Source organism: Gavia stellata, chromosome 14 (assembly GCF_030936135.1).
Source record: "Gavia stellata isolate bGavSte3 chromosome 14, bGavSte3.hap2, whole genome shotgun sequence".
Taxonomy (NCBI): domain Eukaryota; kingdom Metazoa; phylum Chordata; class Aves; order Gaviiformes; family Gaviidae; genus Gavia; species Gavia stellata.
Window position 1 is genome coordinate 10,105,147 of NC_082607.1, and position 72,089 is coordinate 10,177,235.

Genomic DNA, 72,089 nt, shown 5'->3' on the forward strand with positions numbered 1-72,089 from the left:
TTTATGTTGCCACTGGGCTCTGTTACATCTTTCTGCCTGTGACTTTTCGCCTCATGGCTGTTCAAAAAAAGTCTGATGGGAAATACAGACATGGTTTAGAAGTTTTGTTGGAAGTATACGTGCCCCAGAAATGTAAGCGTACTGGGCTGCAAGAGGAGAACTTATATTTTATAATGCAGGTAAAAGGCAGCAAAGGCGTACATATTGACGGTTGGTATGTATGAAATAAGGTGTCAGCAGCTTGGTGTTCAGGTTGTGCAAAGGAAAGAAGAGGATATCACAAGAAAAGGAAGAGAATCACAAGGGAAACGGTTTTAGCTGTGTTCCTACCCTGAAGATGAGGGAAAGCTTGCCGAGGAGAAGACGCTGTGATCAGCATGCTTGCACGGGGTGGTTCTGCGTGTGGTCGGTTCATGTGTGTGCAGGGTATGGTGCTGTGTGCCTGCTCCCCGTGTTTGGTGCAAAAGCTTGTTTGTTGGTCAACAGGGAAGAAGGATTTGGGGTGGGCGGTGGATGAAGAGGGATAAGAAATGCCTTGCTCCATTAAGCACTCTCCTGTGTACCTTCTTTTGTGAGATCAGAGCTGCACTGCTGTACAGCCTCAGTCAATAGCTTCTGGCCTTGCTAACAGCTCAGGTCTGTAAAGTGGCAGCTTGGGATCTTGCCTTCGGTCTCTTTATTTTCTTTTTTCTTCTTATGCCACCTCTTCAGTTTACTTTATGGAGGAGTTTTCTGCAGCAGTAGTGCTTGATACCCTGTCAGTTATTTTGCTGTCAGCCTGCTCAGTGCAGCTTTGGAAATACTAGCGTGGAAACGATTGCTTAAAACCCAAAGACTTCCTCTTTCTCATCTTTTGTGTACAGAATAAAAGATATGCAAGAGACTCGGATAATAAGTAGAATATAACTTCAAGCAAGTCTAAATCGTAGATGCTTTTAATCTTGAATTTGAACTTGCTGGTGAGAAAAATACAGAAAACAAGCCCCTTGAATGGTCCCAAGAAGCTGTTTAGTCTGTGTGGTTATCGTGGATCTTCAGCATTTAAAAGAGTTTTAAACTTAAAGAAAGGCAGATTTCTGGTTTGGTGCTCCAGTTTGGTGTGTTTTCGTAGTGCTTGTCTAGGAACAACTGTTTCCTCAGAAACTCGGATTCTCACAGACTTGTGATGCTGCTTTTAGCCTTCAGTACCAGTTAATTTGTGGACAAGTGGCAAAGCAATGTAATGCAAGAACAGAAAATATAGTATATTGAGTGGGCACAATGCACTCTAGGAGATCAGGTCATTTTTCCCATATTTTTAAAAGTGTAACTAAACTGTTATTTTGATGTCTTAAGTAAAGTAACAGAATAATATGCTATGATTTTCTGTTGACTTAGGAATAGTTTATGTAAAGCATGGAATACATCTAGGTAATCTTTTCCCTGGGAATATGCAACTCATTTGTGACTGTCGGGCAGAAAATGGTATTTGATTTATTTTTTTTCTCCTTATCTGCAGATAGGTGATTAATTTCTCATGTGGTTCTTCTTTTGCAAGTGAAAGGCATTTGCCTATGTTTAGAGTACCTGGCACTGCTGCTTCCTTCAATTCTGTATTTTGTACGTTGGCTGTTTGATCGAGGAGTGTGTATTAGATATTAGGAGGAGATGAAGTTGGGCAGTGCTTGGGATTCATACACTTAAAAAGAAAAAAGTTACGTTTACTGCTACTGAGTTTTCTGTAAAAATTGCTTGTAAATTAAATGAAAAACAAATGGGAAAAGAAGCACCCAAAGGAGAGTAGGTATTTGAGCACTAATGCTGCCCTCTGTGCTGAATGATCTTGTTGGGCTCAGAAGTGGGAAGTAACTCTGCTTTCTGGATGTGCATTGATTGACTTAAATACCAGTCGATGCTTGGGAATGACTGTGTGGCTTGAGTTGGCTTTTATTTTACTGGTCAAAAGGGTATTTCTAGAGCTATTTTTGAAAAAGTGGCCCATTGATTGTCCTTAGCCTCATTCTTTTATATTAGTAATGCTGCTGTTAATAAATAAAATGTGGTATCAGCTCCTTGGGCTTGGCAGAGCAGGAAGATACAGACTTTAAAAGCAGTTACCAGTTGATTGCCCTGGCTGTGCACGCAACATGAGGAAGGAGTAACAGCATTTGCTTATTGAGTTTACTACAGTTGCTGTATGGTGGCAAATGCAAAAGCAAAATTGGGTGTATGAATTAAAAAAAATTTTTCCTTGTGGTTATAATAGCTGCTATCTAAGGTATCTTTCAACTTTTAGGCCTTCAGTGCAGGGAAGGCATGATCCAGTAGTCTGGTGTTATGTATATGTATGAGACTGTTGCACGCAATTTTTATAATGCGTGCAGACAAGCATGGCTGTTGGCATGTAAATGCATGAATTCTTTTATTAAAAGTAAGACTTCTTTATGCTAAAACTGCATACTTGCTCTCTGCCGGCTAGTGTTTCTTAATATTTATAGCATATAAACACTGTTGTCCTACGCAACAAATGTCTGTTCAGCATTCACATAGCGGTTTCTGTGCAATTTGTTGCCTGTGTTAATGCTGCTCGTACGTAATTTAGAACTTCTTCAGAGAAGTGGGCGAGAGCTCCTCAGTTGTTTGTCAAATAGGTGCATCTGGTTTTGAATTGGTCCTTAGCTCTGATCATCCTGGGTTATTTTAGTTCCTTGCCTGTGGTTATGGTAACAGCTTCAAATGCCCAAAACTATTTTGGGCAAATATTTTCAATAATAATGATCAGAAGCAGCAATTATTCCCTGGTGATTTCATCCCAAAAATAAACTTAACAATGTAGACTTCAGCATTACGAAAAACCTATCAGAGTGTTATGAAAATGTTTAAATTTATAGAAATTCTGCTCCTGGTTCTATTCTTTATTGCTGAGTAGCGTGACAGGGTGTTGGCTCTCTGTGATAGGATTAAGCTGTCCTGATGAACAGAAAAATTGTCATGCTGTACAAAGACTATTCTGAAATCTGTAGAATAAACACCTTAAAGAACAAACGTGTTGTTCTGGTCTACTGTGGTAATACATTAAAAGTTCTTTTTTTTTTAAATTTTTTTTTTGTTTCTTGTAAGGGAGGCAATTTAGTTGAAGCTGTACCGTCTCTTCCCTAGAAACCTGCTCTGCTTATGCACACTGTGCTATTAAATTCTCCATTCCCTTTTTAATAGCTTGCTTTCTAAACTCCCCGCTGTCATCAGCCCCGGGGGGTCACCGAGCAGAGCGCAGAGTTGCAGAGTGGTCCCTGATGGACACCTGCGTGACCCTCTGCTTTGTCAGTTCTTCAGGCAATTTGTGAGCTGCTGGGGGGGGCGTTCAGAATTAGATTGTTGATAGCGTCCCTACAAGGACTGCTATTAACAGCGTGCTACTCTCTGCATCTCTACTGCAGAAGACAGTGATATTTGTGTTCCTGTAGCATGTTGTAAAATGCATGAGATTTTGCTCATCCTCCTTGGAAATGAGAATAGGAAAATGAGAGCATCCTGAACCAGAAGCTATTAGAAGAGCATGCAGAAACCTGCAGCGATTTGTGCTTTATTTTGTCTTCCTAGCTATGGATTAGAAGGACTGATTTTTGCAATGGGCTTTTCCATAATGGCATTCTTGTATTGTTTGGTCAGAGCTTGCACAGGAGGAAAACAGGCTGCTGAATTTAGTCACTGATCTCTATTAGCCGTGGCCTAAGGCTATGCTGAGATTTATATCCCATTTGTATTGTTGCAGCTCAAAAGAAGAATGTTCAGAGGATGACAAGTGTATTCTGAGTAGGTATGTTGTTTCATTTTCATATGAAACCCATTTTTTTTTCTGCTTCCATTGGTCAGAAATGAGGTTAATAGAAGAGGATACAGTAGAGTGCTGCAGTGTCCCTGTTAAGGTAGAACAATAGCATCAGAAACAGTTCTTTAAAAATTTTCTGCTTTTATTAAATAAAGCTGCATTGTGCTGGTGTGCACAGTGCAGTCTTTTTTTTTTTTTGAACATATACTGCAGTCAGCGCTTCCCTAACGAGGTGGCACTATTGTTGAGTTAGAAGGATAGAATCATCATATTGCTTTAGGGGACAGCAGGATTTAAAAGGAGATGCCTTACAGCCCTGTTTTACAGATTGGAAGCATCGGTTTAAGGGCATTGGCAGAATCATTTCCTTGTTCTTAGCAGCAGCCACTGCTGTGTCAGTAGTGTGTGGAATGGAAGTCCTAGTTGGTAGTCTGTTATGGAAACGCTGTTTACTGTTATTGTAGTACCGTGGTGACAACATGCCATTGAAATGGAAAACGAGCTCTCCTGCTATCTGGAAATTCCCAGTTCCTGTGCTTAAAACATCCAGGTCATCGCCACTTTCTCCAGCATACATGTAAGTGAGAGAAATGAGGATAATAAGGTGGGATTGCTTTCGTGAGACTACCCTGTGGCAAAATACCCTGTTATATATGAAATGACATTGGCGCTCAGAATTTTACCTTGTTTTCTCCGTAGACCCCCAGACTTTATCCTGGATGTTTCATGATGGATGTTGTGTTGAGTCTTTCCCTCTTTGTTGAAACGTAGAGAAATTGTGCAGATTAAGCCATATTCATAGTAATATTGTATATGTTCATTTGAAAAGTTTCTGTTGCTGTTAATTTGTAGCGCTGATCTTGAGTTGACAAGTTAAGCTTTGAGGCAGGCTTTCTTTGTAGTGTATATGCTAACATTTCCTCCTCCTGACTATTGCACTTGGAATTTAAACATGGAATCACCTGCTGTATTGTACTGCACTGTTGTTCGTGTAAATTCTTGTATAAAAGAAATCATCCTGCTTTGGTCTTGTTTTATTCTTGAAAGTCTTAGCCTTAATACAAATGGAATGTCTTTTTACAAAGTTACAATAAAAGCTTAAGACATGAATATAAATCATTCATATCTGAATACTTAGTTATGCAGTTTGTCCATGTAAAGTAGCTTCACATAAAAGAGTATTTTAATACACATGGAAACAATATGCCTTTGTCTTGCCAAATCTCGATGGAGCTTTTGTTCACCTTTTGTTGCTGTGAGTTCTGTGTTAGCATATACAGGTGGCTTTTTTCCTTCTGTGAAATAAAACTAAGCATAGCGTACTGAATTGCTTCTGCCTTTATTTAAGGAAGAAGCTCTTTTGAAAATGAGGAAAAGTTGCTTTAAAATGCACAAGTAGCAGTGTAGATAACTTCCCTATCTGGTAATTACTATAAAGACAATTACTTTGCAATAGTATTCCAGCCTAACAGCTACAATATTAGTACTTTTAAGCTTTTACTGTCTTTTTGCAGATAGGTTTTTGCTCCAGCTGCAGTAGGGACATGCTGTAAGAAATAGGCATTTACAGGTCCTCTAAATGTCGTCTTTTTTGGTTGTTGCTGAGAATTGCATTGATAAGCAGTGGAGCTGAAACAATACAATGCTGTATGCGTGGTCACTATTGTTCTCGGTCGGAAAGGCTGGGGTTTAAGGAGCTAACCTGGCTGTATCGAACCTGTGCTGTGTGTGCTCCAATTTTAAGATTAATTTTCATGGACATGCTTCAGCCTTTTCACTCACTGAATGCATCAAGTAGTTTAAGGCTACCAGATACAAGCTGTTTCCGATAAATTGCTACTTACTATGACTGTTTAAAAAATACGACTAAAGACAAAGAAAGTATAACGACAAAAAAAGAGTTGTGAGGCTTTGGAACCTATTTTAGGGAAGCACTGTCTTTAGTGTTGTATGTTATGTTTTTGGTTTTTAAACTATAGTACTTATTTCTGATTTTTCTTGCATTTAATACCCTAGTCCAATCTATCTGGTGCTGAAACTGAGCATTTCTTTTGTGTGTCACCTTTAAATTGCTAATCTAGCTCTGTGTATGTGCTGACTTTTATGATGGGGAACATGCAGCTCATTATCTCAGTGTGTTGAAAGTATGTGAACAGGTTTAGTGATCATGCTTAACTATACGATGCTGAGTTTATCTGGAGCATGAGAAATATGTGATCAGCAGCCTTAATCATCTTTCTATAATGAGTCAATGTATCCCAATGTTTATGGAGGCATTTCTTCACTGGCACACAGTCCTTGACATTAACATTAGATTTAAGAGTCCTGCTAAAATTATTCATGTACTGTTGTAGTATTTCTCATTCTTTATTATAAAATGGCACCTATTTGATTAGGCAGTATATATCAGCTGATAAAAAAACCCCTTGTAATTTAGGTTGACCAGTAAAGTAGGTGATGGAATTAATTATCTTCATTGCAGAGATTACAGTAAATTTACTACTGGTTTATGTGATGTTTTTCACATTCATATTTATAAGTTTTCTTTCATAAGTGGTACTCTGCACACTGGCAAAAGGCTTACATTTCCAGTAAAAGATTCAGGAATAAGTGGCGTCTGAAACAGAACATGTATTGATGTAAAATAAATGACCATAAAACTCTTGAATTCACAGATGAACGCTTCTATACTTGATATTTTGGATCTAGAGTATACAAAGGTATAATTGAGCTTTTAATCCCTTTAATACTTGACATCTTAATCTTAGAAAATAGGTTTGTACTGTAATTTGGAATGTAAAGTAAGGAGGTCTTAAAGGTGATTTTTTTTTTGTTTGTTTTGATAATTAAAATGAAATTCCAATTTTTCAGGTGTTTCTAGTAAAGTTGACCTGAACTTTAAAAGCTTCATCCTGCTTATGATTTACAAGTAGCTTATCTAGAGGTTAAAAAGATTGTCAGGACACATAGATTTTATTAGTGGTTTGTTTGCTCTGTGTACCCGAGACCTGAACTCTGCCTTAGTTTCCCTGTATCGAAATGCCGAGACGGGCGGTTACGAGCACAGTTGGCTTTTTGGATGAAGCAGGCATCAACGTACAAAGTACCACCGTGAAACAGTTCACAGTTTGGCAAGCTGTGCAGCTGGGGCGGTTTAGCTGCAGTCTCTGCTTGAAAAGTTTGCGGTAGTTCCCGAGGTGGGGAATGAGTACAAAGAGCTCATCCCAGAGAGTCCTCTGCTGCGGGAAACTTGTGGCCAGGTAGTACAGGAAATAAAGGACTCGCTGAAGTTGAGCCGATGACTTTGTAGGCGAGGCCGTGGTTCTGTTACTGGGAAGTCTGCTGGTTTTGCTGGGTCTGGGACTGCTTTCCTGGCAATGGGAAAGGTGCAGCAGTGAATCGCTGCCTCTTGGCTGGTGGTTTTGTTTCCCACCAGTTATTTATTAGGGATATTTTCAGGATATCCTGGCTGCAAGAGGTAACTTTTGATGTTATATGGAAGACGAAGGGTCCCTCTGAAGGGAAAAGCAGACATCCCCTGGCTGCTGGTGGAACTGGTAGCTTGAGCTTTCCCCCAAGTTGGAGAGATCCAGTGACATTGCGCAGGGAAAATTAGATAGTATTAGAATTGGAGCCCTGGCATGTGACCAATGTATGTAGGTGTAACGCAGCCTGGCTTAGCGCACAAGTTAGGAATGTGCAGATACGTGTGCGTGTGTGTGCCTTTGTCAAGCTGCTTTCCATTTTCTTTCATGACATTTATGGCATCGGGCATTAGAATATAGATTCCTCATGTCAAAATAAGTGTGAAAGCTGTTGCAGCATGTTTATGCTTTGCTAGTGAAATCACCTATTTATGATAGTGTTGACTATGTGGGGGCAGACCCAGGTGAAAACATATTATGTGGGCAGGTGAGGAGCTTCAGCAAGTGAATCACAGGAAAGGACAAAGTGAGTAATACCAAGTTGGAAAAGTGGTATTCCTTGGCATTGTAACTGTATTGATGGCCATATGTTAAAAACAAACAAAAAACCAGTGACTGACATAAGGAGAGGTTAAGAGTTGAAGCACTGCTTCAGAGAGAGTGAGGAACAGTTCAGAATTTGGTTATATATAACAGCTTTGAGGTGTAAAGGAATATGTGTCCCAATCATTGTTCACGGGCCATGTCATCTCATACCTAAAGAACTAATTCTTTCTTCTTCATGCTAGCTAGCAATGTCATTTATGTTGTTTTTCCAAAGTTGTGCACATCTTCCATTAACACAAATGGAAGAAATGTTTGTGGAAACTCTGGATATTAAAGTGCTATGATGGACATCCACAAAGAATTCAATAATGAAAAAATACTATTTTCAAAAATAATATGACACAGGATTATTCTATAATCTCTTATTCTATATTCTATTATTCTATAATCCTGTGTCATGTGAGAATGATTGTGAGCTGTTTTCTAAAAAGTTAAATGTTCATTAAGTGTTTTTAGTCTCCAACATGCCATGTTTAGAAATAAGTAAAATAAATCTTAATGCTGAATAATCCGTTTGTAAACTTAGTGCCTTCTATCCTTTTACATGGAATAGTGTGTTGATATTTTAAATGGAAAATATCCTTTGCATATGTTCATAAATAACTGACTAATGTTAGGAGAAATAAACAAATGCGATATTCCAAATATATTGCTATCGAAGGGTTTGCAGCAGTCTGTCTATCCTGGGTCATGTAGAATAAATTCTTAATACTCTGCAGTAATCAGTGTTAGTTTTAGCTGTTTATGTAGTTATATAGATTAATGCTTTTGTGTCTTCTTTCAAATCTCTGATTTGCTCTACGAGCTCTTTGAATTTATTCTATAGAATGATATATAATTAAATGGGAAAAGGTGTATGCATAATTCATCAGACCATCTGTATTAGGCAGTTCTCTTTGTGAGACCACCCTATGTGTGTCTATGATCTTCACTGTTTTTTTTAGTAAATAAATGCTTTTGTTGGGTTCTTGAGCATTTGACAGACTACATGGTATTCACACCGAACCAGACTCACCTGTCTTTGGCAATGTTTCCATTTTAAGCAATTACTTCCTAGATATTTCAAATTTCAACATGTTAAAAGTCAACATGCAGGTCACCCCAAATATTTTTTGAACTAATCTGACAATGCATGCAAACAGATGAATTGGGTGGGTGGGGAATAGAAGGGGCTTACAGCTTATAAATAGAAGACTGCTTTTAATCCCAGCAATTTTGTATATAGAGTTCTCATTTGTGTCTGTTGATCTTACTTTTTCTTTTTACATAATAGGTATTTCAGTAGATTATTGTTAGTTCGAAATGTGAAATTTCATAGCAGTAATAAACTGGCAAAAAACAAGGAAAAAACCAGACCTGGTTGTCAGGAAGTTTCCCGGTGCTAGTGATTTTTCGGGCAAACCTTTATGGGTGATGCTGTGGCTTACAGGTCCTGAAAATCACGTTCTCCTTACACAGTGTCATGTTGCAATATTGACATTACGTTGTGACATTCTAAAGCGTCTTTATTGAATTATCTTGACTATGTTACTCAGCCTGTTCTGCCAGAATGTCAGTTCTGCCAGTTTGTCATTTTGCCATTATTTACTTGTTGTGGAAAAATCTTGTTGCACAGTCACTTTCTACTCACTGGCATTTGTAGTGTTACACAGTATTGTTAAAGTTTGGATGGGGATACCTATGGATTTTCATAAAGTACATGGTGAATATTGGGGTTTTAAAATAATAGTCACTTGTTCTAAATGGTAATAGTGGGAATTGTAGTGTAATAATGTGTAGCTATAACACTAAAGTGGAAGTGCACATCCGTATTATTGCTGTAATATTTTGTCCAGCAGTGACTGAGATTGTTGCAATATCCAAGTTGCAAAAATGTGGCGGTTTTTTCCGTGGAATCGACAAGTCGCCTGCACCTGTTATCTGATGTTCTTAGATTTAAACTCTTTATAATGTAAGGGAAAAATATTTTCCTATTTGAAGTAAGTAAAAAACCCCTACATTCTCCCCAGGAGGTTGTAATAAAGAATGCTAAAACAACTGTAAGAAGTGACAAAGCAAGAGGAATGGTAGAACAGACCTAGGCAGCAGAAGGAGCAGGGGTTAATTACCAAACCCTAATGTCAGAATCTTCTTTACTTTTTTGCTGGCTTTTAAGCTATCAAAACTATTCTGTGTATTATAGAGGAGAGAAAAGCCAACGCTCTGGAAAGGGGTTGGTCCAAAATCTGTTACAGGAGTACAGTGGGATGTATATTCTATGACCAAATCTTGAATGTGCAGGTGTCACCTTAGACATATATAGGTTTTTGTCTCCAAGGAACCATTCTGCAAACCTAATTTCTGTGTGTATGAAACCTAAATTTAAAGACACATCAGGCAGAACTGGAATCCTCTGGTGCATGCAAAATGTTTTTAAGTGTTTTGTAATGCTGCCTAGCTAAAATTATGACTTATCTTTTGAATACTTATGACCAAATATAAAGGGCAGAGAATAGGATGTGCAATGCCAGTCCAGCCTAAACTGTGAAACCTCTGAGTGACTGTTGTATTTTACATTTTTGAATGTCAAGGAAGTAAAGTAGTTCTGCTTCTGTAGAAAAGCTACAAAGCATGCGTATTTGCTTTGCTTTTTCTGTTTTTAATAGTAGGAATCAATAGACTAACACCAACTTTGGCAAAAAGTCATTAAAGGACAGTTTCTAATTTAGCATCATTAAACAATCTGAGTCTGCAAATTTAAGCTACACGTGGCTCAATGAATGTAAACCCTTTGTCAAATAGATAAATGTGGATGTGATACTGAGGCTCCCCGAGAGACTAAATACTGTTAGGAACAAAAGCTTTGTAGCAATGACTGAGCCAAATATTGCTTTCTTTCTGTGGAAAACAAATTTGAATTAACCAGCGGGCTGTAATTATACTGCAAACAGCTTGAGACCTCTGATGGTTTAGTTGTTTAAGAAGGAATTTTGAGGAGAATATTTTCTGTGTGCGTATCCTTGGGAAATCGTACCAAAACGGTTGATGTTGCTCAGTCCTCTTCTGCTGGCTTTATGGGACCTAATTTTGTGCTGGCTTTGGTCACAGTGTGGCCTTATTTTGAAGTGATAGAAAAAGGTTCAAGTGATGTTGGGAATATCCTCGTCTCTGCATTGTCCTCCTTTCCACCCAGATCCGTTAGTGTTTGGAACAGTGATTGTGTTGTCAATCATCTGAGTGTTCCTAGTAGCTTTCTTCATTTCTGTTTACATCATGAACTTGTGTGCTGGGGCAGAAACTTTTTGTCAAGATGATGATTGTGTGTTGATGTCCAAAGACTTGACTGTATTTTAAAAAAAAAATGTTAAAGGCTTGACTTTTATGCACTAGTCTCCAAAACTTTGCTTCTAGAATAGCTTCAGTAGGTTACCTTGAGCCTGACTCTGAACAAGGTTTGGTGTCCCTGGCCTTCAAGTCAGTTCCCCGTGTGACGTTGCTACCTTTGGCTTGCAGAGCTGCTCCGGCTACACTGCTTCAGTACTTAATTTCCCCTTTACGCACCTCCTTAAGGTGGTCATTCCAATGAGCATCTCGTGCTGTAACTGTGTCCAAACAGCATTCAGAGCTGGAGACCTACCTACCTCTGCTTGCTGCCCATCAGCATGTGTCCAGAAACAATCTTTGTCCTTCTCTGCTGATTTTGGGGGTTTGGAAGCCCTATATCCTCCTCTCCTGCTGCCCTTGGCCAGAGCCTTGTGAAAGTAAAATGCCACTTCTCACTGGTTTGCTCTGCTATATAGAACCTGGTTTTCTGTTCTCCTTTTACAGAACACCCTTAGTGAAGGGGAAAGGTGGAAAATGGATATAGGAACATCTATTTGATTTTTAATTTAAGAAACAGTAAGCTTTATTTTATGCCTTTCTCCTGGAGTGGAGATTTAGATAAGCTCAGTATCAAGTCACTAAATAAACTTTAAAATGTTTTGCTGTTACTGCTCTCCTTCTAATCTATAAATAAGGTCAGGTGTAAGAAGTGAGATATGCAAATATAAACATCAGAGCATTGCCCAAGGTGAGCATTATTCTGCACTAGCTGCTGTAGCTACTTTTGAAAATCTCACCCACAGTAGTTAAAATGCAGTGTTAATTCACTTGAGGTAAAAGTTTGCGGACGTCTGGTTGTGGTGACCCCTTTCAAGTAAACAGCATTAAACCGGCATTTTTAAGAAGTGCAGTAACCTGATAAATGCAAAGTGTTTCTAGTTACATTATCAGCCTCTAGTTCAGCTATTAAAATACACTCTTTAAACTGCTGGGTTAAAACAGTGACAGCTGAAGCTGATGCTAGTGGTCATAATAAGAAAGGAAAAAAAAGCCATGATTCGTACTCCTAATGCTTTGTGTGTATCACAGGTCATTTTGGTCCTGCCTTCCAGTGCTGTTCTTGTCTTCATCCTCCTTTCCAATCTTTAGCAGCAGCCTGTGTCAGTACCTGTCTGCCCCCGAAGCAAGAACTGGTTTGCTGAACATGTTGGTTAGTGTCTGAAGAGAGGAGTTAACTTGCTCTGTCAACCTATCGGAACAGAAATGACCTTCTGTCTTCATTTTCTCTTCTAGCTGGAGACGTGTATCTATTTTAAAATGTAAACTTGCATTTCCTCTAGAAACTTTTGCTTTGTTTTTGTCATAAGAAACCATTAGCAAATTATAAAACTGGCTAGTTTTACTGGGTTACTGATACCACAAAGGAATTAAGTTAAAAAGTCCTGTTAAAAAATAGTAGTAAAAAGGTGAGATGATATTTTAGGGGAGGATAAGTGTAAAAGTACCTTCTTTGCCACAATAAAGGACTTCTGGAATTGTATGGGTAGAAGATACAGAAAGGAAGAAATGTGAAATACCATGATTGTGTAATTTGTTCATCTACATTATATTAATATTTGCATTTCTTAATAGCAGCAGTATGAGATTTTTCTTTTATACAATGCTGCCATATCAGTTATGCTTACTGAGCTCTTAGGTGGCCATTAATTTGGGGAATTCCTAAATTCATTATTCAGGAAGTTGGAACATCTGTTCATAATGGGAAGACAGTAAGATAGTCAATACTTAAATTATTTTTTGGCAGACTAAGTATACTAAAATAATTTCTGGCAGATTATGCATACAAAGTAAGTAATTATATCTAATAGTAAATGAAAGTGTCATTGTATTTCACTGGCCTTTTCATTAGTAGGTTCATTAGCAAAATACATGCCTAGCTGCATGTATAGGATAGCCCTGTAATATACCAGATTTTTTTGATAGATCATAAAATACTAAGGATTTGGCTTGTAATAAGTGTATCTTAATGTGAAATTGAAATCTGGTTCTTTGTTTGCTGATAAATACCAGAGTACTGGCACATGCTAGGAGTGATTGCTGACGATGCTATTTACCAGTGACCAGAACACTTGCAGTCGTGGTTCTCTGGACAGTAATTTGACAGAGAAAATAAGGTTGTTTTCCTTTCAAGAACAAGCTATTGAGCTTCACCAAATTAAGAATTCACTGTCTGGCCAATATGGCTTTGGCAAGCTTTTGCTGAGTTATGTAAAGACTGTGGGTTTTAAATAAATCAGAGAACATGCACTCTAAAATATCTGTAGCTGTAGGCTGATCTCCTTACTTTGTTTTCAAAGACTGTGCACTATTCTCTGACAATTTCAAACAGTTCAATGGTTTACTGATGTAACTGAATGAATCCCCAATAATATTCATAGCTGCCTTGTTTCTGTTGCATCAGAATGAGTTCAATTTCTGAAGAAAACATCGTAACAGAATATTGTTTTAGTTCATTCCTGCCACTGAGCGCTATACAAAATGGCAATGCCATATTTGAATATTTTAGTCAACAGTAAAACTTGTCTTAGTTTCCACACATCTGTGCTTTCATGGGTCACCTGGATGCCTCTGAACTGTTTTAACTGGTTAATGTTTGCTAAGCGCTTTAGAAAGCAATTTGCCTTTGTGAATCATGTTGTAACTCCAGCCACTTCAAAACTACTCGTCAGTATTTGCTGGAAAGTTCCAGTACCTAAAGCATATATGGAAGGAATCGCAAATGATCGCAATTATGCTAGAGGTGTGGACAGCTATCCCTGTCAGCAAGCCTTTTGGCTAAGGATTGAGTGATTAAGGTTCAAGTTCTGGGTCTGACTACAGGGTCTCGTATCCCTTCCCTGGTCACAGGCTTAGTGGCTCTTCTGCTGTATAAGTATTTCTGTTTCTCCTTTAAAGTCAGTTCACAGTTTCATAATTCACTGCATTTAATCTAGAGAGGCTGCATACAGAATTGGGAGCAGTAACGGACAGAAGTCCTCTAAATACTTTAGTCAGTTTGGGCATTTTCAAACTGCATATTTAGTATTCTTCTGAAATACTAAGCTCCCTAATGTTTGTGCCAGTCTAGATACTTACTCATGCCACTTCTCCATGTGCAGGTCCTAGCAATTAAACCTAGAAACTCGTGAAGACTCATTGAGATGATTTTGACCTTCCAGTCATCTTTTCAGTAACAGAAGTCAAGTGTTCTTGTTGTTACCCCACTATATTTTGTCCTGCATTGTGACAAGATTTACGGAACTATATACCTGACTAGTGCTTAAAAGCCACTGAACTTACGTCTTTCAAGTCAATAAAATATTAAAGAATACTACTGAATTGTTCCATTTGAACTTCTTCTCCACTAGGGTGGTGCTTAGCTATGGTTTTCCTTTGCATGTGCTATGGGGGAAAAAAACCTCTCAACCACAAACACAAGGCCAAAAAGTCAGTGCAGCTTCTTCACGCTAGCTTGGCAAGACTCTTGGACTATTGTAGTATTTCTCTTTTTTCATAGCTCAACGTTTGGTTTATGGTCATCTTTCTAGTTCTGAAGTAATTGCTAATTGCACACATTGTCAAAGAGGATGTTCGGGTACCTTTTTAGTAGATGAACAAGATTAAAAATAGTATCTTTAGAGAGAAAATAAATGAAAGCGAATCTATTGGGCAGTGATCTACAGAGAGAAAACTTACATCTTTTTTTAATGGTAAAAAGTAAAGTTATCTTCAGAATTGACAGGAAATTAAGATATATAATTAATATCCATATAATGCACACTCCATATTTCAGCGCTACAAAAATACCAGTTGTAAGTACTTGGAGGATTAAGTTGGGAGTCATGAGAAAAGCATGTTTGGTTACAGTAGCTGGGGAAAAAAAGCTATGCTGTACTTGAAAGAATCAACATAAGGTTAGAAAGAAAATTCTCATTGACAGCTTATTCTATGATGGCAACTAATTAACCTCCGGTGCCTTTCTCTGAACTCTGAGCCACTGCTTCCCAGAGGCTGCAGGAAGAATCAGGCAGCTCCTTTGCCTTGCTATTGCAATGCTAATATTCCTTTCACATCAAACTCCGCCATCCCTTGTTCTTAACACTATAGTGTTCAACCCTCTCCAAACAAAGTGTATGCACTGAAAGTGGCAATACCCACATTGACAGCAACTTGTGAATTATCACTACATGTTATTGTAGTTTCAGCTGCCTCCTCCACCTTTTTTTAACCCTGGTTAAAAATGCCACTGCTGCAATTCTTCCTTAATGATTTCTATTGATCAGAACAATAAAACTAATTAGAAAATAAATTACCTTTGTTCTTTGGTAGTATGCTTAATTGTGATATACTGTACTTACAATAAAGTAAAAAAAAAAAAATCTATGTTTACATTCATTATTACCTAATTAATTGTAGTGCTCAGCAGACCTATGTTAATGAATGTAAACAATGCTTTTGGTAAGTGTCCAAAGAAGACAGATGCACTTACTGTGTTTTTGTTGGGAATTTGGTCAGATATAAAGCGTGTTACCTGTCTGTTCTGGATGTGAATGGCAGTTCTTTCTGAATATTCACTTTACAGCCCCTGAACAGAAGTTATATTCTGAATAGTTTAAAATTTCTTTGCAGGGCAGTTTTAAATTACTCTTGTTGTATATGATACAGTGCTTGGGTTTTGCTGTTTCTTGGTATCAATACAGTGTGTAAGAGCTGTTGCATTTTCACTTTGTCTTACGAAGACAGGTTTCTTGTGTTGCATGAAGATAAATGCTGAAACTGGTACAAAGCCAATGACAAACTCATAATTTCTGGTCGCTCCGGGAGTGTTCTTTCTCTCTTGGTGTATGTCACAAGGCTGGGATTCAAGGGATCAGTGCACTTTTGTCAGGTCTTATTGCTGACTTGCATTGTAACTTCTGCCAAAACCAGCTCCTGAATGTCACTTTCTGCATGATGGCAGAGGTACTCTGCCTTCCTATAATGTTAAGCTGTAGGTAAAAAAGGTGGTGTATTTAAAAAAAAAAAAAAAAATAATTGTCATAGTTGTTTAGATATAAAGCAAAAACCAATATAGGAATAATATAATTTGGTTATCTTTAAGTTTGTTCTCATGGAGTCATGCACAGCCAAGTTAATGTTTCAGACTAGTACTGTAACATTTATAATCTGGTGGATTTTTATAGTGTTGAAGTTTGCAATTTTTAATGTCTAATTTGCATACACAAGTTCCTGTACATACGTAACAGCAAATGTGGAAGAGAAATAGTGAAAATCTCTACTGCAGAAGAGCATCAAGTTGTGAGCTGCTGAGCTTAAATGTATGATAAGGTATTAGACCACTGCCCATTATGTACTGAAAATCAGGTAGGGGAAGCAACTGCTTAGAGCCACACCTGGCATGTTGAATATGTACTTTTAAGTATTGCAAGTATTTTGAAATGTATTGTATTCTCTTTGTTGGCTGTGCAGTATTAACAAAGCATCTTGCGCTATAGAGGACCTCTTAGGACAAAGCTGGGGAAGTTGTAGGTAACGTGGCCTGTTCAGGAAAACGCTTCCATTATCACTGCCATTCGTGGAATAAATGAATCGTGATCAAGGTCTTTTTCTTCATTTGTAAAACGTAGGAAGTATGCTGGCTGTCGGGAAATAAAGTAGGATGGTGTAAGTGGCAAAGGTGGTAAAAAGCCCACTCCAAACAGCCAAGAAAGTCGGTTTACTTGTACGTTTCTTATCCTAATGATTTTAACTGATGTGTACATCTTCTGTTTTCTTCTGAGTTTAGAAAAAGCATTTTAAAAGCCCCTTCATATATAGCTATCTGATCTGACATTTCAGGAAGATCTTTCAAGAGTAAATGGTCAGATTCATGCTAGTTGAATCTGCCGTTCCTTCCCACCCACGCTTACAAGTCTCCCCACATTACTTTTCGTTTCTTCTTAGACATGTACAAATTTAGAGACTGGCTGTCCTTTGAAATTATGTTAGACTCTTTCCTTGATGTGATTATATTAAAACTAAAACAAACAAACAAAACCAAATGCAACCCCCCCCCCCCCCCCCCCCCCCCCCCCCCCCGCCAAACCTGAAACACCCTAGAACAAAGTGAACAAAAATATTTGGGGTCATGAGGTAGCAACTGCTTTGCTGCTGTGTTACATCGTTGTGTGCATTTGTTGGATGCCAGAGATAGTTTGGAGAGCGCTTTTTGAAGGTACACCCCGTAAAACTTTATTTAAATTACACTCTGGATTTGTTTTATAAAATAGAGATAATTCTGTTTCAAAAATGACACAATTCTTGCATGCTGCAGTACATCCATATTAATTTTTTCAGATGTCCGAGTATTGGGTTGCTACGTTAGAAGTCAAAGCTATTTAGATGTACCCTTGTTCCTATAATCTGTTATGTCTGTGTGCATAAAATCTCACTGTTTCAAACCCATGTACACTGTTGAACGGTGAATTTGTTTTGAATATGTTTTCATAGCTGACCTTACATATCCATGGGTTTGAACAAAGCACCTCAGTACTGTCAGGGTAATGTGTGAGTTTCAGAAACTGCTTTACATAGTCCCTGTACCCAAAGAAGGTGAAGGTAAATATTTTTTTAAAAAAGAAACAAAACTCTTTTGGGGGAAAAAATGTGAAAGTTATTTTTATTTGCATATTCCAGATTTGTCCTTAAATAGTGATTGCAGTCAAAACTTGGGGAGAGGGGGAATTTAAGCACATTCTTGTCACTTGTTTAAAGTAATTTCTGAAACTATCTTGGAGGCCAATGTTTTTTATCTGCGTGTTTAAAATTTGGAAAAGTTTTTGTATCTGAGATTTGCAGCAATTATGTCAAATTGCTGTGAATCTTTTCTGAAACACAGAGCCTTTATTAATAACAAAGATGCCCTCATCTGTGAATTAACAGCTTATGTTTGCTAATTAATATTGTGTATATATGCATTATACTGCTATGCGTGCTAATAGGTAGTACATTAGATCATGGAAATTACATGAACTAGTTATTGTTAATATTTCTGGAGATGAAATTTATTTACATTTTATAGTAATTACAGGTTAAGATAGTTAGAATCTCATATGCATATCCCTTTATGTAAACCTAATTTACATATCAAGATTAAAATGGAAGGCTAATAATAGTGCAGTAATTCTTTAACAATTCTACCTAGAATTAGCCCTTCCTATCTAGATTGGACAGTAATTGCTTGGAATCAAAAAAAATAAGTATTGACTTCACACTAACAGATCTTAAATTAAATTCATGAAGTGGTTGCCTGCAGTAGCAAAATATCACATCCTAAAGGAGTTCTTCTAGTTGTGTGTTTCTAAAGGTAGCTTAAAAGTTAGAGCTTGAAACTCCACTATGTATATTTTCTATTATTATGTTCATACTTGAGCAAGATAATGCAAGCCATAAGAATGAAATTACTGAATTTTAATATTACATGTAGAGTTTCAATCTTTTAGCTTTCCTTGGCAGTCTGGTAAGATACTTGATTTTGAAAACTGGATAAAGCCCCTGCAAGCATCCTACAATACTGGAAGCACACATGGAAATAAAATAGTGTGCAAGTGTCTTAATCAGGGAGATGGAAGTGGAAGGAAAAGGAAAATTTATTAGCCCCAAATTAAGTTTTTGAAGTTACGCTGTTTTAGAGACTGTTAACGCTTCACGTCCTTAGATGTTGTCCTCAGAAGGGGACTACTAAGGACTGATTCTGTCATCTGCTGATTTTTGACCTGTAGCCTCTATGCTGTTACGTTTCATCCCAGAAGACTGTGGGGTTAATACACAAGAGCACTGGATGAAAATGAGTTTGGTCTTAAGGTTTCTTTGTTCTAATCTTCTTAGATCTCTGGTGGAAGAGGAGGATCCTCATATGAAAGTATCTCTTGGTAGCAGCGATATGGGCATCTCTGCCCATCTACAGTCTTCTAAGACAGGGACCACGAGATTTTTCACCAGCAATACTCACAGTTCTGTGGTATTACAGGTAATTCAATATTCTTGTGTCAGCATTGCTCTGTGCTGAGGATTTTGGCTGCTCTAAACAACACCTCCACTCAATAGATTTTATCAGACTGGTAATTCCAAAAAAGTCTCAGAAAAAAAGCATGTTAGTGTGCTGTGCTGACAATGCCTACAAGCAAGCATGGCTTATAACTTCTTTGCCTGCGAGTTACAGGTTTGACTTTTAGCAACAGCTTGGAAAAGTAACCTGGCCTTTTTCCTTGGGTTGTATCCCTGGCCACTCTCAATTTCTAAGAGGTAATATTGTTTAAACTATGAAGTGACAGCTGTATCAAAGAAAGTCACTTGAATATAATCATGTAATTATGTTAGGCAAACACTTGTACCATCTCCTGTGTGAAAGCCGCCTTAGGCATGTGATGAGGAGAACTCAATGCTCCTTCACATCCCCAAGACGGCAGAGCTGTGCCAGGTTTGGTGTAACACCCTGTGCTGGGTATGACTATATGGCACTACCATACGGTAGAACATTCCTCTAATGGGTAAAAATGTTACCCTCTCTGAAGATTTAAGAATTTAAAAGTAAAGTCATTTCATCTTCTCGTTTCTGTTGGAGCTTTTACATGCCATACAGAGTCAAGCTTACAGCTTGCATAGCTTTTGCTGCTTTCCTATGCAGTCTTTCTCCGGAGTGCAGACGACTTCTGTATGGTGTGACTCCTTGGAGAACTGCCACATATTTTTTCGACTTGCTGCCTGAATAGATTGCATAAGTTTTGGGACAAAAACTTGACTTTTTTTTAATTCAGAGAAGCTAGTGATTCTTTTGTTTTAGTTTCTAAGGCTTGGGTGTTTGCGCATAGCTCTCCCTTGTTTGAACACTGGGCAAAAGGTTCAGAGCTTATTTCTCCTCAAATTTTGAAGAAAAAAATTGAATGAGCAAATGGAGAACTGGCAGTTGTAAAGCCTTGTTCGTAGGAACTACAGGCAAGTTGTTTGAGTCATTGAAATACATTAGTTTTATATAATCCTGTGTTTGGCTTCTGAGGTATTTGAGCTAATAACTAATCTTTTCATTTGCAGTCTGTTCTTTTCTGTGCAACAAATTTGAGTGTTAATTTCTACTTACCTTTGCAGTTTTAAAAAGACAGCCTTGGTTTAAGATATCTTAAAATTTAAACCATGTGGGCTGATGCCAAGATTTCTCTAAGTGTTAAATCTATAAAGACAATATTTACATTCTCATTAGTACTAGAAAAATATCAGACATGCCCTGTTGAAGGGAATTGTTTTATGTTTGATCTTCTGTTCTGCAGTGTGTGAAAGAGGTGAGTGTTCCACCCATCTTCTGGTATTCCCAACCGGGCATATCTTCAGAGGAAGACCTTACTCTAGGATGCTGTTGTAGTAGACTTTCTTTTTTTATTACATTTAGCCATTATAAGTAATTCAGAAAAGATCAGATATATAATGTGAGCTTATTTTGGAGTTTTTGCCATGTAAACTTCCGTAATAAATTTGATAATCGTGGAACCAGGTGACAGCTTTCCTTTCAGGCCCCAGTATTTTGCAGCCTTTTAGGTTGCAAAGCACTTAAACTGGTGTGGAACAGAAACGTATCTAGAATGCGTATTTGTCCAGAAAGGGTAGGTCCAAAAAAGATATCAGTCCCTACCTGAAACAATTGGTGGAGTGCAAGCTTACAAAACAAAGTCCTTCTTGAAAATAACTTATTAGCGGAATAAAGCCGCTTTCTAAGGCGCAGTGTACTTCACGTTATTCAATCGTTTCTGGACAATAATAATTATTCTGCTTGGTTTCCAATGAATAATCATCATTGAATATATTAGAAATAATGGTTGTAAGATCAGAAATTATTTCTTAGTGACTTTTTGGAACTACAGTACATATTCACATAAAAGTAAGTAAGTATTTACATAAGGGAAACGAAAGATTCCTATTTTCCTTCCAAATCAAATGGATGCTTTGCATTATGTTCTTCTTGCAGGGTTTTGACCAACTGCGAGTGGAAGGTTTGCTTTGTGATGTGACGCTTGTTCCAGGAGATGGTGACGAAGTGTTTCCTGTTCACAGAGCAATGATGGCTTCTGCAAGTGATTACTTCAAGGCTATGTTCACAGGTGGTGTTTTTGTTAAAATAATGCATAATGCTATCTCCAAATTGCCATCGTTTGGACACAGCCACGTGTTCAGTGTTGTGCGTGAATCAGCCCAGGACTGCAAACAACTCTCTGTAGTTCTACTCTCTCTACTGTTGCATATGGGGTTTTAAATTAAACTTTATATTTTAATTGTGTATAAGTTTATGAAATTATTTCAACCCAATCAAAATGATCATATAAACTTACCTACATGCGTGGGTTTTTTTTCAGGAGGAATGAAGGAGCAGGATTTAATGTGCATTAAGCTTCACGGTGTGAATAAAATAGGCCTAAAGAAGATCATTGATTTCATTTATACTGCAAAACTTTCTCTTAACATGGACAACCTTCAGGACACTCTGGAAGCTGCCAGTTTTTTGCAGATTTTACCTGTTTTGGACTTCTGTAAAGTGTTTCTTATTTCTGGGGTAAGACAGACTACTTGTTTCACATTTACAATGATTAAGGACTGGGTATGTTTTTTTAATAAGAACAATATCTATGTAGAGGTCAAAGTTAAGTCTAAAACTTGCCATTGTTCATAATTTGGATTCTCAGAGAACAAGTCTGCTTTGTAGTTTTCATGAAAGTCTTTTTTTTCTTCTGAGTATTATGTACAGTGTGAGTTTGATATAAATGTTATGCCACATGAAAATTCTTCTAATTCTGAAGAGTATTGCATAGTTCCCGGATTCCTTACTGGATTTCTTAGTTCATGCCCTCACACTCTATATCCTTCCACAAGAAAGCTACTCGGTGAGTTGAACTGGAAAAATAATAGAACAGCGAGCTGCTATTGCTGTCTGTGAACATTCTTTCTTGAAACCTTTTTGTTTTGAGGAATGAAGCCCACAATTGTAGTGATCATCACGGAGACCATTACATCTTCTTTGTAAACCAGTGAACTTGGTCACAGTCCTTTAGAATAATATATCTTCTAAACGGATTACTAATAGGGATGTTACAGAAATGTTGGTTATATGAGAAAAGTAGCTACAAGGATTTTATATTGATTGCCGTATTTTGCTAGAACTAAAAATGGCTTTGAATGCTTACTGGGAAATATTTTTTCACAATCACAAAAATAACTACTTTTGTAAGCAAGGTACAGCTCCCAAAGCAGCAACCCTCTCCTTTTTTACTAATAATGGTTAGTTAAAAAAATAATACGTACGCAGCTTGTAGCCCAGTTTCTTTTGTGCAATTGGAACAAATAAAACGTTTCCCCTGCAAAGGAGTACACTGTAGTTCCAATGCAGTGCAGTCTATTTATGATTTAGAGTTGCCCTGCTGTTTTTTATTTATTAGAGATTAAAATCTCAGGCCCTGAACTCACTCTGGGGGCGGGGGGAACTTTGATAACAACCTTTTTTCCTCCTCCTTCCCTTACTCTTTCAGAGTTGGTGTCCTGTTTTGTTTTGAGGCTGCGCTTTGGAGAAGAATGCCATGCTCCCTTCAAGTTGAATGTCAAACAGTTTTGCAGTTTTCTCTGTATTAAAAATGAACTTCTGTTTTTGCAAAAGCAAGAGAGCTGTTAAGGATTCAGCTTGTTAAGTGGTAACTGGCTTCTCCTCTTGTAAGCTTTTTCCTGGGTTCTGTCTTCATGGCTGGGAAAAGGCATGTAAGGAAAGAGATGTGATGTGAAAACACTCCCTTATTTATCTGGCTTCAACCTCTTGTTAAAAGCCTTGAATTTATCCTCCTCTGTTTAATCTTGTTGTTTATTAAGCATAGCTCACATACACATGTTAGGTGGTTTTTCAGAGGTTTTATTTTTTGAGCATCCTTTACTTCTTAAATCTCAGATATCAGAGGTTTCAGGGTCTCACTGCATGACTGTACTCATTCTAGCGTTACAGTCAACTTACTGCATACATTTTGTATGCTTCAGTTATGTTCCCGTTATTTCTATAGTTAAAACACTGCAGTCTTAGAATATGGGTGCAGTTATCTGATTTCTAACTTAAACGCAGTGTATAAGCAATGCCAATATATGATGGCTTTCCTAGTTCTTGCCAGGCTGTCTTGTATTAATATAACTCTTTGTCCTGCCAACAATAAAGAGCACCTACTTTGTGGGGTTGCAGGATGAGAGAGCTGTAAGAGCTGTGCTGTCAAAGCAGTTCTGCCTAGAGAGACACTTTGGCATTATTTCTAATGTTTCCTCAAGGTTTTCTGATGTTAATGTTAATTGCTTATATACCTTACTAGAAATCTCACTTCACCTGTAACAGGGAAACTGGTGTGTTCTACATGAATTATAATGTTGTTTGGAATTCAGCTTCCTGTAATGAGAAAGAAGCAGGTATTCCTATTGCTCCTCTGAGTACAGGCGCAGAAATGTGACCTCCCTAATGAAGACACGTACCGGGATTTATGCAAACAAGAGGACTCCAAGCTGCTAATAACAGCAATCTTTTTCATAAGGAAAGTGTCAGAGGCATTTAGGCTCTGTTTGCTGATTTGCTTTTAATTTTGGTGTATTTTGTAATTGGCCAGTTCTCTGAGAATGTTGTGATGATGTTTCATTGATCTTAATACTCTCAAACCCTACACCACCTATTTTATGTTGCTTAGGTTTTTTTTACTTTCCAAAATGATGCGGTCTGCCTCTCCAGGGTTGACGTTGCTATAAATGCCAACTTGGAATAAGGTCTTGGTGTTCTTTTGAACCAGGGATTTGGAGCAGCCTCCCTTTGATGGGAGGTGAGCCCCAGGGACACCGTGTTGCCCTTTCCGCTTTCTGGGTAGGGCAGCTGCTTGTTTATTTTGCTTTCTTAGGGAAAGTGCTTCTTTCATCTTAGATCGTGTTATTTGGAAGAACTTTTTCATTGTTTGAAATGCTTGTTTTCTGAAGGTTCCTTCAGTTACGATGTTGACTCAGTCACTGTTTTGGTTCAAGTAAGAAATGCCTTCTTTTGATACCACGTTTTGAAAGAATCAGGAAGACTTTATTCATTCTCTTAATTTTATTGATTCTCTTAAATATTTTCCTTTATATTTGTGTCTAAAGGGACATCTCATTCATTGTATAACTGTAGAGAAAGTAGAAACCTAAGTTTGTGCTGTTAGCCTAGTTATGTTCTCAGCATCATTATATAAAAAATTTTTGAATGAACTTTCTTTGGAATTTGTTTGAACAGGAACAAGAATTGGGGAGCAAACTTGGCAGTTTTTGCTTTTTTAATTACCGTATCTTAGCTTTACAGAGATTACACTAGTTTCGCCCTATTCTTGAAGTAGCATTTCTATAATTTAAATGAGTTCTCTGAGCAAGTCTTGAGCTTATTTCTACTGAAATTAGCTGAGAGCAGCATCTGAGAGCTGATGTAACCATTCCTAGCCAAATACTTAATTGTCTTTAAATTGTCTAGGGAGTCCATTATTAAAGAGATTATAGAAGTCAGTTTATGTAAAGCATAATGTAACTGTCTTACTTCCTAAGAGGGTGTTGGAAATATTTACAAAGAAAAACATAAGCTTAAGGTAACAGCTTAATTTGTGTTTAAAAAAAAAAGCAAACAACCAAAAAAACCAAAAACCAAAAAATAGTGATACCTTCAAAGAATGGTATATGTTGTAGCTGATTTGTAAGTGTTCTTTTATTTGTTCTGCGTTTACACCCCTCCTGTTAAGTAGCCCAAAGCTCTGATAATCTTTGCTCTGCAGCCGAACAGACTCTGAGAAACACTGGAATACTACCTAAGATATTTTCAGTCTTACCTTTAGTACTGGTTTTAAATATTTATAGGCATACAATAGACTAGGACTACTCCCAGGTTCACATCTACGTGAGCTGTAATGTAATTAAAATTAATAAAAATGCCACGGAAATGTTTTCAGAGTAGTGAGTGCTAGAGAACACACAACATTTTTGCAAAAGTAGCAGCACTGTACCAAATGGAGAAAGATGAGAAACCTATCCAAGTAAATTACAGCCCTCAGGGGAAAATCAGTGTAATGGGGAAGGGGATGTTTTACTGTAATTAAAGAAAACATTCCAAAACACTGAAAATTAACATCTTGGCTGTACCTTTCATATAGCTGCATAAGAAAATTTTATTCCTTCTATAATTCTGTGCTTTACGTTTTTGTAACAACTAGCAAATTGTCAAATATTGAGGTCTCAATATTTGGAAGTCTGTCGTGTCACAAGAACTTGGTTAACTGAGGATAGAGCAAGATGGTCTCAGCTTTGTGGGAGTGTGGGATGTAATGCTGGGTCCAACTCTGACAGCCATCAGAAATCCACCTTTTCCATTGTGGGGGTATGATTGATTCTGTCTTCCGAGCTGGTCAAATTTCTGTGCTGTTATTTCTGGACTTCAGAAAACTGACAGAAAAATTGAGGATTTCAGGGGAATGTAAGCTCTTCTAAACTTAGACCCTTTGAAACCCCACGTTAAGTACTTCAGTGTCTAACAGTCGTTGAAACAAAAAGTTAGACACCTAAGTATTTTGTGGTACTGGGTGTGAGGACTTGATTTTCTGTGCATGTTATTTTTCCTGAGTTGTCTCCAGGGTTCTTATACTTGCAATCATTTTGCTCTGTGTCCAGTTTTGTAGTACTTTATAGTTAGTTAAGCTTTTTACCAGAGCTTGGATGATTGCTTCAGAATTTCAAAGAATTAAATCAACTGCTTTCTCGAGAAAGTACTTTGGCTTTTGCATTTGGTTTTTCAGGCTGTAATAACATTGTGCTGTGCTTGACCTTTATTTTTTTAAAAGCTTTTAGTATTTTCTGGAACTCTTACTTCTGCTTTGTAATGAGCAATTACAATGAGTAATGTGAATGAGCAGCTCTGCACAGTAGTCAAAGCCCAAGTAAAATAATGTTTATCTAAAATTCTTGACTTAATGAAATTGCTTAGCTCTTTGTCCAGTTACAGCTTTTAGCTGGTTCTGCATGAGTATCTTTACTAGTTACTGGATTCACTGTACCATCAGTCTTACATTTTTGTCTGATGCTTCCATTCCTCCCATTCACTTCAGTGGGATTTCCAGAAGTAGCAGTTTCTTCTGTTGATGAGCTCCTGATTGACTGACTTCCACAGAGAACGGTTTCCACACCTCTCAATTACCATAGCATAAGTCACGCTGTTTTTTTGAAAATCAACACCTGAGTAACTTAGTACTTAAGTGTTTAAATAGCATTATTGTACTTTAACACCGTCCAATTTTGAATATTTGAGTAGAAGTAACTATTTGCATTTCATTCTGAAGATTATTTTTTGGCTCAGAACTAAGAATCTCTAGAGCATATATTTTTATGACTGTGAAATCTTTGCAATAGAATTTAGCCTGGTACATTGATTGTTATCTTAGAGCACAGTAAAATTTGTAATAGTACTTTTTGGTGAGGAAAGTAACCTTTAAGAAAATATCTAATGTGGTACGCTGATTTGAGGTGAGTGGTGGAATTTGCACTTTGTTTGGCTTACTAACACAATTTTATAAGCGTAGTGGGGAGTACTTGCAATCATAGTATGAAATAAAACCCTGAGTGCAGTACAATTCATGTGGATTAATTAAGGCAGTATAAGGTAAATTTTCCGAGAACTAAAGGGTGACTGGAAACTGTTGATGTCATGTTTGTCGTCATTAACAGGGTCTAATTTGTCAATAAATTTCTCAAATGTAAGTATTCCGGGAATATATTCAATTGCATAGATTTACAGTGTAACGTAGTTGTGATAATATGTCAACTGGATGCATGCTGGGTACTTGAGAACTGGCAGGCATTCTGCAATAGGTCTAAATACTTCATTGCAACCTGAACACCATGTGCCAATGGTATGTCATCTGTACCTTTTTGGTTTGATCTTTTGACTTCAAACGTGCCTTTTCTGTATGCAATAATATCTTTGTCTGCTTACCTTGATATGGAGAAATTGCTGCATCTCTGTAGTTTGATGCCAGTAGATGTATTCCAAAGTAGTTTTTAAATACTATAACTGTATAGCAAGAGTTAATATTTGTGGCATACTGTAAGTCAGCTGTTTGTTAAGGGGTGATTTTTCCATTGCTTTATTTTTATTATACAGCTTGAAAGAAATTCTAGAAGTAAGAATGTCCTGTTTCATTTACTTTAAGGTATGCTGTTACTACCATTATGCAATTAAATTATGCAAATCAAAAATACAAAAGGAAATGTACAAAAATTGGTTTGATACTCACTCTCAAAAACAGTCAAAAGAAGAAAAAATGGTTCTTAAGTATCAGAGACTGTTTCATAGGTCATTGCTAGCTGATGTAATTATATTTTGATATAAACAATGTGGTCCGTTTTGTAATACAAAATTAATTTCCACGTATGTATTGCACGGATATTTTTATAATAGAACTCCTGACAGTCTGCCACACGTTCATCTTACAGATAGAACCTGATTACAGGATTAGTGTTCCTGGAGATGAAGAATATGATTTGGAACCTTTGACTGTATGAAGGCGTTTCAGGATGTGTGAATGAAGATTTTTGATGACTGCAGATATTAACTCTAGGGCAAGTTAGATCAGTTTCTAGTGAATTAAAAAAAGTCTCCTATTCCCATGCTCATTAGATTTTTGAATTGTCTAGTATTAAAGGGCAATGATCAGATTGAGTTATACAGTATTAAAATCTTGTAATCTGTCATGACCAGAAGGTCATTTGAAGGTTTTTGAATTCTTAGGCTGCAATCAGGTCATAGTCCTCAATTTTTACAACCTTTTTAAAAATTACTGTGAGATTTGGAAGCTTAAATTGTTTTGGCATTACAGATATAATGAGAATCACAAAGTTGTGGAAATTGTTGACATTGAGTAGGACTGACATGCACAGAGACTAGAAAGCATGTGTAAATGAAACTTGGGTTAGAATAAGGACTGAATGCAAAAAAGTTGTAATTCTCAGCAAGAAGCGTCTGAAAATGGACGTGCTTTGCATACGTTCCGTAGAGCTTGCTGAAATGAATTGGCCAGGCTCACTGGAGACCTGCTTTGTTATGTCCTGTCCCTCCCATCTTTCTTCCTCCCTCTGCCTTGGTTCCCAAGTGACTTCAGAAATTTAGTAGCCAAAGATGTAAGAAAAGCAAATGCAGCAACAGTGTAAAAGATGTGGTTACCAAGATAGGGTCACTCAAGTATTGAATGAGATTAGGGTATGATCTGTACTGCAAAAGCATTTAATGTACTGGGTATTTCTAGGGGAAATCCTCCTAGATTCATTATTTTAAGAAAATGTATATATGTATTAAAAAAATCACTACCTTTGTCTTATTTTTGACAATGACATGTATTTAATTTGAACATATTCTGTAAGAGCACCACCTTGATTTACTAAAGATGTAGTTTTGTTTGTTTCTAAAGAATGTATTCATGGGATTGAACAATGTAAATAAGTTGTCTGAAATATGTGGCATTGGTGAGGTAGCTGTACCATTCTCTTTGGCTGCATTATGACAATACAATTTTAATAATGTTAGAAAATGTCTAATGGCAAGACCTATTTTTGCATTATTCTCCGTAACCTTGGGCTGATCATCTCTCCCTTAACTGTATTTTCCATATTTCTTACAAAGGTGTTTGCAGAGCTTTTCAAAGACGAAGTTCTGTATAATTGCTATGTATCATCATTGTATAATGTATTTGACATAATTAATATATGCCATCTGCTTGTTACTTGTCTCATTTCTTTCTTCAAAATAAGGAATACATTGGGTCTCCCCTTGCAGTCATGAATATATACATCATATTGAATATTTATTTACTCCTGCGTAAATCACCTTGAGCATAGCGAAATGATGAAATATTGCTGATTATATAGTATTCATTAAATTCTACATTATCATTTAGACACCATATTAAGAAAGTGTTTTGATTCCTCTTTCTGTTTACTTAATAGGTTTCGTTGGAAAACTGTGTTGAGGTTGGGCGAATTGCCAACACATACAATCTCACAGAAGTGGATAAATATGTTAATAATTTCATCCTGAAGAACTTCCCTGCATTATTAAGTACTGGTGAATTTGTGAAACTCCCCTTTGAACGTCTTGCCTTTGTGCTTTCAAGTAATAGCCTTAAGCACTGCACTGAACTTGAACTCTTCAAGGCGGCTTGTCGCTGGCTACGGTATGAGGAGCCTCGGATGGAGTATGCTGCAAAGCTAATGAAGAACATCAGGTTTCCACTGATGACGCCCCAGGATCTTATTAACTATGTTCAAACAGTGGACTTCATGAGAACTGACAATACCTGTGTAAACTTGCTTTTGGAAGCCAGCAATTACCAAATGATGCCATACATGCAACCGGTTATGCAGTCGGAGAGAACTGCCATTCGATCGGACAGTACTCACTTGGTGACGTTGGGGGGAGTGCTGCGGCAGCAGCTGGTTGTCAGCAAGGAGTTACGGATGTATGATGAAAAAGCCCACGAATGGAAATCCTTAGCTCCCATGGATGCACCAAGGTACCAGCACGGCATCGCCGTGATCGGAAACTTTCTTTACGTAGTTGGGGGCCAGAGCAATTACGACACGAAAGGAAAGACGGCGGTTGACACAGTCTTTAGGTTTGATCCTCGCTACAACAAGTGGATGCAAGTTGCATCTTTAAATGAGAAGCGCACCTTCTTCCACCTAAGTGCCCTCAAAGGACATTTGTATGCAGTCGGTGGTCGAAATGCAGCGGGTGAGCTAGGTGAGTGCTTCTGAAGCATGGCTTCTTGCCTTGCTTTTTAGGCCTTGAAGTACTGTGCTACCCTATGAATGGGTGGAGAGGAAACAAGTTGAAGTTGGTGTGCAGCTTCTTTCTGAAAATACTGCAAATGCATAGCGGAAATTTGTCTGGATACTATTAGCAGTTAATTTTAGAAGGGCTTCCACAAAAGAATTTCCAAATACCTGCATCTTCTGTATTGATGCGTAATATCCAATGTCTTCACCTTTCTCATCAAGCACGAAGTAAGCATGTGTGTCTACCTATATAAGCGCACGTGTGTGCGTGTGTGTATATATAATGCAACTATACACAAAAAAATTCGTTACTTAAGCTGAGAAACCAAACTCACTCTTTTCACCCTTCAGGGATACATGACTTCATAACTGAAACTCACTGTTGAACGAAAGTCACATTTTAAAAGACGCAAATTTTCCGGAATAATAATTTTAAAATCATAGTCTTTTTTTTTTAATGGTGGGCTAAAGACTGAGTGATTTGTTTCACTCACAGATTAGTGAGATTCAGAACTCCTGACATTCTGGACTTTTTAATTACTAAAAATGTTGTACTTTGCTTGTGATCTGTGATCTTGTGACTACGCAGTTAGCTTATTTATATGAATGACTCTGTCCTGCTGACTCCTTTTTTTCCCCCCTGCAAATGATGATTCATTTTACTTGACAAAAAAAAAAAAAAAAATCAATTTGAGGGAAATAAGATGGTTGGAAACAAAGAATAAATACATGCTAACTTTTAATTTAACAAAAGTCTGTAGAGGATGGCCCGTCTTAATCCACTGCATTTTCCAAAGCCATAATGGTTAGCATTTGCAGTCAAGTCTGGGAGTGTACACTCAATTGTAAATTTGTCTGTGCTTTAAAATCGAAATGTTACTGTGATTATGCTTAGAATTTTAGCATGATATTATAGCTAAACCAGATGTAATACTACTTTGTTTTGTTTGCTGCTTTCAGCCAAATACGTAACCGTGTCTTGTGAAGTCTTTGTAGCAGTATCTCTTGCTGCTAAGATTTGCTTTTTAATTAATGCATCTCAGTCATTCACATGTACGCTTTGTTTCATGATCATATTGCAGACTTACTTAGGAAACATACAGTACCTTGCTTCCACTACGCAAAACTGGGCTGGTTTTGCTAGAAGTTTAAAATCCATTCTAATGGTTGATGAAATGAGACATTTAAAAATGCCTCCTGTTTCCAAACAACATGGGAAACTGTTTTGCAATAACTTGTTTTCCCTAGACAGCCATTTTCTGATGCAGAGGTTCTCACCGGTTTTTTTACATGTCGCTTTATCTACCTGAAAACACGTTCTAAAAGCAAGCTTAATGTACAAACCGATGTGTGTTGATCTTCAGTATCAGAAAACTTGACCTTCATTGTGCTATTTTCTAATGGTATGAATTAATAGCACATAATCAAATGGCTGTCCTTGTGTACTGTACCATCTAAACAGAGGAGGGTTATGTCAGTGAAAAAGTTGCAAGTCTAACAAAATCAATATGAAATAATACTGTCACTAAGCCAGTGCAACCTGTGTGTACAGCAGGCTTTAAGTGCAGTGTTTTTCTTAAATTAGATCAAGCAGTATCATTCTGCTGACCTCAGCTCTTCTGTGACATAAAATCTATCACCTGTCTAAAAATCTTCTGTAAAGGTATCATTAAAATGCTGTAACGATTTCCACACAGACCTGAAAAATGTCATTGGATCATTCTGTGGGAAGAGTCCTCGATAAATGCTAAATATTGCAGCTGTCTGATGCTTTGATTTGGGGCTTCAGTTTCTTTTCATGTTAATTGTGAGGCGAGTCACTTCTCATTTTCATGTTTCTTTCATAAACCTTGACAGCTGAAAGATGAAATCCAGCTTAAAGTTCCCGTTCTCTTCAGATGAGAAAAACTCTCAAGCTTTTCGTAGAAGAGAAGGTCAGATGTGTGTTGGACAGGTATTAAAGAAGTTGCCCTTGGGTTCAAACTAATTTCAATCTGTTGTTAGAGAGGAAAAAATTTCCAAAACCTGATTCAGCTTTCTGGAAGATCAGCTCTTATGGAAACGGGCCAAAGGATTAAAGTTACTAAAACTAATTTCTTTATTTTTTTCTCCTGACATTCATTGGAATAAAAATTATACTTTTTTAAGGCTCTTTATCAAGCCTTCCTGAAACAGTTTTCAAATGTTTCATCTTCTGAGAACTTTGTAAATACCACTTTCTACCTCTGTAGTATGTGCTTTAGCAGTAATAAACAGCTGCTCTCTTAACAATGCATGCCACTGAGAAAGGTTTGGTTCATTGGTAAGGACAAGTGAATTTGCATGTATATGATACATGCATCGGAATGTGGCAAATATCTTGGAAACATACTGAATTATGAAATTATAATTTTGATTTTTCAACCCTGTGACAACTTATGGCTGTGCAGAAGCATGCAGCGCTCCTAGAAGGATTGTACGTAATTCTGGTTGGTTCTTTTTAAATGTCAAAGCAAGCAGCTGCCAAAGGTATTCCCAGAAGGCAGGGAGAACAGCACTCCAGCATGAGGAGGAGGCCAGCCTGGAGAAGGCGGGTGTGCAAAAGGGAAGACTTCTTGGAAAAGAAGACAAAGGGAAAGCCAGGTGTGGTTCACAGAGATACTCATGAAGCAGAGCTCATCGGCAATTTCCAGCTGTGCTGTTGTGCAGAGCACTGGATACTGTTTTCTCTTGTTAGACAAGTAGATTTTTGTACTTCTTTTTGAAACAGTTCAGTTGTGGTGCTTGGTGATGACAGCAGAAACTGTACCTTTACGTATTAGAAAACTTGTGCAGTTAAGTACTTTCCAGATACTTCAACTCTGCTGTTGATAGGCTTGAGTGGAGGTTGAGATTTTATATATGGGATTTTCCCAAGCACTTTTGGGTATGACTAAACCACAGATTCATCGATACCATCATCACGCTGCAATAAAGACAGAAAGAGGACTTTTAGTTCAGGGCAGGACAGTTACGTGTTCTTCTGACCTTCTGCCCAACAAGTGGGAAGGCATTTATTTTCCAGGTGCCCTCTATGCTGCTTAACTCTCAATACAAACAAGTCCTTGTTTATGTAAAAATTTCTCTTGTGAGTCTATATATTATATATATTTTAAATGTTGTTGGTTAAGAAGAAAAATATGCATCATTACCCAGTTGGGCTGTCTGTGTAGTACTGTGGATATCAAACCAGTGTGAACTGGAAGACCTCTTGCATAGGAGCTTATTTTGAAGTGGCTCCTTGCTACGCTAGGGACAAAATTACTCTGGGCTCTGTTTAATTTAACCATGTCAGCTTTGTGTTCTATAGAAGCAAGCTATACTATAGAAAGAACAGAAGGAAGATCTTGGGTTTTGGGGAATCACACATAGTTGCTAAGTGCTGCTGTAATAAATGTCGAAACACATTAGAAGCTACTGATAGAGAAGTGGTAAATATCTGTATACTCCTCAAACAGCATCATGGATGGCACTATAAAATGAGTGCAGACTGAGCATCCCTTGGGACTGCTAAAGCTTTGTGTCTTTTTGAGATTGCTTAATTCTGTTAAAATGAGGTCTGTGTTCCCTGGATTATGGTGATGAACAGATCAGAAGTTCCACTGTTAAACACAAATAAAGGCTGATTTGAATCATTCATGCTGCTGGAAGAATAAATCCATCAGTCTCACGCTGTATAGGATATATACTTACATTCAGTAAAGTAGCAGTTCTTCTGAGTGTTTTGTGAGCTGTGCTGTGTCTGGAGATGATGTATAGAACTTCCTGATGCCTCTCTTAAATTGTCAGGCACCTTTAATAGCTGGAATTTAGAATATTTTTTCCTTTTCAGTGCAAGGGGAGATCTTGTTAAGAGAGAAATGGAATGACCTTGCAAGGTAACAGGGAAACTACTACACGGAACGACCAAACAGAACAGTAGGGTTTTTTCAACTGGGAAGTGATTAGCTTTGTTTTAGAGCATGGTAGATTTGAGATTTGAGTTGGAATGGTTTGTCTGAAATACTGTCAAACAGTACTTTAACTGTACTGGTAATGTTTGAGAGAATTTTGAAGGCACATCAGAAAGTGAGGGATCTTGGACTCAACATCAGCCTTTCTCAGATAACTGATGTCTTTACAATGTGGTCATAGTGATGGCAGTAATGTATACCAATTTCTGCATGTTGTATCTTCTCTTGCTAAAGTGATCTTTTGGCTATGGTTTCTCTCTTAAATGCAATCCATAGTGCAGAGTGAGATAAACAGTTGCCCAGTGTTGAACGTCATGTTAATCCGGTTGCTGCTGGCTTTGTGATTGCTTTGCACATACTCTGCTCTTCCTGTCCTTATAGTTTGTTAGAAATTAAGTTCCTCACCTAAGCACAGAGTGAAAGCGCTACAGGAAAGAGGATGCCTTTGTTTTTGTGAAAGCAAGTAGAATGATGATTTTGGTGTAGCATAGCAGTGAACAGCAGGTCGGAAGGGTCTGCTGTCAGGGTGGAACTGGGACAGCTATAATTACTTACATGTCAAATCTGTTTTTATCTGAAATTTCTGCACATCTTTGTTTTCTTCTGATTGCTAAATAGAGCGGAGTAGAAAGGAGCTTTTCTTAGAGAAGAATATTGGACTAGATGAATACATTGATACAAGGAAAAGCGTGGCTTTATTTGGGGATTGGACAAATGCAGCACGTGGTGTCAAGATGGCAGTACGCAGAAATACAACTCGTAATTTCAGGTGTAATTTGTGGAATTGATTCTTTGTGCCTATAGCTTTATTTGGGCAAGAAGCTGTCTCCGGCATTCACTGGCTTTATGACTGTGTAAGTCCTGGATGGATATACAAAGTCTACAGGATATCAAATGGAAAAAATACCAAAATTTTTTACGAAGATATATTTGACTTGATTTTAAAAAAAAAAATGAAAAAATCAAGTTTGTCTTTAAAAATTTTCATTGTAGAAGAATGCTTGAATGCCTTTTTGTACCTTTCCTTATGTAGACTTTTATCTACCTGTACATGTGCGTAATGTGAAAGGCAGCTCGAGGCCCATTTCAAATGGCTGAGATAAGAAATGCAGTAGCAAGAATGCTAGATTGTAGGAAAAGTGTTTAGTGAAGGACTGATCTCTTAGAGTAAACTTGGGAACTTACCCGTATTGGGCAGGTTTTTGAAATCTGGCATGTCAACAGTAGGGTATAGAGGCACTTGACTTTAGTTTCTTTGCATCAGTTTGGGTTTTTTTGTCCATCTTACAAAGCCCTGAGATGGCTGGCGTAACTGGGAGCATGTGTGCAAGGTACTCTTACAAAAACAGAAGCATTTCACTGTCGCTGCTATTTTTAAACAGCTTCAAGAATGTGAAATTAGTCATTTCATACTTCTGAATGAGTGCATATAATTTGTTTTGAAAGAAACAGAATTTAGTGGGTTTTGCCTTATATCATGTACTTAATGTTCTGGACCAGCACTTTTCTTATTTCTTAAATTTAAATTTCAGCTCCTGGGTGGGGAAAAGCTGAAGAAAATCCAGTGTGCTGTAACAATTTAGCAATTCTCATGTGCAATATAGATTTTTAATTTTTTTTTTAATTTTTAACTTGAGATGATACTGAACTGCCTGTCAAACAGTATTCCTGACACTGGAACTGGAAGCTTCTATTTTGAGTGTGTCTGCTTGAGTTACTAATTGCATGAAATTACAAAATATCATCCTGATTTGCAACAATAAGGAGGTTGTGCGTGTCACAGCAGCCAAAAGATAATTCAGAAGGTCACTATAATATGCTCTTTGCTAAATTTTTCCTTGACTAGGGATTTTTTTGGTGATAGTCTGAGACCATAGCTATACCTTACTCTTCCGAAGTGCTCCAAAGGGTTTTTTTAGACATGTTTGGAGTTAGGGTGAGGTACCTTTATAGTCACTGTCTGAGCATTACTGATTGATGTACTTTACTGGCCTGGCCAGCACTGCTGATTCTGCAGGCTTATACTAACACTAACTAGTTTCTGCCTTTAAAATGTCAAGTTTCTCAGCTTCTAAATTTTTTTGTCTTTCAGCTGATGTATAATCCTGGACTCTGTAAGTCACCATCACTGACTCCATAGAGCTGGCTCAGATTTATACCCTTGATTGAATAAAAAGCTTGTTCTAGAGCAAGTAAAATGCCACTTGCAAAGACAGATTCAATTTTGTACGCATAGTTCATAAACATCTCTCTTCAGAGATTAAGCATTGTATAACAAGCATTAGAATCTGATTCTTAATTTTAATTATTTAAAATGAGATATAATTTGTCTTTAAGATAACGCAATTATTGATAATTGCTTTGTGCATCGTAAGGTCACTATATTACAGGGTTTTTCAGGATCTCTTGCCCCTCTGGTCATATTTTACTATTCAAGCTGCCAATCTCTACAGTTTGCTCAGATCCATTATTAAATCTGTTTTCTATTTCTGTTCTCTGTGCTTATTGCATAGCCCTTTTCCTGCAAACCTTCATCTCTTCCATCCCACTTCGAAGAGAGGTGTCCTTCTCAGAAATGCTTTCTGCAGGGACACCCGGGCTTTGGGTTTCTTTTTAACTTCAGTACTAACCTCTGCGACTTCTCATTTGAGAAATCCTTGGATCTTTTTAACATTCGAATTCACAAAGAAAACTGCACAAATGGAGCTATGTATCAACACAGGCACTGCTTCTCTCCATTCGAAATTCAGTGATGTTTCATCTTGTATTGTTTTAAAGCTTGGCTTTTGTGAACTGTTTGAATTAATGACTTGCATATGCTGTGCTGCATGTTGCTGTGCAGGTACTTAACAGAACATTGTAAGACAACAGAAAATTAGTCAACAGTTCCTGCCTGCTTTTGAGGGCATAGGACCATTTCAATGCAAAATACCAAGAAGAAAATCTAGCCTGATTATCTGCATGGGTAGGATGTTGCTGAAGGCATGGGTCTGAGAAAAATGCTCTGGTTGCCAGCTGTATTGATCCTCTTTGAGATAGGTTTTATATTTATTCCCTGTCTCTCTACAGCAGACACTGAAGGGAGTTGTACAAGAGGAAGGGGTAGAAAAGCTGAATTCATCCAGCTTTTGCCATTTTCTCTGATGTCCCGCAGCTGTACCTCCGGCAGGGTTTATGAGATGGGGCAGGTTGTGTGTCAAGCAGGAATAGGAATGACACAAGTGGAAGGCAAGAATGCAAGAGGCTTTTTTCTTTCCTTTTGTTCCTCTGGGACAAAGCTTGAGGTTTTTCTGTATTGTCTCTTGATATAATGCTCAATAATTCCCTTGACGCTTTCTCAGCTGAACAGTGTTTCTCATTGATTCTTCCTCTGTTTATGAATATATTACTGCCACTGTGACTGTACTCAAAACCAAACTGCCATGCTACCTTCAACATTTTTATATTCTCGTTTGTTTTAAACAGCCACTGTGGAATGTTACAATCCCCGAATGAATGAATGGAGCTATGTCGCAAAAATGAATGAACCCCACTATGGTCATGCTGGAACCGTGTATGGGGGATTAATGTATATTTCAGGTAAATAATTCATATGATCATATCATCTCTATGAAACAATTACTTATCTAACTTTTATCATCTCCCACTGAAATAGGAAAAATTAGTCTCTGGTTGCAACAGATTTGCCATGGTATAAGCAGTGACACAAATTCATCTGAAGCCAGTCAAATAGCATATATACTGCAGAGTCTGAGAAAATTATTTTACATAATATTATGCATTTACATAGCAAATGACAGCTCTGAACTCCAAAGCAGTAATTCACTTTAACTGTCAGAATAAAGTTTTTTGTGGCAACAGTACATATATACATTTATATAGCAGTAACAGTTAAACACATTCTCTTTGAATCATTTTGGAAAGCACTGGAAATTTTAATACTTTAAAGAACAACATCTGCCTTCATTGAGCTAGTGGAAAGGAATAAGTTTTCGTGTTAACCACAATATACGAAAGATGTCTGTACTTTCACTGGTCTTTCATTTGTAATGTGCTCAGTCCTCTGGCACTGAGGTTACGGTTTCATTCCTTTTTTTTTTCCAAACTGGGGGCACTAGGTTTTCTGAAAATCTGGTATCTGCTCAGTTTTTATAGAAGATTCAATTTGTCTGTCGGTGATCTCTGTGGAGATCACAGACCTATGTATGTTCTCCTACTGCTATTTTAAGGGATGTCCTCTAAGAACTAAGGTGACATTCAGGGCAGGAGGTGGAACAAGGTTGCTTAGCTGTGAAGAACTGGTGGAAGGTGCACTGGAGCAGATTGATCCTCGCGGTATTTTGAATCGGGGGACCTTGTGCCAATAGACTAGAAGGGGTTTGTTTTAAAATTGACCATAAGGTACAGCTGATTTTTCTGTGAGCAAGTCTATTAAGCTAGCTTCTAATCATTGTGCTGCTATTTGTACTTTTTTGCCTGTTTTGCTTGTTTTACTGCAGGTGGCATATGTATATGCTCCCTGCTGTGTTTTTTCATACAGATGCTGTGTATTTCCCACCGATTTTTCTTTTCCTCCTCTTGTCCTCTCAGATATCCCCGTGAGTCTAGACACTTTTGGGGTTGAAAATGTGAAGATTGGTTCCTATGTTATTAAAGCCTCTGCTCTGACAGGCTTCCAAGCACTGCCTCTACTATGGCTGTCATTAAGTGTCAGGGCTGGACAGTCCCACTGTTTTTCCTGTATTTAATTCTTACTGTCCAGCTGAAGAATTAAGTACTTTCTCGCGTAACTGCTGTAGACACCATGCCACCTCTGTCCGCTAATAATCCAAGCGTGATAATTCAATGTTGAATGGTTAGCCCAGCATGAGGTTGTTCAGTAGCAGTGTGTTCTCTGCGTATTTTTTAACACCTCAAATATAGTTGCATTATGGTCTTAGACACTGTAGGCTTATTAGCTATGGTTCGAAATTGGTGTGACTGCTTTCTGACCTGCCTAGTGACCTTGTGGAAAGGTGGGATGTTTCATCCACTGATGGGAAATGGTCCTGTGATTTCCCCTGAAGCCTCTCCTACTGCTTTTGCAGGGAGCCATGGAGGAGATAAATATAGAGAGAGCCATAGGCATCTGTTAACAGAAGAATATTTGAAATCTGTGTTCTCTCTCTCTCTTCAGTTCAAGTTCAAGAAAAAGGTGTTCTGAAGAAAATTCTGCGATGTGATAGGACCACTTAAAACACAATAGCGTAGTATCAAAATTTGAAAGGGAAATGGATTCCTGTTTTCTAGATGGTGAGAAACAAAACTAGCAAACTGAACAAATGTAAGCAAAGAAATAATTTTGCCAAAATGAAGCATAGGTAACAATTTTTTGTTCTTTTAATCTGCCAGTATCATCTTATGTAATGAAGTACTGTATGAGACATAGCTTCTTTCCGTATTCAGATTTAAAGGAACAAGGTGCATTAAAAACGTCATTTGAAATGGAGCACATATGTGATAGTAATCTAAGCTAATGTGAAAAAGTTGTAGGGAATGCAGAATTCATTCATGAAAATGTGTTTCTGCTATTTATTGCTTATGAGTGTGAGCACTGCTCTAACATGTGTTTTATTTCTCTAGGGGGAATTACCCATGATACTTTCCAAAAGGAACTTATGTGTTTTGACCCTGACACAGACAAATGGACTCAGAAAGCTCCGATGACGACAGTCAGAGGTCTGCATTGCATGTGTACTGTAGGAGACAAGCTATACGTTATTGGTGGAAACCACTTTAGAGGAACGAGTGATTATGATGATGTTCTAAGCTGTGAATATTACTCACCAACTCTAGACCAGTGGACTCCAATTGCTGCCATGTTACGTGGGCAAAGTGATGTTGGGGTTGCTGTCTTTGAAAATAAAATCTATGTTGTTGGAGGATATTCTTGGAATAATCGATGTATGGTGGAAATAGTTCAGAAATATGATCCAGAAAAAGATGAGTGGCATAAAGTGTTTGACCTTCCAGAATCACTTGGTGGCATTCGAGCCTGCACTCTTACTGTTTTCCCACCGGAGGACAATACAGGGTCACCGTCTAGAGAATCTCCTCTTTCAGCACCTTAGAAACATCCCTTGACTTACGATGTTGTAGTAACACCATCATGGAATCTCTTACTTTTCTTCAGTAGTTTCTGTTAGGCTTAGCCTACAGCATTTCATACAGTTACTGGAAAAAGACTTTGACATTATTTGTGCTGTTTGTTTGGCCTAGAATGTTTGTCAAGTGGTTAACAAAAAAAATGTACTCACCCAAGCCAAATGTTTAACAAATGAGAAGATACTGTCTATAAAATGTATGACCTAGGTACGTTATTAATGTTGTGTATTGGGTGTGAGGTACCTTATAGCTTACATTTGGAAGCCCGATGAGTCAAATTTGAAGACTTTGTATTGAATATGTTCTTTCACTAAATTTCATAGTTGAAATCCTTTTTCCTTTCATTTTTGACTGCAGATTACAAGGGGAGGTAGACCACATCAATGTGAACTATGACAGAAGGTTGCCAAGGGGCCTGAGCTACCTCCCTCTTTTCATGGAGTATTTTTGACATATCTGTTTACCCACCTAATTTTGTGGGTGCTTTCAGAGCATATGAAGTTTCTTAGGCAGAGGGGAGAAATAAAATAACTTTAAAATATTAGCACTATACAGGAAGCAGACCTTGTACAGGCTGGGAGTTTTTTATAACATACATCGAGTGTTTTTCCTGAGTCGGTTGAGTGATGCTTCAAACAAAAGATTTCAAATGTTTGGGGTTTTTAATTTGGTTTTTTTCAGGAATTGGCTTCCACTTGCATGGGAGCACACACTATTAACAAATGGGAATTCAGTGCAGTTGTATATTCTGTTGTATGCCTGTACTGAATATAGGTAGATAAGGGCTAGAAACATTAACTTAAGCCACTGAATTTGACCAAATCATTCCATCAGATCAAATTTAATCTACCTTTTCTCCTTTGCTGTTGGGATAACCTGCATAATGTGTCCTCTGTATAGTCTCAGTTAATAAGGTTATTTAGCACAAAGTGCAGCTTCAGTGAGAGAGCTGCTTTTGCTCAGTGAACTTGGACTACCACGTTTTACCTTCTTTTGTTCAATAAAACTTTTAACTGCAGTTTTTCAGTCTAAGCTACCTCATTAATGTATTTGGTTTTCTTCCTCTGCCTCACTGTCTCCAGGATACACATTACATCTATCTGTGCGGGTAGACTAATTTGCTAGGAAACCAATGCAGAAGTGATCATGAATGGGTATTTTTGACCTACTTTTAAGAAACTGTTTTGGCCTAATGTGTTCGTTTTATTGTTAAGGACTGACAAAAGAACAAACTCGCTTTATTTTTTTTTTCCTTGGAGAACTACTGTTTGTGTGTGCAGCCCTGCAAAAATTTACAGAAATCTTTGTCTGCTCCAACGTACAGTGCAGTGCTGACAAATTGCAGCTCTGCTTATAGAAGGCTAATACCATTGTGCTTGTTCTGCACTTCCCATCATATGTTACAAGTGGTTTTCTAATGAATGCAGTCAGAGAGGCATCATCTGGGGAAAACTGTTTAAATCAGTTAGCTTATTTTGTTGTGCTACCTATTACCGATAACCATGTAAAGCTTAACAGACTTTACTTGGGAGTAACTATTCGTGTTTTGTCCCTGCTTGATGCATCAAGCAGCAGTATTACTATGGTATCAGTTTTGGAAGTGCTGATATTGATTCTTTCTGCAGTTTACTAGTAATGACCACTACCAAATATATATGTAAGCTTTAGGTTTCATAACTGTTTTGGTTAAAATCGAAAGCAATTCTTCCTCTTAAAAAAAAAAAAAAAATCTTAATTCTGTGTAGCTGTGCAAGGTTGTTACAGGTGGAATAGTGGCACCAGTGGATACTCTTGGAAAGCAGCCAGTCAAGATTAATTGACTCATCACCTTAAGAATATTCTTTTAATGCTGTCCAAAGCACCAGATAGGAAAATGTTGCTCTGTTGCTTAAGTATGTGTCAGTTGTCTAAGTGTCACATGCAACTAATTTTTTCCAGCTGAGAGACCGGATTTCAGACCCTGCTTGAGTTAAAAATCCCCTGAAATCCATATTGCATTTCTATTTTATTAATTAAACTAAAAAGTAGTTGAAGTAGTTGCAACTCCTTTTGGATAATGTAAATATATCTTGCTGTCTGTATACTGTGGGTTAGGAGATGCACTGTTTAAAAGTGGGTATCTTCACTGGTATTCTCAATTCAGAAGAAGCTTAGGATGGGTTCTAACCATTATGAGATGGTTAGAAGTCAGGATGTCAAAGTTTTGTGTATGAGCCTTGAGAATAGCCCAGGAACTGGTGTATGGCTGCAATGTAGAGATATTTTTTTTTTTTAGTGACTCATTCTCTATTCTACTTAAAGTGGAAGAATTCTTTTTGAACGTCATTTTGTCATCAGTGTTGGACACAGCATAGTGGATTAAATGTAGTGCTTCAGTCAAATTAATCTTGAGGTTTTTTCTTATATCTCCCTCTGGATTAAAGTGTTCATAATGACATTAGTTAACGTCTACTTACCAGGATTGAAAAGCAAACATCAAAGATTTGCCAAAAACTGCAAACTGTTTTCTTCTGTAATGCACTGTAAAATGACTTGTGATGCTCATTACATCTTTATTAACCGTAGCATAACAAACCCTTTCCATCTCCAAATCCACAGCTGTAGGTGTACATATAAATATAGCAGATATTCAATCTCCATTTTCAGTAAGGCTGCTTTTATGAAGAGTAAGCCTGTCATAGTATCTAAAGCCAGCAGTGTCCAGATAAGCAGCTGCCTCTTTTTTCATGAATCTTGGATGCCTTCATTTTTGCAGTTATAGTACCTAAATTAGAAAAGTGTCTGGATAAAAAGCAATTAGTAGATATTTGACCTGAATGCGAGTAAGACTACATTAGTGTGCTAGCAGGGACAGCTGCTGGAGCCGTCTGCCCTCTCCCGATGGTGGCAGACCCACGCTGCAATCTCAGAATTCTTTTGGACTTTGCTTTTTTTGGTGCCCAATTAGCAGCAAATGCCGAAAGTGCTCATATCCATATAGAACTTGTTACAAGGTCCGACAGGTATCGCTGCAAAGAAACACAGCACTCTGAATGACTCGAGACATGTGGAATGACATTTCCCTTGTGCTGCGTTTTGAAATAGGACAAGAACGATGAGGAAGAAAACCTGGGAAAACCCAGATTATTTGAAGTTTCTTTGCCCTGCTCACATCAAAGAGCTCATCACCTGCAGATGTACAGTTTGCCGTGGTTCCCCTTCCCTTAGAAAGTTGTATGAAGTCTAAGAGTCTGGCCCAGGGAAAGCAATTCATGGCAGGACCCAGGCTATCCTGGGGGCATTTGTAGTCTTGGCATTCTTGGGACTATGGAGTTTTCATGAAGGGGTGAGAACTGGAGCAGCAGAAGGCAGCTGTCTGACCGCCTTACCTGTGGCTCTAGAGTTCCCTTGTGCTGAAGAATCACTGAGTTTTAACTTGTTCCCAGGACAAAAATTAGTTGTTTTCTCATAGCACTGCTATTTTTAAATTGCCCATTCTGTTTCTGAGGGGGGGAATCTTCAAGGAGTTGCATTTTGGTAACAGTCTAGCTGAAATCAATCAGTCTAGCTCAGATCAGTAGTCTGATTCTTTAGCAGGATGATGGAAATCTTGGATTAGGGCAGTTTGCTTACAGATAAATAAAATTCTCCCCAAAGGCTTACAGTCTTAATCTGATGGGCTGGTTGGACATCAAAAAAAAACTTGATGCCACAGCAATAAGTACAATACAAACATCTGGAGAAGTTTATAGCCAAAGATTTTGGGATTATCTGCTCTGGAAAGATCAGAGGACTTTCTTTTTTTGCAAAGTTCACTCTAACTACTAGAATTGTTGTTACTTCTTAATACACCCTCCAGCTGGTAATTACCTCATCTTTGCATTGCTGTCTGGCTCTGCTGGTTGCTATTTTAATTCTTCCTTTTTGTAGCTGGCATCTTTGTTACTTCCTTTGCTCCTAATCACAGTTGTTAAAACTGAAGCTTTTCTACTGGCATGGTTCTCATGTCAAGGGAGAAAATAGCCCGCTGCTGGTATGTAACGTACTTTTGAAGAATGTAATCATAATTCAGCTTGTGCATACTTGGAAATACACAAGCGTTTTTAACCTCGTAAAAAGGTACGTGTGTGATGGAGTAATGCGTGTCCCATTTCCTCCTGGCTTGCACCTTACGTGGTGTTTTAGGCTGCATGTAGTGATAGGTTACCAAGAGATCTGGAGGGTGAGTCAAGCTCTCACGTAGCACTTTATGCTTTCCGTGCTCTGTGAAAGTGTTCTTTACTTGCATAGCACATGTAGCTTCTCGGATTTTTTTTCCTTTTGTATTATAGTTAAAATGTGAATGATTTTTTGGTGTACAGATGTGATCGGAAAAAGTCTTAAAATGCAGAGTTATGTACGCTTTGCTTAACGATAAAGTTTTTGGTCCCATGAGTACTGCTGGACCCATTCAGTTGTGAAAAGGTGATCACAGTTTTGAGAAGCAGCTAGGGAATTAGGATGACTTTACTGACTGGCAGTGGTTGGCATGTTCTTGTTGCCAGTCTTTCACCCATCATTAAGTGAACTGCTTTTCTCAGTCCGTAGGCGCTATCTTATGATGTCCAGCTCTGTTGGACCTGCTGATTACCTATTCTGGGGAAAATGTGGTGGGATTTGTTCTACAATGTATCTTACTCAGTAAAACAACATGTCTAAGTTTTGTCAGGAATTCCAGCATCAGTGATACACCAGAGTCCTCCAGAGTTATTTAATGACCGGGTGATATGTAGAAGACGCAGCCCAGATAACCTGGGAGTGGTGCTATGGCAGGAGCCCTACACAGTTGACATTCCAGAAGGGATGATCTGGAATGCAGATTGCCTCCTCTGTGTATTATGTTGGCTCTTGAATGCTACTTTTCCCCCCTATCTTTGGGAGTGTTTATTGCTGCTATTTCGGTTTTTCACTTTTTATTCATGAAATGAGTAATGCCTCTCTGAATTTGTAGTGGGAGGGAAGGTTCAGTTGGTTCTTTCTACACCTACATGCTGTCAGCCTATCCACATATTTATTAAAAAGTTCTCTACTTGGGGCTCTGTTTCCTAAGCATCTAGAAGAATTCTGTTTGTAATGTGAAAAGATCTCAGATGAAAATACGTTGGGACTGGAAACACACAAAGCTAGTAAACTTGCAGAGTAAAATTATAATTATAGAGAGAAAAACATTGTTTGCTGGCAGTGGTTCAGAGGTTCATCAGGACATTGAGCTCCCACAGACTGTCTGGAGTGATATTTTTTTTTTAATAATTTATTGTTGGTTTAGGTGAACCAGAGCGCAGTTGTTCATACCTGCTTGCACTCTTGGCTGGTCTGTCGCTGTGTGGGCATTAGGTGTTCTCCCTTGGACCACAGCATTCTGTGCTGGCTGGCATCTGTTTTCTCTGGGCAAGTGTAAAAGCACCTTTCCTGTCTTCCATACTGCCTGTTGATCGAGTTCTGAAATAAATCTGAGCTTTGATTCTTATATCTAAAGTATATTGTGGCTCTGGCCTGCTAAAGATCGTATGGAGCTGTGTAATGAGGACCATGGCTTTGACATCTAATTAACCGGCCAGCCCCTTGCTGCTCTGCAAGATGTTCCCAAACCCAGCTAGAAGCTGCGTGCAGGAGGCAAATCTCCTACGGCTGACCTAAAATTTTAGTTACCGTGGCATCTAAAGAACCCCCAAATCTCCTCATCCTCTTTTCAGGGAGGATTGTGTACCAGAACTGCTGAGTCCTCTGGAAGGAGGTAAATACTGTAACTCTTTGGTATGCAATACTTCTTTCTTGGCCATTGCTTCTGCCCTTTCTTTCTTCTGTGCCCCTGTGGAAATTGCAGGAGGGAGGGTCAGGGTTTGGTCATGCTTTCCAGACCTCAGCAGAGAGCAAGCTTGTTTATTCTTGTCTGTCTGCACAACACTGTGGGGAAAAGAACTGTAGGAACGCTTCAGATTTTAAACATAACTCACGGAACAGTAGAAAGTGATGAAGGAAAAAAATTAAAATTGGTCCATTTTAACATGTGTTCCCCATATCCAGTATTGTTCCAAAGTGCTTGGCCTCTGTTGCATTAACAACTTTGCCTTTTATGTCCCTTGTTCAACACCGCTGTAAAAAAAAAACCACAACCTTGTTTTCTTTTCCATTTGTTTTTCATTGCTTGTAACCTTTTCTTAGAAATGTGGAAATCATTTTCCTTACATGTTTTCTACACCAAAATAAACACACCCCTGATCACCTGAGCCCCCATCCCAGTGCCTGTCAGTGTATCTTTCCACGTTTTCACCCAAACCTTTGACAGCTGTCAATAAATACTGTTACAAAGCCATATAACTCCTGCTAATGGGTGCAGGCTCCTGTGCTGCATCGTTAGGTATGCTAAAGAGGGGTCATCCCTTTTATTAACAGTAGAATACATCTGAAAAAACAATTTGCTTTGGAGAGCAGACCTGCCCTAGATCAGACATTTAAATGCAAGTTATTTTGTCCTGTGCTTATTAACTGCAGTTTTGAGTATTTTACTCTTTCAGATACATTTTTGCAAATAATGCCTATGTATCTTTTTTATAAAGAGTGCGTATTCCTTGCTAATAAGTGGGTAGAGCACTGGCTTGTGAGGTTTACTCAGCCTCTGCCTGCAAGGCTCCCTTTCTGCCCACAAAGGCTTGTTGAGAGTGATGCTCTCCCAGCTTCGAAGGATCAACCTTGTGTAACTAAAGAACCTGCAGCAGGGACAGGAGAACTGAACTTGGATGGAAAATCAAAGCAGCTTCTTAACTGCAGTTAAAGAAAAGTCAACGTCTCGGTTTGAAAGCTTGTGTTTCTAGAAAGGGGAGGGAGACTTGCTGTCCCTTAGGCATGGTTTGTCAGGAGTTCAGGGTATTAACAATGAAAGGATTGTTGCTGTAAATAAGATAATTAAGTAAATCCCCCGGTCTGTCCCCAAAACAGAGACAGATTGCTTCTGTTGATATGCAACACTATTAACATTTGACTGTGTGTATATATGGGATGTCTCAAGTGCTCATATGTAACAAATGCCTCGCTTTTCTGCTGTAATCACATGAACGATGCCCTGGTTCCCATGAGTCACGGTGTTTTCTTTATAGTCAGTTCAGAATAATGTTTTAAAATTATGTAGAATATTAGACAATATACTTTAGGGGTTTTTTTGTAACTGTTTCTTAAAGCCAGTTTCTGTATCTAGCTATTATAGCATTATTGCATTTAGTTGAACCCAGCAAACATGAAATGTCAGGTTTTCGTTCATTGTTTAGGGTTTTCAGCACTGCTGCTGCTTCTTTTCGCTGTAGAGATTTAAGGAGGGGATGTTTCTTCCTGTGGCAAGAAGAGACAAAGAAAAGAGAACATCAGATGCCTGCAGGATTATAGTGTATGCTCTCAGCAGCTCTGCAATTTGAGACAATTTTATGATTTACAATCCTGTCAAATTTATCTTGTTTCATAACCCAGGAGGTTTCCACTTGGCCTGCAGTGGCACAGTGCTGGGAAAGGAAAAAATCAAACATCTTTGCGTTATTCCCCGAGCTGAGACTTTGGTCCTAAGCCGTGGAATAACAAGGCACACTTGCCTGCACCGAGGCAGCAAGCCTCGAATCCCATTTCTGTGCACCTACCTGGGGCCGGGTCCGCTCACCGTGGTGAGAGCGGCTGCCCGAAGCCGAGGACCATGGCGCGGCTGCCTCTGCCCCAGCTGAGGCTCCAGCCCGCGGTGCTGGAAAGCTGAAGGTCGGTGGAGGGAATGGGAGTTTGTGAAGGCAGGGTGCTGGCTGTGCCTGGCTGAGCAGGGACGAGCAAGGCTCATAGCGTGACTCCTGTGCAGACAGCGGAGCCCTGAAAATCTCTTCATCCGGCAGCATGGAAGGATTTCTTTTTTTTAATCCGTGATTGTTCGTAGAAATAGTTTGCATCTCGGCTCTCCAAAGCATAGGGCAAACTTGAGCTGCAGTCATTGCGCGTAGAGGTCGTTGTAAGAAGATGTCTAGATGAGACCACTCAGGTTTAGCACTGATTTTTTTGAGAGGGTCAGGGGTTTTTTTTCTCTCATTTTCTGCCTAGTCCTTAAATATTTCTCACACATTTTGTGCGTCTGATTCCAGGCAGGTTGGGGCATGCAGAGGCTGAGCACTTAGAAACGTGGCTCGTACCTCCTCGTGTCACCAAGTGTATGTCCTGTACTTAGAGATGCTGATGAGAAAAAAAGTTGCAGCCCTGTTTGCTCTCCCCCCTCTTACTTCCTCCCCATGGAAAACCCATCCTGTTGGTAAACATACATTTTCATTAGACCAGCCATCAGATCAGGGAGTTTTAAAAAGATGTCTCACATTCTCCATCTCACTCCTCATTTTTGCTGTCTATTCCAAATTAAGATGAATTTTTTTAGTCTTCTGTTAACACCATGTGGCATGTGAAACCATGCCATTCAATAAACAGCTGCATCTGGCAGCTTAGGGTTACTCCAGAAAATGCACTTCTTAAGGAATCACATTTCATTTTCCTCTTCCATATTTATACACTTATAAATGTGGACTTCCTGGAATTTAGATAACTTGATAGAGATGACATGTGCCGTATGGTCGCTGGGACAAATTCCAGCTTCATTAACAGTCCACTGGCTGAAGGGAAATAGCAGTTACTATTTTGAGCAGTATAAAATCAGTCTATCATTTAGCAAACAAGCTAAAAATTACAGGAGTTTCTTTTACAGGAGCCCCTGCTCTGAGTCTTCTCCTCCTCCCCATGCCTCACACAGAGCTGACTTTGCAGTATCAAGCCATTAAACCTTATAGTCATCTTACTACTTGGCCACTACAAATGGGTTAGAATTAAGCAGAGGAACGCTCAATGTGTAAGATGCAAATATGAAAGCTAATAGGCAAGAGAATCCTCTATATTACTATATCTTACTGGCATGACATTCACTGAAAGTGGAGGGAGGGACCTTATGGAAGAAGCCCCGAATGTCGCAACTGGTGGGCAAAACCAGTGCCCGGAGAGCAGGAGCATCGTGAACCTCCAGCGATACATGGCCTCCCGACAGTGTGGCTCTTTGGCTTCACAGTAACAAGTGCTGCTGTTTGGCTGAGTTCTGCAAGCAGGGACTGGCTGGAGATCAGGGGAGAGCAGGGCTGGAGTCTTGGAGGGGCACCCTTGGCCCCGGCTGGCCATGAGCTGAGTTCAGGGTCTTGGTAGGAAGGTGTGATACATCTTTATTTTCCTAATTCTCCTGTTTGCTAAAGGAAGCCCTTTCTCTTTCCTGTTCCTTTTCTAACCCACCTGGAAAGTCTGTGTTCCCTTACTCATGAAATGGGAGCAAATAATCTATCACACTCTTTTGATGCTGGTTATCATCTAGGGTTTGAAGGACTTGTTTTCTCCTGCCGTTTATTGACACTATTTGGTTTTTGTTCAAAAGCCCTAACATCTTGTGATCTGCCTGAAGGTAGATGATGGGTCAGGTTCAGAGCTTTTTGATGTCAACCGCAAAGACTACACTGTCAAGTAGCTGTATTGACCACACAGAAGACATAGGAGAACCTCATGAGGAAGCACTGGTGGTTTTATGAAAACAGTTCTTGAATTGCTGCAAGTAACTGGGCTTGTTGCATGAGTAACTGATTGAAAGTCTGGTGTGGTACAGACTAATGTGGTACAGGCTGGCTCTGAACCATCCCTGCTCAAGTGTGGGAGGTGGCTGCAGCCTGGCTGGGTGTCCTATCTGGCTGGTGCTGAGCTTCAGCCATGCTGAAATAGCACTGCCACACGCAGGGTGAGAGGGCTTCCCCATCTTCCAGATGAGTAACCGCCTAAAAAAATGCGGTGGCATCTCAGTCAGCTGTGTTCTGAGCCAAGAGATGCTCACCCCTGTTTTTAATGCCTTTGCCAAAATACTGCACATCACTGCTGTGTGATGTGAACCACCAGCCCCTGAACGTACCTGTGCTGCTCTTGCAGAAGGGGGTATGCCCCTTGCTCAACTGTCGGTGTCTACTCACTAACTGAAGACTTTATCCGTGCGGTTTGACAGTCTTCAGTAAAATTGCTCAGTCAGACTAGTAAGTAAAGCAGTCTGACCAGGCCTGTGACCTCATCTGCAGGTCCTGGACAGCATTTTCTCAGATGCGTTACACTGAGGTCTGACTATCGAACAGCTTCATAACCCTTTCAAAACTGGAGAGTAATGTTTTGGAAGGGCCCGGTCAAAAGACTGCAAAGTGGCTGCTTCTCTGGATCTGTTACTCGGGTATTTTTCGAGAAGCCAAAGCATGCAATGTCAAGACCCTAGCAAGGGAGACCCTAGATATCTGAATTTACTACCACTAGAGATACTCATTTGGGTTTATTAGGCGATTTCCTTGTTTTTCTTCTTCCTCCTGGTCCGTACCCCTTTGCTCAGAAAATACGCAGATGACTTCACGTCTGACAACTCAGAATATTGGAGGGGAGTGTTTCCCCATGGGCACCTCTGCTCCTGCGGATCAGAGCAGCTGTGGCACTCTGCAGTGCCTGTCGTGCGGGCTCCTGTTACCATAGCACTGTGGAGGTGGCATCAAGGAGAAGGTCACCAGTGCACAAGCTGAACTGCAATAATTATTTTAGTAACCCCGCTAACGATAGTGGAACTGAGCTGAAAATGTTCTTGTCTGAAAGAGTCGAGCCACAGAAAGCCACCTACTTTTTCTCTATAATTCAACAGAAACTGGGTCTGCTCCTAAATGCAGTCAGTTTTGAAACCTAACCTTGCCCGGAGTTGCGGGGGTTAATGCCCATCTCTGCTTTCAGATGAAAACTTCAAGGTATGTTGAGGAGTGCAAAGTAGCTTGTAGTCCCACTGCCTGGCTTCTGCTGTGCTGTCTGCTCTGTATTTAGGCTGTCTTGTCTTGCTAATCGCATCACATCTGTCAGCTGTCTGTGGCTAGAAACAAATTGTAAACAAGCTGTCAAGGTGAAGTGGGCTGAATTGTTTTAAAAAAAAAAAAAGACAAAAAATCAAACCACCTTGAATGGCTAAATAAAAAACTTGAGTGGCTAAATAGCAGCTAAATGTTCGTTCTTCCGTTTTTAGTGCTTGTTCCATCATAGATGATAGGTGATGGTTTATACGTCAACATTTGGTTGTAAAAACATGCGCTACACTGGCAAATATATGGTGGTTTCAGTCCTGCTCCTTCTCATTCTCATTGCCTGTAGGATGTGCTTTACCACTTCTCAACAAGTTCCCACTTCTGCTTTCCATCGTTAAGACACTGGAAAGAGGTGCAGTAGTTCAGTGGCAACTTGTTCTTAGAAACTGTACATCCCCACCAGCCACTTCGCCAGCAACATTTGTCCTAGTCAGACCTTATCAAATTGTCTGATATTTTTGTGCTTTATTTACCAGGTTTGTGTAATAGGAGGGCTCTGGTAATATAATCGCCGACAATATAAGAGAAAATACATTCTGTAGGCACACAAGAAAGCTTTACAGTTTGTTTACTCAGTAAAAGTAACTTTGGTTACTAATTAAAAGTAACTTTGGTTACTTATGAAAGTATCACCGATAATTGTGTGTTCACAGCCGAATAAAGTGGTAAACAAGAAGGATGTAACAAGGGAACTGTTTTCCCTCAGTTGAAAAAGATGCCATGTTAAATACTCAGATGCAATGTTTAATGTTAATTTAAGGTCCATTTTCCTTCCAGCTCCAGTGAATGATGAGGAACAACAAGGGATGTTTGTGTGTGGGTCACAGATCAGATTTACGTGTCTTGATGAAAAGCTATTTCAAGTAATTTTAGGCTCAGAAAAAAAATCTGGAGTGTATTCCTAGCATTAGTACAGGCACAGGGTGGGACGAGTTTTGTTCGTGGCTGTCACCAAGCAGCGAGAGAGCCTTTTTTACAAAAACAACGTGATAAAATTACTGGTAAAATGAGAGTTTTATGAAAGCTACAGTGATTTTAAAGCAGTTATAGTCAAAATACTGCTCACCTTTCAGCCTGTTTGATAGGTTCTTAGTGTTTTGCTGCTTAAAGGTGGTGGAGGGCAGGGAAGCGCTCAGGCCCTGTGCGTGCCCTTTTGCACGGCTGCCCGGTAGCTGAGCGCTTTGGCACCCTCCCGGGGCACAGCCTTCCTCCGGATAAGGGAGCATCTCGTCTGCAGCCGGGCTGACGGCGGGTGCGCTCAGCCTCATCTCTCACAGCCTGCTTCCATTTGTAAGAGGGGCCGGATTCAGCGCTCTCCTGCCCGGCAGTTTTGGGCTGCCTTTGTTGTTACTGACCGCTCCTCGCTCAGCTGTGCTATTTGGGTGGGTGATATCCAAACTGGATGCCTTCTGGAGAATATGAGAATTACTTTGGTCACTTCATTTGCTCAAAACAGAAGCTAAATGAAGCAGGAGCGGCTGAGGGAGCTGGGGTTGTTCCGTCTGGAGAAGAGGAGGCTGAGGGGAGACCTTATCGCTCTCTAAAGGGGGTTGCAGAGAAGTGGGTGTTGGCCTCTTCTCCCAAGTGACGAGTGACAGGACAAGAGGAAATGGCCTCAAGTTGCGCCAGGGGAGGTTTAGACTGGATATTAAGAAAAATATCTTTACTGAGAGAGTGGTGAAGCACTGGAACAGGCTGCCCAGGGAGGTGGTGGAGTCACCATCACTGGAGGTGTTCAAGGAACGTGTGGACGTGGCATTGTGGGACATGGTTTAATGGGCATGGGGGTGTTTGTTGATGGTTGGACTTGATGATCTTACAGGTCTTTTCCAACCTTAGTGATACTGTGATTCAGAGAAGGCAAATGAGCTTTTGTATGCAAAGCGGTATTTGCTGTCTAACCAGATCCCCAGAGGGTCCCACTGCCAGGCAAAATCTGTAAGTCTGAGGGTTTTTTTTTTTACGTTTTTCCCCCCAAAAGTGTCACCATGTACTTCAAAAAGCATCATTACATTTATTTGCTGATGGGTAGTCTTTATGACAATAAAAATAAGCCTCTGGGTGTCATTGGTTTTGTTGTCTTGAAGCTATTTTGCAAGCTAACTAGTGCTTTCTCTTGCCTATAAGTCATCTAAACAAATAGCCTAGTTGCTGGTAAATGAGGGAACTGACCTTGAGGGGCAGGGAGGGAGAAAGGTAGATACAGATTTATGCAACAGTTGAGCCGAAACCAGTGTCCAACAGTGGGGTCCCATGACCAGCACGCTTCAGGGGAGGTGCTTTGTATAGTCTTGAGAATTCCCAGTCGCGTGCTTTAACACTTCTGTAAAACACTTTTTTTTTTTTTTTTTTTTTTTTGCAAATCACACCTTTGTGTGAAAGGGCAACACAGGGCTCGTGCTTCTTCCTGCAGGCTGGAGCATTTCTGCGGGGATGATGTGAAAGCAGCACCCACTTTAGAGAAATTCAACAAGCAGCTGCCTGCAGTTCGGAGGCCAAGTTCTTGTAATGAAGAGACACTGGAAAGCTGCAATTTAAGAAACGAAAATGAGTCTGACGTAGAAGTAGAGCACTTCAGGGAGGTGTTGTTTCCATCCGGCACATAACCCTGCTAGGTTGGTATGGCTTGAGTCGAGGACCTCCAACAGATGCCATAAAGGGAATGAAAGGATGTAGCTGTGGGTACGATGCATGGTCTGAGCACAATGAGGTGTATGGTCTAAGTTTTACGTGCACAAGATTATTGCTTTTGCATGTAGTGGTTTGAGGTTTTTTTTCTGTTATAGTCTCACAAGAAAATAGCTGATTGCTTTGACTATTTTTACCACTCAGAAAGGCATAAAGTCATCGTTTAGTTTCTTTGATGTATTTTCCATGTATATTAGTCTGTGCTGTTGTATTAGATAAGACTAACCGTGATTTGCTAATGAGAATTACTGTATTCCCAGAGACAAGCCAAGAGTATTTTTAGCAAGAGGATAGACTAACGAGACCACCAAGAGGATATGTGGTTGCATTAAATATTGCTATTTAATATACAGACATTTTGCAAAGGATTAGACATTGTAAATCCAGTGCTCTTTCCAAGTAGGATAAGTATCACTTTGAAATTATATTTAATTGTCCACTCAAGACTTTTATGTCATTTAGTGTGTCTAGCCATGCTATTAGTGACTTACTTCAGGGAAAGCCTGCTGTGACCTTACAGTACACAAACCTCTAGACAGTCCCTCTCCATCCTTCTCTCAGGGCAGTTTGTTGTTCAGAAACAAAGGCTTGGCATAAAGGAAAATAAACTTTAGCTGTACCAGTGGAGGGAAAAAACCCCCGCCTATTTCTATCTGTAGAAGAGCCCTTGAGGCTGGTGGTCTTGGGATACCTGGATGGGTCTGATGGCCTGGTGCCCCTTGATCTCTGGATCTAACCTACCTTAGAGAAGGCCCTGAAGTTGCCATCGTAGAAATGAACCTGCTTTGAGGCTGGGAGGTCTCTGGGAAAGACCAGTAATGGAGATTAAAATACTTTCTTTAAAATAACTGAACCCAGAAGTTTAGCAGTAACTGCAAAATTGGTTAATTCCCAACTGGAGTTGCCTCTTACTAAGCATCTGATGGCGTGACAGCCGACATGCAGAGCTCCCACCGAAGTGTGCTAAATGAACTCCTGATGGCTTTTCTCCTCCAGCGGGGTTAAAGCTGCCTTCCCCAAATTAAAGCTGCCTTTCCCATGTAAGGAGTGCAGCGGCAACACTCACTGGTGTGATAAGCAAACTGATCAGATGACTCATCGCCCTCGTTCATGAAGAAGATCCTTGAGGGCTGTTTGCAAATGCTAAGTGATGACAAGTGCACCCACCTGAAGCAAAAGGACCACTGGAGCCCTGGAGCACATTGCCCAGCATGCCAGAAGGTGAGAGCTCAGGATCACAGCTGGTCCCTGGGGAGAAAAAGCTTTGCCCTCCAAGGCCCCCATCCTGGGGGGAAGATGCTGCAATTAAAGCTGGCCCCCGGCGCAGGTAGGTTTTCTCATTCTCATCACTCATCTCAGTACATAACACCTATGAGTGAGCAAGAGAGCTGCTGACGGCCAACACATCGCTGCCTCTGGCTCAGTAATTGTGCTCTGAGGCAGCAGCACCCGCCCAGCAAAGATCTGCAGCTGCAGGGTCCCTGTGTGGAGGGGCCCCCGCCTGCACCCCCCTGCATGAGGAGGTCTCCAGCAGCGGCACCGTGTTGCTGAGCTCGTGTGTGCAGTGAGGTCCCCGTGCATGGTGAGCTCTGTGTGCATAACCCTGATGGCGGCAGGGACTGTGAACCTCTGCACGAGCAGCAAACCCTCTTCCTCCTGTGCGGGGGAAGAGCCCAGGCTGGTACCCGGTTCTCTTAGCTGCTCAAGATGGGATACTTCTCTCTGTGGTGTTTGGGCGCTGCTGCTCACCATCCCACGCGCCCCTCCGTGTCTCAGCTGCCATCCCCTCCTCCTGGGGGAGAAGTTTCCCTTCTCCGGGCAGCAGCTTGCAGGAATCGCGGGGGCCACTCGCCCCGCGCTGAGGCCGTGCAGCGTTGCTTCGGCTGGCGCTGGCGAAGGAGTCCCCGGCGGCTCCTTCCCGCACTGCGAAACCTGGATGTGGGGAAGGCACCCGGGCAAAAGGGGGTCTTCCCAGCAGGACCGCTGCCTGATGTGTCCCGGCAGGTTGTGCCCGTAAGGGAGAAAGTGGCTCTTTTTGAGGGTTTTGAGCTGGGTGACCAAATGCATAAGTTGTTTAAGGAGCTGCAGACCTAAAGGGTGGAGGGGAGAGCACCCAGTCCCGTCCGTGGGGAGCAAGAGCCCTGGGGCTGGGAGCAAGAAGAAAATGGAGCCTCACTGGTGCTGCATGCTCGAGGCAGCAATCCGCTGCAGCCGCCATCATGGTGTGCACGAGCGAAGGGAGCAAAGTCACCAGGAGCGCAAGTTTTAAATAATGTCAATACCTTCTCAAGGTGAAAGTTTTCTTTATGGAGTTGTTGGTGAATACCAGCACCGTGATATTTCCTTGTGTCTGAACAGGCGCTGGCTGCTTCTCTGCAGCTGGTGACTTGGATTGAGCCTGGGGCTTCAGCAGCAATAAAAAAAAAAAAAGGATGGACCTGGCCTGCCCGAGCTGCTATTTGGGAAGCTCATGGATACACTCTAAAACAAGAAAATCCCAGCAAGCCACCAGCTCAAGCAATGCCTGTGGGATCTCCAGGGGGAAAGTGCAGTGGTCAGTCATCCATCATCTTGTAGGGTTTTGCTAAGAAAATTTTTATTCCCCTCCTCCAGGTGAGAAGTCTAGAGCTCATAAGAGGGAAGGTGTGAGCAGGGTCACTGGCTGCCTGCGGTGGGGAGAGCTGACCTGGCTGTGTGGCTCAGCGGAGGTAGGGAAGACCGAGTTGGGCTAGGCGGGAAGGAAAATATAGAATATGTTAGAGGTCTAAAAAAGCGAAGGAAAAAGGAGTGCAGTAATGGAGTAAGAGAGCATTCAACAAAAGGGGAATATGTGCAGGAGAAAAGGTACTTTTGTATCACTTCAAGGGCGCATCGGGTCCCTGGCACATCTGGCACCACAACTTCTCTGCCCTCTGGCAGAGGGCACCTCCCAGATCACGCTTTGGAGGGTCTTGATGGCCTGGGGTTTCTGATCCGTGTGTTGGCAACGCTCAGGAGGAAAACTGTGCTCACAGTGGGTTGGCTGCGTCTTCCCAGTGGTGGAACTGGGAGCAGAGTTGAGCCCTCTGATTACCTCTGATCTCTGCACTTGCTGTGGTTGTGAATCTCAAACCCCAGGTCTTAATGAGATTGTCACACCGAACAAAAAGTGGTATTAAAGAAAACTAATAAATGTCAAAATCCATGTAAAAAAACCCCATAGTTCTCATTACTCATATGCGGCATGACACCCCCAGAACTGTAATTTCCAATTTCATCGTCTGTGGCTGACCACAGATATGAATTCATTCAAATAGCAAGGAAGGAATTAAGTGTTAATTTAACAAAAAGGAAAGGCTACTAAGGAATTAGATTAGATTTGTAAATTAAATATAAACCTGTAAAAAGGCTTTCTGAGTGTTCCCAGCCTGTCTCCTTGATAATTCTCTGCAGTAATAAAACAAAATGGTACCAAATGTCTGCGAAGTGCTGAGGCACTACCCACAAGCAGCAAGACAGAAGTGTGCTGATCTTTATAATGTCTTTTTTTTTTTTTTTTGAATAAATTTGAATATTTCAGTTTGTCTCGGTGCTTGCGCTGCGGTTGCTGTATCCAGGGTGGTTCGAGCTGGGAGCAGCTGAAATTGCTGGCAGGAAGAGTTGGGTTCAAGGCATGGCCTGGGCTGAATGTCATCCTTCATCGTCTGCGAGGGCTGTACTTAGCAGCAAGGTATCGAGGCTTGCCTATCAAATTTTAAATAGGGTTTTAAAAGCCCTTTCTCTAATGGAGCATCCAATCGTGCTCCATAATTAAAGATCGCAGTCCAGCCAGCTCTGCCTGCGGAGGGGGAGGCAGACCCTGTGCGCCGCTGCTCGCTTCTCTCTTATCTTCCTGGCTTGGCAGAGGAGGCTTTAGAGACCTGTCACAACAGAGATAAGGACAGAAGCAAATTAAGATTTAGGAATTTCTTCTGGGACCTTTCTAGACAAAAAGAGGTTTTTAATTGGTTTTCAATTCTGCAGCAGCCAAAGGTCTTTAATTAGGTTTTACATCATTCTCCAGTATCGCTCTCCTTTTCTACATTTAGCCCACAGTGATTTGGGCTTCTTTAAACAGATAAAAATTTACTATTTGTCTTTGTTTTAAAAAAATCAAGGTGCTGAGTGATTTCACATACATGCTAAATAGCAAATGAGTTGTTGAAACTTACGCCTGCTAAAGAGAGTGTTTTATTAGGATACTGCTATATTTAGATTGTCTGATAAATGTAGTATTGAAGGCCTGCTAACTTCATTTTTACTTATTTTTTGTTTTCCTTGCTTTATTTAGCTGGTGACCTGGCTTTAAAGTTTTCAGCTGGAACTGTCTTCTTTTTTTATTCTCTTCCCAATTTTTAAAATCTTTAAAATAGCCTTACAAATATCCTGCATTGCAGAGCTCTGCTATGGCATTGACAGTTTACAGAGTTAATTTTGGCACACATCATTAAAAAAAAAAAAAGTATGCTTGTATAATCTTTAATCAGTGGGTTTTTTTAGCGGAGCTCCTGCTCTGCAAAGCGATAGCTGGGACCAGCAATTGCTGGCTTCGGTCCAGGCTGGTGTGCGGACGAGCACCAAAGCCCCTTCCCTGTGCCTTGTGCCTGGGGCAGCACAGCCTTCAGGAGGTGGGTCCTGGCCAACACCTTCCAAAGTCGGTAAAAATGGTCCTTCAGTCTGTTGCGTTAAAAAGGAATGCAGTTTCGAAATTTGTCTGTCAGAGTCCCAGGACTTTCACTGATTCATTTAGCAGAGTCCCAGCAAAAGGACTTGCACTGAGCAGATGCACAAAAATCTAAATGAGTTATTTTATTGAAAGCGACAGAAACAGATTCGAGATTGCCGTTGATAAATTCACTAACTACAATAGTGCTACTAATTAAGGTTAATATTGCTAGCAAACTTGATAGTACTACAAGAACCTGGGGATGACTTTCACCCAGAGGGTGAGAGACGCAGCGCTTACCCAGAGAGGCGTCCCTGCCTGGGGTGGGGGAAGAGAACGCAGCCCCTCGACTGCTCTGTCAGGTGTCGAGGTTCTTCTCTCCCACTTTAACAATCATTTTCTCCGCCTTTTATCCCCAAAACTACGAGGGTCCCCCCCCCATATGTGAAGTGTAGCATGATTTGGGTGGAGAGACGAGTGCTATAGTCATATATGTTTAGCATGACCTCTATAATCTTCATTAGCATATGCAGGGGTGTGAGTTGTAATATGCATTTCACCAGTAATGAGGCAAAGGTCAGTTATTGGACATGAAGCCTTTCGAAGAAACAAAGGACCCCTCAGATTCCTGTTATTTTACTGTCTTTGCTGACCACAAGCAGGGCTGTCCTGTCTCCCCAGGGCCCCCTCCTTATCTGCACCCTGTGTTAGCCAGGCGGGTCTCCACTCCCCCGGGTCGCACCAGGGATAGCAAGGGCAGTCTTAATGGTTCTCTGTGCACAGGAATCCCACCTCATTATCCAAATTCCACACTGTCTTGAGGGTTGGACAAAAAACGCATCAGTAGATGCATTTTAGATCTTAGTAGATCTACTGATGGGGAGTAGATGGGGAGATTTGTCTCTGTATACTGGTCTACTCTATCCCCAAAAAATGTTTTTATGCCCAAAATCTGCAGTGGTTTTGGGAGTTGCTCTCTCCCCTGTGTTCACATCTGCATGTGGACGATGTGGTGATGTGTCTCAGCAGTGCGGTTCTTCAATCGTGGTACAGGCAGAAACGCTCAGGGGAGCATCGCCTGTCTTCAGCCAGAAGATGCAGCACCAACCTGGGGGTAAAACTGCATATGCCAGTACCTCTCCACCACCATCCATGGACACTGTCAATGCCATTTTCATCCCAGTGACTGGTAGTGCCATTTTGGTAATGCTTTCAGTCCCCGCAGCTTGCACAAAACCCTGGGTACCTTTGGACATGGGACCCCTGTGCTGCACCCATGTCCCCTGTGTCTGCTCAGCTCCCAACAATGCAAAGCAGGATGTTAATCCCAATTACAATAAGGGCTTATGTTATTAAATAAATGATAACATAAGGGCTTTATCCAGGTGAGGGGAAAAACCCAGACGTGTGGTCAAATCACGTTAATCCTACTATCTTAAATTATTATTATTATTCTGTCTGCATGGGAGAGGTTGCTGGTTTTGCTAGTAATTCCCATGAATAAAGGCCTTTTCACGTGCACCCAGGTGCCACAGGCTCTGAAAGGAGATGCTGCTGCCGCTAGGCTCATGGAATGGGGCGGGCCTCGTGCTTTAACACTACTTGATCATTAGTTAGATAATAAGCTGCTGTTCGTTAGTCAATAGCTGTGGCTGTACAGTTTGTTCCACCCTCTCCTAAGGGTCTTGCTCTCCATGCTCTCTGCTGAATTTTCCTTAAGGACAGCCCCAGTTCAGCATGGCTGCCTGTGCTGCCGAACACCTCTGAGCAGCTGGAAGACGTTCCCCAAACAACTTCTGCTCTGTTTGACTCCTGTCGCTTGCTCCGATGAGGACCTCAGCTCCCACCGGGACACTTGGGGAGAGTTTGGTTCTCACTTAACACCTTGCAAATGGCTTCATCGCTGCCTCCAGGTTTTGCCTGTGTTTCAGCCCCTTGTCACTGCTTAGGGGCTGCAGGAAGGATCCAGCATTAAAATGGTTAAAAACATGTGTTTGGAAAGGGCTCAGGCAGACCCCATCAGGCCACATACACCATATTGTACATACACCGGATTGTATGTACACTGTAGCACAGCTCAGGAAGGGCCGACTGGTGACATAAGTGTCTGCAGTGCTGTTGATCTTTCTTGGGACCACTTCCTCTGAAATGCGAAGGGATCAGCTTGGTGGGTAGATTTCCTTCTAAACTGAGCGTGCTGAGAAGTCAGGGAGTTTTGCTTTCTATCCTGGGAAGCGTTTCCAGAGGAGCGGATGCTCAGCAAAATCTGTTGCTCAATGCTGACTCCACAGCTGATTCAAAATAGAAGTAATTTTCCCACAGATATTTATAAAAGCTTTTTTATGCTTAAAAACCCCATGAAAATACTTATATTCATTTCTGTTTATGCACTGTCTTGTAGTATTTTTTTTCTTTTTGGCCTTCTTTGAAAATCATGGTATTTTCAGTTTAAAAGTTCAAGGGGAAAGGGTGCAAAACGCCACCTGCTTTTTTCCTGTGAAAACTGCAGTTTCTGATGAACAGGCATCCTCTACCAGACGTGGCCTTTGACAAGCGGGGCTGGGCGGCTCTGCCTGCCCATGGAAGAGGCAGTGGCTGCCTCTGTGCCCAGCACTCTGCTGCTCAGGATCCTGCTCAGGTCCATCAGCCGCCTCGCTGTTGCAGATGGAAAACCATCACCTCCCCTCCCCTCAGCCAAGCACGGATCCTGCCCTGGGGAAACCCGGCAGCGGCAGCAAGGAGGGTGCCTGCCCACCTTCCCCTGCATCCCCTGTGCTGCATCTGGGTCTCGGCGAGCTTGTGCCTGAGCTTTGGTCCTCCAACCTGGGGCTCATGGGGGTGTGGAGATGCTACTGCTTTAATAACAAGCCACTGTTCGGCTCAGCAGACACTGTCGGGTAAATGGAGTGCAAAAGCATAATGACTCTGGCATAAATGGGAGAGCATTAAAATTAATGCAGTTTGTTGATGTAATTGGTAGCTCATTAGGGTGAGTGCTAAGCTTGTGATGCCGCGGTCCGGAAGCAGCCCTGGCCGAGCCTTCTGGGTGCCGGGGCAGGACCGGCAGCATCGCCCCTGGGTACCCGTCCCGGCAGCTGGCGGTGCCACCGCTCCCACTCGCCCCTGTGTCCTGATGGTCCCGGCTGAGCTGAGGAAATCCTGCAAACCTCCAAGGGTTTGGTGACCACAGGCAGCTCACTGTGAGGCCTCCTGGCTTGGCACAGAAGTTGCTTTCACCCCTGCGGGGACTAAACCCTTTGCTCTGCGCCAGGTGAGCCTTTGCTAGTGCTCCCCGTGGGGCAGAGGCTTTGCAGACACAGGCTGCAGCAGCTGGCATTATAAAACCTCTTTTTCCTCCACTGCTTGATTATTTAGACGTGAAGTTTTTCTGGAAGGCAAATGGGAGCATCTCATACTCCGTGTCTTGCACATCTGCTTGCACGGAGGAGCTCAAATGCCACCTGGGCCCCCAGGCTCAGCGCAGCACAGACAGCAGACATGAGCCAGCGATACACCTACCTGCGCGGAGCTGGTTAGCATGGCATCAGTGTGGGTAATAAATGCTAAGTCACGTGCACTGAAGACATTTCAGCGGCAGTACTGATGGCTCTTCAAGAGGGATGATAGTGGTGGAGTGGCTTTCGATTTGTCCCTGGCCCATATGCCTCTCCTCTTCAGCATGGCGGTAGAAATTGCTTCATTATAAACTATTTCACAGCAGCAGACCTCAAAAGTTTCTGAATTAGAAGAAAATTGCTCCATTGATTACATTTTTTTTCCAGGTCTTGAACCTTCAGGAGATGAAACACGTTTCTTATTGCTTCTCTTGCTGGGGGCCTGGGACAGTAATTACCAGCCTGAAGCAGGGCAGAGGCGAGCGGTGTCTCTTTGCAGCGCACTCTGCTCTTTAGCTGTGTTAGTCCCTCTAATATCACCACCTTTCCTCTGACTCTCAGACTGACCATTTCAAGGTTTAAAAAAAAAAAAAAGCTGGTAGTACAGCGCAGTTTTACACAGGTTTGATGTAACATCTTCCTCTGCAAGACAGCTATTGCCTTGAACATGAGCCTGGCATGTTCCTTGAACATCACAGCTGCTTCGTCGACCAGCACCCTTAGTGGCCACCATGAACAGGATTGTCATCACTGGAAATGTCCGTGCTCTGAGAAGTCTCCTTTTGGCACAGCCTGCTGGCAATCCCCATGGAGCTGGTTCCTCCTATTAATTCCCAGCCGCTCCACCTCCGAGCCGTAACTCGCACAGGGAAATTTCACTGACAGCCACGCTCTGGATAGATGAGGACAAGTGTGTTTCCGTAGTGCAATAGGGTAGTTCTTTTATAAAGAATGATGTGCTATTGGTCTGGCATGATTTCCCATGGATCAGGACACATAGCATTTTATTCTATTTTCCACTTGTTTTTATCCTGTTGTCTTACAGTTGATTATTATGTTCTGATAGAACAACAGAAATGCTCTCCCCCTGCTTAGATTTATCACAAATGCCTAGCCTCCCAAGTATTGACAATTAGAAAGTGTTCTTCAGATGGAGGTAATTGTCCAATATGGGAACATCAATAAAGCAATAGAGTGATTAACAAAACACCAAAAATGTATGGATAGATCTGAAGCTGTCTGATCTGGGTATTCTCAAAGCAAGCAAGCAAGCAAATAATAAGGTTAGTCAGAGGACAGATTCATCACCATCGTGAAACCAAATTGGTTTTTATAGGATCGTGTGATTGAAAAGATTCGTGTAGGCTGATCTGGCTGGAGGCCAATGAGATATGATTGAAGGTATTTGGGAAACTGCAGCTTCCTTACTGTAGCCTGCAACAATTACTTTGAGCAAGGTTAGTCAATACCTGCATATGTCTCTTGTTCATATTGCCTGTAATTCATCTGATCTCATATGTACATCTTTTCAAAGGTATTTTTTGGTTTTCTGCACTGTGATGGAGGAACAACAGGAAAAAAATGTGCTTTAATAGCAGTTCACATTGATTGTGGCACTGGAGGTAGGCTGTGCTGTGCAATCTCTGCCATGCATGGAAGAGTGGTCTGGGCTATTTGGGTGGTGTGGTATGGGTTAGCATTAGGAAAAGGAAGGCCTGGGTTAACGCTTTGCCCCAGGTAAAGCTAATAACTGTATCTAAACATCATGAAATTTCAGTCAGTCTTGCAATTTTGCCTTGTTATTAGCTACTTTGTTTGATGCTGTACCAGGTACCCTTGGCCTCCGGAGAGTTGGGCTGAGGGCATCTTCCCTGAGAGTGTGTTACTCTTCTGCATGTCCATGTCTCAAACATGTTTCTGATCTGGCCACCTACCTCTGACCATTGCATGTGTTTCAGGCCATACGATTTCCTTGCTAACTTCCTGGCACAAACGAGAAGTCTAAAGATGTGCAGCCCACGTGGTTTGTCTGATCCCAAGCTTTCCCACTCTGAAAAGCTGGGAGGTGATTTCTGCTATCAGCTAATTCTTGCTGTTGTCTCTGCCTTGTTTCATTCCTCGCTAAATGCTAGAAAGTGGGTTGCTGTTGTCTTAGGCTTCTGTTTGGAAGTATCACTTCCATAACTAATTACGTATGAAATCAGACTGGTTTTTTAAACACTTTGAAGTTTTTACAAGCATGACATAGAGTAAGAATAGTACAGAAATAGACCAATATTTCCCCCTACTTTGAAGTTACTAAACCCACATCTAATTACAAAGTGATTAAGACTGAGTCACCATAATTGTGTCTCTTCTGAACATAGTTTTCAAGCAGTATTAATACTCTTAAATAGAAAACATTTCATAAATAGGACTGCAGAAGCTGTAAGGTTAGACTATCTGTGCAGTCTGAATTTTATGCTGAACTCCAAGTTGCCTTTCAGTGAGTGACAGCATTGCATAAAACATTGAAGCCATTCTGTGTGCTGCATGGAAAAAAAGACCTACCTGCTTAAAGAAGCAAAATCAATGGTGGAAGACATTGCTTAGTTGTCTGTTTCTACAACTTTCCCTCATCTTTTTTAAATAAACATTCATTAATTCATTTAATTCATTTAATAATAATTTATAAGTTGTAGGATTAATGCCTGAGGTGCTTTAAAATGAGGGCCTGGGGATACTCCAAGGTTAACAATCGTATTTTTATTTTCATAGTGTTCTATTTCAGTTATTAAAAGCTATTGCACCTGGTGATAACAGTTACCCAGAACAACATATAATTGAATAGGTTTAATGGAGCCTTGATTTTAAAATACTTGCTTTGAATGACAATGTGCAAAGTTCAATAAATGATGGATGAGCAAGATTAAATGGAACAGAACTCTAATCTGCCTTACATAATATAGGAGACATTAATATAATTCTAAAATACCTGTAATTAAAGGCTATGAATGTCATAGTCAAGGAGAACATGGATGCCACTAGCAATCGTTATGTTCAGGGTCTGGGCACAGTTTTACATAGAGTCCCTGAGCAAGCTGAATTTGAAAATCAGATACCTGAACACATCTGTAGGAAAGCACATGCTTGTTCTGACCCGATGGCAGCGGCAGCTCATGGAGGTGTGGGTTAGTTTTGGGCTAACACCCAGGTCTTGTTGGGACCACCTGGGCTTTTGCTCTGCACTCCAGTACACTGGGCACTTAGTGTTACAGCAGTTGTGTCCCTTGTGATGGCCAGTTTTGGAAGGTGGATGAGATTTCTGCAGAAATCCTCAAATTATCTTTTTAAAGCCCCTCAGGTGTGAAAAGAGCAGCTAGGACAAGGTGCTCCGCTCTCCCAATTTAAACAAAGGTTCTCAGTATAATTTTGGAAATGATGCAAGGTTGGTGAACCTGGCAGTGTTCCAAAACTATTTTAAAGAGACACTTGAAGGTCATTTAGAGATCTACAAATCTAACAAACGTTAATTAAGGCTTCCTGCGTGTGTACAAACCCAGTCAAGGGAAGAAGCCTGCTGACCGCTGCTCTCCTCCAACAAAGCAAGCGTAGCTCAGTCTGCAGTGCAGGCTGAAATTATGTACTTGTCCTGTGTTATTCCTCTCATCTCAGGGAGGTACTTCCCTTCTCCTAGCTCTGCCAGGAGGTACGGTAGAAAAACAAGCAATCTCTTAATGTCAAATTTATCCTCCCTAGTGTTGGACAGTTGGCCAGTTCTTAGTACAAACAAATTAAAGCAATTTGCAGACTAACATGGGGTTAGAAAGGCGTTCCTGTTATCCAACAGTCCAGAAGAAAATAGTATCGAAGTAATAATATGGTTAATTAAAGTCACAAGTCTGCCCCGATCTGATTATGCGCTGTTAAAAAATACAAAGGCACTGAGAAATTGAGTGCAGTCGCTTCCCGACATTTTTCAACAGGAAACCGCGAACAAGCATGCAGTTAGGAGTGAAGCCAGGAACGCTGCGGGTGAAGGGCTTTAAAAAGGGAGTGATATTTCAAAGCAACATGCTTGGTGTGATCTGAACCCCAGGGAGGGGCCATGGCTTTATGCATTTGGATCTGTGTTTGTCCAGGACGTGGAGATGCTGCTTGCAGGAGCCCAGTGTCTTCATCCTGATCCCACAGACTCTCCATGCATTGCTCTGCAGGAGCATCTCAAGCTTGGTGTGATCCGGGGATACTGCTGGACAAATGCTTTCTAGAAGTTTTGTCTTTTTTAGCACTCCTATTTTGTACAAGATTGATTTTAATCAGAAAAGGAAAGATATCCTACTTGTTCTCCCTCTAGAGACAGCTTTTCTCCTTGGCAAAACAGGGGCGTACATGCTCATACAAAGTTAGGGCTGCTTTTTTCAGACCACCTTGTTAAGTATTCAGTTCAGCGCAATATTGCTTCTGCACTGAGTCATCTGGATCAAGAAAAGAACTTTTTTCAGCCACCAGACTAGGATGACAAACAAGTCTCATCAGACATTTTTCAGGGTCATGGGTTAATAAGACCGTGAATCTAAGGGTATTTCCTCTGAAAGCCACAATGAAGTCATAGTCTTCAGCACAAAATGTCAGCTTTATTGTTCCAACATTATCTGAGAAGAGCAGTTACAGGTAATTTGTGAATTGTGCAAAAAACATGAACTCATGCATAATAACCTTAATGGAGCTTGTTTACGTCTTCTTCTTGTGCATAATTAGCAAAACATATGATCCAACTTGTTTTCTTCATTTAGAGCCCTGTTTTGGCTGCTTGACATAGCGGAGTTGGTGTTGCCAAGAGCTATACTGGGTAATGTTTTCTGATAGATTTAGTGGGTGATATCTGTAGCAGTAGTAGGATCTGTAAATTTATGACAAAAAGATCAAGGCTATCATAAACAGTAATATCTGCTGGAAATGAAAGCTGCAATTCCAGCACTGGCATTTCCTCCATGCCATGCACAAGTGAGTGTCATCAGCTGTGTCTCATATACAAGCCTGACATTGAGTGACTGATTATATCACGGCCTTGAGATTGTGTCTTCTAATTGGATATGCAGAGTGAATAATTCTAGTTCAATTAGATGTTGCTGGCTGGACAACCAATAGTATAATGCATGTCTACACTAAGTATTGTTATTAAACACTTTCACGTCCTTGGTTACTGACACTTGGTTACTGGAAACTGGTCTTTTGGGTTATTTTGGTTTTTGCTTTCTGAGTGGTTTTTTTTTTCCTACTGTGATACCCAGCTAAGTTAGAAACAGCAGTAGATGTGATTTAACATCTTTCTACACACTTCATAGGAAAGCCAGTGTTGCTTATATGGCTGTAGTTACGATACTAGTTTTGAAGCTGATCAAATGTTTGTTGCCAATTAGGATTCAGTGAACTTTTACCTTTTTTTCCTGCTTTCAAGCCAATTCTGACTCACGCAGATGTAATAAGTTTCTGAGAAATTGTTTATGTAGCCTGCTCCAATGAGAGACTTGCAGATAGATCTCAACAAGTTACCTCTCGCCTATTCACTCCTCAACATATTGCGATGTGTAATTTGCTTGCTAATTATGTTGTTTGCTCCCTTCTTGGATTTATGAAGATCTAAACAGCAAAAATCAGTAGGATTGACTAACCCAGGTGGACGGACTGTCTCGGAAAGCCCCAGTGAGTAACCTGTCCTCTCCACAGCCATCCCTGGATAGGTGCCCACCTCCTCCTCAGCCCCTTCCATGCTCTCTCACCCCTCCTGCCCCCGTGCTCCCCGGGCAGGGGTCTCTTGCTCCTGCCTCCCCTTCCTTGCCTTGGGCAAGAGCTGGAGGCTATCCCACCTGAGCACCCAGCGCAGAGCCCCTGCCTCGCAGCAGGGATTTTGGCTCCATTTCAGCTTCCTGTGGATTTATTTTCTTGTGATTTCCGTAGCCCCTGGCATAAAGGGTAGGAGGGAGAAGGAGGTTTGGGCAACAGATATTTGCCTGTTGTGGAAAGTGCTGCTGGAAAGGGAAAATGTGGCAGCAAGAGCCGACATGGACCAGGCGAGGAGACAGTGAAGCTGAAAGGAGGGAGAAGATCAAACTTCACAGCACCAGGGCCACCCCGATCAAATCCCTGTACTCAGTCAAGCCGGCTGCAGCTGCTCCCCCTTCCTGGAGCCAGCGAGCATCTTCTATGCTTGAGGCAGAGCTGAGCCAGGGATTGGGAAATGCTGGGTTGGAGCTGCTCCGTCCCCAGCTCAGCCATGTCCTCTTTACCTTCTCTGGTAACTTCTTTCCTTTTAGCTGCTTTCAGGATACACTGTGGCAGTCTTTGGGTGAGAGCACCCTCCTTCCAAAGGGAGGGCAATTCTGCTTCTCCCTGACACCCCTTTGTGTTTTTACCCTGCTCCACGATCTCTCTCCCTTGACTTTGATGCTAGCATCTTTGAATAATGACTGTTCATTAGCACAGCAGAGCCAGACTTTAATTTCGCAAAATCAAAAGCCTTTTATAGCTCTGCAGTGTGTATGACCTGTCCAGAAGGTGTATCTGCTTGAGCTGGGGAGAACAAGTATGCCTTACATGCAGCAGTGTCCCATGTGTGTAGGCAGAGAAATTGCTTATCATGACTTTCCCATAAATGAGGTTCTTGCAAGTAGCTAGTGAGGTCAGCACGGCCTCTTTCTGAAACTGTCTCATCTGAAACCTTTCGCTTTTGGAGCTTTATGGTCCCACTGAGCCTTACTGGTGCTGTGCTGTAGTATCTGCAGCACAGAGTGCTCCCATCCTGCAGCTCTGCTCCAGGTCCTGCTTGGAGCAGGTATCCTAACCCCCTAGATGGGCTCCGCAGCATTTCGCACAGTCTGGGCTTTTGGTACCTTATTAGTTTCTTAAAAAATAAAAAAAGAACAATTTTCCTTGGCATTTCAGATATAGGGCCAAGATTTTGCCAGTGAAGTGCAGTTCAGTTGGGGATGCTCCAACATTATTGCATTATTACTGTTCATGGGGGGTGGAATTTTGCTGGTTTGATTCCTTGTGCTGCAGTGCGGTGGCACAGACCTTGTCCTGGATCATCTCCTCTTGGCACGTCTCTGGGACCTGCAACACGTGGTGCTGCTGCGGGGCTGTCCCACTGCAGGCACCCCCATGTCTATCCAGCAGGTCTGGTTCCCCAGGTAGCACCGTGGTCCCCAGTGATGACCCTGGAGCCTGCAGGCAAGTGTCCTGGAGCAGAAGTGACAACGAGTAGACAGTGTGGGGTTTTCATTCAAACGGGCATCTCGGAGGAGGATGAGGTTTCCCCCAGCATGATATTTCCCCATCAATACTATTCCTTTGTACCAACACCCTGGTCCCTCCTGAAATTGCACGGGTCCAGCCCCAGGCAGTATTTCAGGAGATGCCAGGCTGTTTCTTTGTGGCTGTTTATGGCTTCAGATGTTTTTACTTTTATTGCATACTTCAGATGCAATAAAAGAGAAATGAAGGGGCCATTAAACGAAAATGCTCTTTCCTGGCATTTATCTACTCTGAGGGATGTTTCCAGAATTACTCCTGACTGAACGCTGCCTGTACCCCTGCACCACTTGCCATGTTACCTTCCACATGATAGTCTCTCTGCTTGCTGGTACCCCTTTTCTGGGGCTGGTTTCCCACCCCTCCAGCCTGCTGTGCGATGCACTGGAGGCCTGCCAGTGGGTAGGACTTAGTTGTAAAAGGCAGAGATGCAGGAGCCTGTGGCTGGGGGCAGCGCTGCAGCCAAAGCGCAGCCAGTGTTTTGGGTACTTCTGCATCTTTCTCGAGCCTGGTCTCAGCCCTTGCTGAAAAGCTTGGCAAGACGCTATTCATTCCTTAGCTTATCCATGTTGCAGCTAAGGATTTGATACTTTAGGAAGCAGGCCAGGAGGATGGAGGTGTGACCTTCTCCTTATGGTTTACAAATACAGCTCCTTCTAAATGCCATCATGATCATGAGCCAGCCCTGCAGCATGTCCTGCTGGTCCTGCACAAGTCTGGGCATCTGGGGGGAGAAAAATAGTGTGAAAGCATATAATTAAAATTGGTCTAATCCATATGCACATGGAGCATTTCTTGGAGCGCAGGTTTTCTGCATGCACTCACCTTGGTGTTAGGGAAATTCTGGACTGAGCCTGGTCACTTGTCAGGGGGAAGCAAAAGGCACATTCCCAGCATAAGTGCTCTTCCCCTGCCAATCCTCATGAATTGGCTCCAAAGGCATTAAAGAAAAGTGATTGGGAACTTAATAGCAGGCAAAGTGACATATCTTTCCCTGGCTTCGGTCCTGGAAACAACTGAGCAGTTTTGAGATTTCTGAAACAACTGCAGTGGGATGTGGCTGTCCTCCACAGAGGTCATGGCCAAGGAGCATCAAACTGCAAAACGGGTATCCTGAACATCAGCAAACAGACACCCCTCTCTCTTTTCAGCACTGATGTAGGAGGCAGTAAATGACGAGACTGCTATTGATTTTTCAATTACAGCTCTTCCCTTGTGACTTTTGCCATCTGCTAGGGGTGAAGGTACCTTGAAGGCATCTTTATTTTAAATCCTACTTCATAACCAGTAAAATATTAAAGGATGGCAAGGTAACCTTGTCAGACAAATTTGATACTGGTTTTCTGGTTGTTTTCTTTATAGTAAGTTTACAAGCTTGGTTGATCATGGTAAAAGGATTATAGGAGAGACTCTCCCACCTTGTGAATCTTTCCTACTTCAAAAATAACAACATAAAGAATTTATAATCATCAGCAGCATAATTTTTAGTCGGCACTGGACTGGTGTAGAATAAGCTGGTTTTAATACAGCTAAATACAGGGTGAGGTACAAGGCAAAACAAATGTAGGCTGTGTTGGAAAGGTTGTGAAGTTTTTGCTTTAACAGAGTGTTTCAGAGGAGAATTTGCGGTTTCCAGTTGCCAGAAGCTTTACTGTTTGCAATGGCTCTGGGTCTTTAACTTGGGGGGCTGGTGGCTGGTGTCAGCCTGGTTAGAGCCAAAAAACCTGAGGTGGTCTCTGTCGTCCGTACTGCAAAAGTGAGAGGTGGCTGCACAGCTCTTGGAACATTTGGTGCTCCCACAGCATCATCCTGCACCTCCTCCGGCCCTCACAGATGCAACAGCTTCATCCTTGGATCTTCCTTTGCCCAGAGGTCATTGTTGCCGCATGTTGTTTTTCTTTTCAGTCTAGCAAAGTCTTAAAAAGCCGTATGCTGGGAGGAAAAGCTCTCTTTATGCTAGTGCTCAGAACTGTCAACAGGGTCTTAATTTGTCTTTTACAATTTGCAGCTCTCTGTTGTCTCGCGGTTGCAGGCATGACCCCATCCCAGTGGCGGTCAACACTGTTGGTGGGTGGAATTGGCAGTGATCTTGCGTAGGCAAGGAAAAATCTGTCTCTGAGCTTATCATTAGGAGACCACTTTAATGTTGCTACAGGTAAGCTCACAGGAGAGAAAGGACTTGCATGGTATGAAAAACCTGGGTATGCCAGGAGACTGCGAGCACAGGGCTGAGCAGGCAGCTATGGGTGTGCAGAACAGACCCCTACGACGGTGCTCACACACCTGACGGGCTGCGTTTCACTGGGAAGGGACCACTCTTCCAGAATCTGCCTTTCTGTTTAGCCATGTTTTCAGCCAGCCCCGGAATGTGGTGGTGACAGTAAAACCTGCCATTTTCTGTCTGACAATTGCAGAGCAGCAGCCCTGAGTTGCAGGGATGTATTCAGCTCTCCAGCATTTTCTGCACAGCCCTGCAATCTGTAGGTTTATTTTTGTGAAAAAAAGAAAAAAAAAACTGTGTTCATTTTTGGCATGTGCATCTGTTATTTATAGGAAAAGTAAAAAGGGAGAAGTTATTTCTTTTCTTCTTTTTTAATTGCTCCACACAGCTCTCCTAGCTGGTGTGCTGATAACAGTCATTTTTATGTGAGTAAAGGGGATTATAGATTGTTTCTTTTCAGTTAGGTCCATCCATAATGTGTGTGAACACAAGACCCTTGTTGATCTCTCTGCCGGTGTTCAGTAAGTCTCCCAGAATCAGGCTATTTTCGTGTTTGCTTTTTTTAAATTCTGAGGGCTGACAGGACCAGTATCTCCCAAGGAATTGTCGATGCATTGTAGAAACCGTGCTAACAATAGCATGATTTATCTCATGAGATAGATATTCCAGAGAATCAGACAAAGCCTTCTAAGCACCAAAAAACATTACCAGAGTTTCTTTCAC

At 40.8% G+C, this 72,089-nt stretch overlaps 1 protein-coding gene across 3 annotated transcripts; it reads left to right on the top strand.

Annotated features, from left to right (window-relative positions):
- Positions 1–3,716: 3,716 nt before the first annotated feature.
- Positions 3,717–41,059, top strand: KLHL13 (kelch like family member 13). 3 transcript variants are annotated; one of them, XM_009818924.2, is made up of 7 exons: positions 3,717–3,796; positions 19,048–19,189; positions 21,176–21,308; positions 21,561–21,757; positions 29,212–30,007; positions 37,479–37,592; positions 39,636–41,059. In XM_009818924.2, the coding sequence occupies exons 1-7, from the start codon at positions 3,717–3,719 to the stop codon at positions 40,121–40,123; spliced, it is 1,950 nt and encodes a 649-aa protein (XP_009817226.1). In that variant the 3' UTR covers positions 40,124–41,059. The 3 variants fall into 3 exon arrangements, with proteins under 3 accessions (XP_009817226.1, XP_059680325.1, XP_009817225.1); XM_059824342.1 differs by having other exon boundaries at positions 29,212–29,998; XM_009818923.2 differs by lacking the exon at positions 3,717–3,796 and adding an exon at positions 4,288–4,385.
- The last annotated feature ends 31,030 nt before the right edge of the window (positions 41,060–72,089 follow it).

Coding starts and splice junctions, on each gene's coding strand:
- KLHL13 (XM_009818923.2), top strand. CDS start 4,288: ATGCCATTGAAATGGAAAACGAGCTCTCCTGCTATCTGGAAATTCCCA. Junction 21,309..21,560: donor CTTCAAGGCTATGTTCACAG/GTGGTGTTTTTG, acceptor GTTTTTTTTCAG/GAGGAATGAAGGAGCAGGAT. Junction 37,593..39,635: donor GGGATTAATGTATATTTCAG/GTAAATAATTCA, acceptor TTATTTCTCTAG/GGGGAATTACCCATGATACT.